The sequence below is a fragment of the Anguilla rostrata genome, unplaced genomic scaffold (genome assembly GCF_018555375.3).
Source record: "Anguilla rostrata isolate EN2019 unplaced genomic scaffold, ASM1855537v3 scaf0021, whole genome shotgun sequence".
Classification (NCBI taxonomy): domain Eukaryota; kingdom Metazoa; phylum Chordata; class Actinopteri; order Anguilliformes; family Anguillidae; genus Anguilla; species Anguilla rostrata.
In genome coordinates, this window is record NW_026985601.1 from 8,540 (window position 1) to 80,628 (window position 72,089).

General features: G+C 41.3%; 2 protein-coding genes and 1 long non-coding RNA gene across 7 annotated transcripts; 2 read left to right on the top strand and 1 right to left on the bottom strand.

The window, feature by feature from the left end:
- Positions 1 to 4,300: 4,300 nt before the first annotated feature.
- LOC135246175 (NACHT, LRR and PYD domains-containing protein 3-like) lies at positions 4,301 to 16,388 on the top strand. 3 transcript variants are annotated; one of them, XM_064319718.1, is made up of 8 exons: positions 4,301 to 4,435; positions 6,274 to 6,416; positions 6,622 to 6,732; positions 9,088 to 9,198; positions 11,518 to 11,628; positions 12,939 to 13,008; positions 13,967 to 14,306; positions 15,297 to 16,388. In XM_064319718.1, exons 2-8 carry the CDS (start codon positions 6,361 to 6,363, stop codon positions 15,743 to 15,745), a joined length of 1,248 nt encoding a protein of 415 aa, XP_064175788.1. In that variant the 5' UTR covers positions 4,301 to 4,435; positions 6,274 to 6,360; the 3' UTR covers positions 15,746 to 16,388. The 3 variants fall into 3 exon arrangements, with proteins under 3 accessions (XP_064175788.1, XP_064175787.1, XP_064175789.1); XM_064319717.1 differs by having other exon boundaries at positions 4,302 to 4,435; positions 15,285 to 16,382; XM_064319719.1 differs by lacking the exon at positions 9,088 to 9,198 and having other exon boundaries at positions 4,302 to 4,435; positions 15,285 to 16,381.
- Positions 16,389 to 16,435: 47 nt separating this feature from the next.
- LOC135246174 (NACHT, LRR and PYD domains-containing protein 12-like) lies at positions 16,436 to 42,532 on the top strand. 3 transcript variants are annotated; one of them, XM_064319713.1, is made up of 7 exons: positions 16,440 to 17,156; positions 20,430 to 20,603; positions 31,656 to 31,829; positions 39,396 to 39,569; positions 40,219 to 40,380; positions 40,749 to 40,795; positions 40,994 to 42,532. In XM_064319713.1, exons 1-7 carry the CDS (start codon positions 16,762 to 16,764, stop codon positions 41,614 to 41,616), a joined length of 1,749 nt encoding a protein of 582 aa, XP_064175783.1. In that variant the 5' UTR covers positions 16,440 to 16,761; the 3' UTR covers positions 41,617 to 42,532. The 3 variants fall into 3 exon arrangements, with proteins under 3 accessions (XP_064175785.1, XP_064175784.1, XP_064175783.1); XM_064319715.1 differs by lacking the exon at positions 20,430 to 20,603 and having other exon boundaries at positions 16,436 to 17,156; XM_064319714.1 differs by lacking the exon at positions 31,656 to 31,829 and having other exon boundaries at positions 16,439 to 17,156.
- A 2,019-nt stretch (positions 42,533 to 44,551) lies between these two features.
- Positions 44,552 to 46,643, bottom strand: LOC135246176 (uncharacterized). Its single transcript, XR_010327534.1, has 3 exons — positions 46,509 to 46,643; positions 46,159 to 46,286; positions 44,552 to 45,308 (listed from the first exon to the last, which is right to left on the bottom strand). It is a non-coding gene; the product is annotated as an uncharacterized LOC135246176 (long non-coding RNA).
- Between the last annotated feature and the right edge of the window lie 25,446 nt (positions 46,644 to 72,089).

The window sequence follows — 72,089 nt, forward strand, 5'->3', positions numbered from 1 at the left end:
ATGTCAGATAGGTCTATCAGCAAATATACGGCTTAACTATGCCCAGAAGTCCTCAATAATAATATTATTTTCCAAGAAATTACGAAAAATCGTTAACAACGTTTCGTTAGGTGCATGCGTAAGTGAGGTTAATGCAATGATAAGAAATATTTGGTTACGTTGACCTATAAAATGCTATTCCATAAGCAAAATCAGACATGTTATACATCGTTAGAAAGCTTATACTCTCACCTACTGAATAAATGAATTGTCAATCAAGCCAGACTGTACTAAAAATGGCAACAACGCCGTAAACGATACGTGTGGTATTATGCACAGCTATTTTGAATGTACCCAGGCATCAAAAATGCACGAAATATATTTCATAAACGGATTGTCCAAGACAGTATATGACCACTCAGTCTCAAAAGTGACATCTCTACGCGTAAAACCAATAGTAAGGTTATGTAGCCTATTTATTTATTATTTAGTCCCAGATATTGACTGTAGAATGACATGGTATCATTTTTTAAAATTGTCCCGTTTATTTCGTTATTAAGTGAGCAGCGTTTTCACTGCTGTATATCTTATGGCTATTGTCGGGTTTATCTTGTTGCTATGACGGAATACGATTTTTGATTGGCATTTTTATTTATATTAGCTTCTCCACTGACCTAGCTTACGGAAAAGGATGTGAAGAGACCGTATGCCCAGTCACAAAACTGACGTAACGTGAAACCAATCAGTGAATACGTCATTAAGCCTGCCCACCCGAACGGTTCTGCTGCACTGAGCATGGTTGTCTAACTGTGCCGAAAATATCGTGCTGGGCACGGTTGGTAATCGTTCCGGGCCAAACCGTTTCCAGGTGGAAACACCATTGGAACCGTTCCTCTCTGTGCTCAGAACCGTTCGGCCCTGCAGTGGAAAAGGGGCTTATCTAACGTTACAGGGGCAGAGAGAGAGAGAGCGAGAGAGGGGGGGAGGGGGTTTACGCACGGCTGCTAGCTGTATGTGGATCTCCGGCACACACACCAACAAACTTTGAGCCACTGCGCTGCAATACGTTTAATAAATAAGTTCTGTGCATCAGCTATTATGTGTCAGGTGAGGTGAGGGAGTGGACCCACACGGAGAATAAAAAAAACTCAAAACCCAAAAGGGTGAATCAAAACAGAGAACTTTACTTTAATAGAACAAAAACCATGGAGATACAAAAACAAGGCCACGCAGGGGTTTCAAGTTTCAAAAGGACAAAGCAAAGTTTGTAAAACGCAGAAACAAAGAAAATCCCGAAAAACCAAAACAATGCAAACCAGAAAACAGGCAGGGTAAGAAAACCCTGAGTCACAAGAACACAAAGGAGCAAAAACCGAAACACACTCCTAAAAGCACACACAAAAGGATCCAGCACCTGAGTCATGGAAGAAGGGAACTTAAAAAGACACGACACTGACGAGACACAGGAGGGCACAATGAACAATCAGGCCACAGAGAGAGAAGGGAAAACGAGACAACCCAAAAACAATAATAGAATAATTGAAAACAATAATACAATTAAACGGGGTAAAAGGACGGAACTAAAAACTGAAGTACCGCCATCTGGCGGCCAAAAGAGGGAAACACAGACAAACCACAGAACCATGACATTATGTTTCTTCAAATCGATTCATATCATCGTGGATGGCCACAAGATAAAAAATGCCAAATCTGTTTGCAACATAGGACTTTGCTTTCACTAACTAGTCGTTTCATTTACTACACATTATTGAAAAGTGATCGCTATATTCTGTAGTCGCCCTCACCGAGGCAGCGCACAGCAGGCAGCGGGATGAGAACTGACCATTCCCGGCTATCACTCAGGGAAACTCTCGCATCGAGGAGACGTCAGGTGCGGGAGCAAGCAAGACAAAAGCCTGGTGTGGCAGCTGGATTTCTTTCAAAACCCCGCAACCTATATATAAAAATGAAGCTCAGAACCTGTAGTTTTAGCTGTATGTGTTAATTTTCTCCATTTAAAATCTAGTCCAGATTTTCATGGTAGGCTAACAGTTGCCACCAAGGACATCTGATGGTTTGCATTCTATCCAAACTTAGTTCAGTAGGGGGAAAAAATAAAAAAATAAAACAGGCAAAGAAAGTTCATGTATTACTGTTATGTAATTACTATTGTAAAGTAGTAATTCACATTTCCCTAGCGAACTGCAATAACATTACATTACATTACATTACAAGCATTTAGCAGACGCTCTTATCCAGAGCGACTTACACAACTTTTACACAGCATTTTACATTGTATCCATTTATACAGCTGGATATATACTGAAGCAATGCAGGTTAAGTACCTTGCTCAAGGGTACAACGGCAGTGTCCTTACCCGGGATTCTAACCTGAGACCTTTCGGTTACAAACCCAGTTCCTTACCCACTGTGCTACACTCCGTCCATTAACACATCATGAAATGCGAACGCAGCATCATTGGAATTTAAGATTATTCCCTTCAACTGAAGGACATTTTCCCATATCTTTACTGTAAATAGTTTCTTTTTCCAATGCAAAACAGAATCTTTCGATTTATAAAACATTTTTTTTCAGTTTCTGATTGTTCAATGTCCCCCAGTTAAAGGGGGGTGGGGGGGTTCAGACAGTTCATAAAATTTAGTTTAGTTTAAAATAAAAATAAAAAATGAAAAAGGAGAGAGATGAAAAGTACAGCATGAGGATGTGGAAATATATGTCATAATTATTTATATGCCAATATTGAATCAATTTTATGCTTTGAAGGCACAACAACTGCATTGCCAATGAATATTAGTTTAGAAAATACAACGTTTGCCCGATTTAACGTGACTTCCTGTAAAAACCATGCCCACTTCCTGTCTTCTATCCGAATACAGATAGAGATAATTTTGTTGGTAGAAATAGGGGTGTGTAGAGACATCATTATCAGTATCTGTATCCGTATCTGTTCAAACTTTCTATTGTCTGCGTCTGTAATGGCCTTTAACATAACACAGTGCTGCAAACCACATTTCTCTACAGGGACAATAAAATCAAGTCAGGTTCAGCAGAGATGGCGTACTGTATATGAAATCCACTGTATTTGTCATGTTCAAGTCATTTTTGTCACAAAGGTCACATAAGTGTTTATGTATAGGAAAAACTAGTTTTAAGTGCAGCAAGTTAAGGCCATTTTAGAAAGTACAATGCAATTTCTGAAAACATTTAAAGAACATTATACACACTGGAAGACCCCTTCTACACGTAGAGGTATTATTATTGACTCTGTTGTGGAGTTTCATTTTCCTCCAGGATCAGTGTGGATCATTCAAGTCTGCTTGATGACTTTCTACATGTGAGAAGGAATTTGAATAAGATCATCTAGAAATCGTTGTGTATATGAAAATAAGCTCTATATTATAATTGTGAGAGTTACAATTGTCATGTGTGGTCACTCTGCACAACAGAACTGAACATGCTTTTCACATATATAGTTAAGATATTTCCGCCCATGGTATAACATACCAGAGTATTAAAATATCAATAAAATCCAGTTTAGGAAAGAGTGAATATCACCCTGCACAGCCACAGAGCTCATATTTCAGCACTGAAATGCAAATAAAATAAAATAAAATGACTTGTGGCACTTTTGGATAGCTAGGATGTGAATCGGGTAAGAGCAGGTGCCATGGTAAGTCGGCTCTTGTTTGTTTATTTGTATTTTTTTAATTAAAATAGTTCACAAACAAATTGATATGATGAGAAACATATAAATGACAACTAACATTAAAAACTAAACTAAAAAATGAGAAACAGTTGATTGGGGAAGGCATATAATAAAATGTACAGACAAAATACCAAACATTGCACGTAAACTAATAAAGAACACTTATAATATATACATATACATATATTACATACATATATTTAATCAGTGACTGTGGCAGGGAGACTGATGGAATGTGAGATGGTTTACTTCTTATTTTTTCATTTGCTGTATATCTTCATATTATGCATCTTGAAATAGGAAATATTCTTATAGTTTCACCGACATTTGTTACAATCAAAAGGCTTATTTGTGCGTTTATCCTACAGATAGCACCATTATGTTAGAGTACTTTAAGTCCCATTAATAGAATTCTGGAGTTGTTGAATATGCTTCGTATATGTATGCGTTGTTTAAAAATTGGCAAAGATCTACATGGATGAAATGGTATTGAATTTAATTACCAATTAAATACAATAACGGCTGCATGTAATAAAAAGTAATAAATAAAAGAAATAAACTCCGCCCGTTTAAAGTTCATTAAGTCAGTAAACAGGAAATGCGAAAAGCGAAACTGAAAGTTAACTCACACAGACATTTCAAAGACGCAGCAGAAAGAAGACCGTGGAAACGAAGAATTAAATTGAACAAATGAATGCAGCAAACAGGCTGTTGTGCAGGGGAATTCAGGTAAGAGAACGTAAAGGTAAAGGGTGAGGGAAGGAATGGGAATCTGCAAGTATAATCGCATTAACACCCGTAATTCAGTAAAACCAAGCACTGGCAATACAATTACGTGTTTGAGGCGTAGCCCAATAAACAAAGAGCTAATAATGAATCCAAATTTCCCATTTGGACCGAAAAGTTATTTTAAAAAATTGTAAGTATTTTTATATTTCATTACATTACATTACATATTTCATGACCACTTTTACCTCGTTACGACGTCACAGGCCCTGTTGCTTGATTAGTAGGCTGCATTTTAGCGTACCGTTAGCGACGACATTTTAAAAAAAGAGCCTAGGGCAAATCTAAGGACTTTTTGAGAGCACATTTGCAACTTTCCAACTGTTGCCAAGCGCTGGTCTTCTCATGCAATTTCGAGAGAATCCACTCAGTAGACCTACAGTAGGGGAGAGTCGGTAGAACAGTTCTTGGATTTTGCTCATTTACTCTCAAAATATTTAGCCTAGCACTATGAAGTTTTAAACAGCATTGACATGTAAGTAGTCATTACCCATTTCTGTTGCATTCATAACTTTACAGAGTTGGATAGAATTTAAACTCGGCTTGTAATCGAAAGGTCATAGGTTCGATTCCCGGGTAGGACACTGCCGTTGTACCCTTGAGCAAGGTACTTAACCTGCATTGCTTCAGTATACATCCAGCTGTATAAATGGATACAATGTAAAAAAAAAAAATGCTATGTATAAGTTGTGTAAGTCGCTCTGGATAAGAGCGTCTGCTAAATGCCTGTAATGTAATGTAATGTAATGTAAACGAAAGTACAAGTCTGAAGTTCATTCATACGACCTAGTTGGTATAATTGTATAAGAGAGGTGCAGAGTAATTGTAACAGTAAAGCCCTATAGTGCGCGTATGGAGGATTTTCCTGCATGTGTTAATGTTAATCAAGGACACACATTTTCCAATGGTAACGTCAGACCAGGCACATCCTCAGATTATGAAGCATGGGGCTTTATTTATGAAAAACAAGACTGTGTGCAAACACGGATGCACAAGCACCTTTTTGTTGTTTATCATGAAGAGAGTTGTAGTTATTTCTAAATCGATGAGAAAAGATGTTTTTGTTTGTTTCTTAACACGTAGGTAAGCTTTTTCAAAGCAAATAGCCTACTATTATAATTATAACTGCCTGTGACCAAGTTACTGTTTTTGTTCCATTGTTCTGTTAATCACTTGGAGCGTAAAGATGATGCTATGTCAATGCAGCAAGCAAACTATCTGAACACATTTAACATTAAACCCTGAACTAACTTAAAAAATCAAACACGTTGATGGCTACAATTAATTTCTTTAACAAATATTTAACACCATTTAAAATTCCTAAGGTCTCCCCAAAAGGAAATTACATGTAGATGGTTTTCAGCACCATTTAGTGTCCCTAATCTCCTAATCTGAAGCACTCACCCTGACCTCCCAGGGTACCAGCTTTATTGTTTTCTCTTTATATCTCTTTAAAAAGCATGTTGTTTGTTAAAGCAACTCAGAGGTGGCATAACTGTAGCAGCTGTTACATTTATACAGACAGGACACGTTTCTTGGTCACCTAGTAAACAATTCCCACTAAAATGCACTCAGAAACCTGTACTAACTTTTCAAGGACAGAATAATATTTTTATATTATTGTTCATTGTTATTATGGGTGTAGAACAATTTGTAGGTGATAATATAGCACATGTTTAGGGCCCAATTAAATTCAAGATTTGCTCCTGTCTACCCTGTAATATTTGGTGAATGTGTGTGTCTGTGTGTGTTCAGTGTGTTGTTCTTTTGTGTATTCACAGGTTCACATATTTGGGTCAGAACTAACTTGGAGCAGAATCTGATCGGATGAGTTCCAGTCTCTACCGATAGGGGACACTGTTTGTAAAATGAGTTTCCAAGAACCAGAGACCGGCGATGGAACCCACAGCCCTGTGAGAAAGAGGTATAAATCCATGAATCAGAGAATATGTACTGTGAGTTAGAGCTGCAGTTAGAGGATGAGTTTAACTGGAAGCTCTGTCTCCATGTGCTGTGAGTTAGAGCTGCTGTAAGAGGATGAGTTTATCTGGAAGCTCTGTTTCCATGTGCTGTGAGTTAGAGCTGCAGTTAGAGGATGAGTTTAACTGGAAGCTCTGTTTTCTTCACAGAGTCCGGGTAGAGAGGGCAGGGTCACCTCTACCCAGCTGTCTTTCTATGAAGAGTGATCAATCAAAGGAGGAGCCGTACAACTTCAGAGGAGAGATTACAGGTGATCAAAGGTAATTCATCAAGTTAATACTGACCCCTTCTGTTTAATTATACATCAGTCTCCCTGGCAACTTTCAGGTTTAGACTGGGTGTATTTTGACATATACTGGTGTAGATAAGTGTGCTATGACACATTCAGGTGTAGATTGGTTTACTGACACATTCATGTCTAGGTGTGGTTTCCTATGACACATTCAGGTGTAGGTGGGGTATACTATGACACATTCATGTGTAGGTGGAGTGTACTATGGCACATTCAGGTGTAGATGGGGTGTACTATGGCACATTCAGGTGTAGGTGGGGTGTACCTTGGCACATTCAGGTGTAGGTGGGGTGTACTATGACACATTTAGGTGAAGGTGGGGCGTACTAGTGCACATTCAGGTGTCATTGGGATTCAGGTTAAGAGGGGGTGTAGTATGAAAAATCTAGGTGGAGGAGGGTGTAGCATGACATGTTCAGGTGCAGGTGGGGTGTAGTAGGACACAGTCAGGTGTAGGTGGGGTGTAGGTGGGGTAAACTATGATGCATTCAGGTGGAGGTGGGGTTTAGGTTGGGTAAACTATGATGCATTCAGTTGTAGGTGAGGTTTCCTATGACACATTCAGGTGTAGCTGGGGTGTATTATGACACATTCAGGTGTAGGTGGGGTGTGTTATGACACATTCAGATATAGCTTGGTGTACTATGACACATTCAGGTGAAGGTGGGATGTCCTATGACACATTCAGGTGTAGGTGGGGTTTAGGTGGGGTTTCTTATGACACATTCTGGTGTAGGTGGGGTGTATTATGAGACATTCAGGTGTACGTGGGGTGTAGTATGACACATTCATGTGTAGGTGGGGTGTACTGTGACACATTCATGTGTAGCTGGGTGTACTATGACACGTTCAGGTGAAAGTAGGGTGTACTATGGCACATTCAGGTGTCATTTGGATTTAGGTTGGGTGTACTATGACACGTTCATGTGCAGGTGGAGTGTACTATGACATTCAGGTGTAGCTGGGGTTTAGGTAGGGTAAACTATGACTCATTCAGGTGTAGGTGAGGTTTCCTATGACACATTCTGGTGTAGGTGGGGTGTATTGTGACACATTCAGGTGTCGGTGGTATTTAGGGGGGGTTTCTTAGGACACATTCTGGTGTAAGTGGGGTGTATTATGACACATTCAGGTGTAGGTGGGGTGTACTATGACACATTCAGGTGTCATTGGGGTTGAAGTTGCGTGTACTATGACACATTCAGGTGTACGTTGGGTGTACTATGACACATTCAGGTGTCATTGGGGTTGAAGTTGCGTGTACTATGACACATTCAGGTGTACGTTGGGTGTACTATGACACATTCAGGTGTCTTTGGAGTGTACTATGGCACATTCAGGTGTAGGTGGGGTGTATTATGACACATTCAGGTGTAGGTGGGGTTTCCTATGACACATTCAGGTGTAGGTGGGGTTTAGGTGAGGTTTCTATGACACATTCAGGTGCAGGTGGGGTGTAGTATGACACATTCAGGTGTAGCTGGGGTTTAGGTAAGTAAACTATGACGCATTCAGGTGTAGGTGAGGTTTCCTATGACACATTCTGGTGTAGGTGGGGTGTATTATGACACATTCAGGTGTAGTTGGGGTGTAACATGTTGGCTCAGGTGTGTTTAGATGGTGTTTCTTCTTGTTGAATTTCTGCAGTTATAAGTGACTCTGGATCCATTCCCTGCAGTATCAGAGTTAAACTGCCTCTCTCTCCACCCCTCACTTTGCCCCTATATTCCAGCTGTTAACACAGCCCAAACAGGAGCGGCTTCATATTTCACAGGGGTTCATCAACCAGGAGTAAATTACAACTACATTTTCCAAATTCGTTTCTAACTCAGCTGTGTGTTCAAGAGACAATCTGTGCTGCCTTTTCAAATGAAACATTTTGAAAAACAGATTGTTCCACAGTTGAACAGAAATGACATATGTTTGTCACAGTTAGAGCAGACACCACCACCCTGAACAAAGCCAGTTTGAATCAAATCATCACAAGGCTCACAGATCTGATCCATGAGAGAAAGAAAAGATGTACCGTGAGTTAGAGCTGCAGTAAGAGAATGAGTTTAACTGGCAGATCTGTCTCCATGTGCTATGAGTTAGAGATGCAGTAAGAGGATGAGTTTAACTGGAAGCTCTGTGTCCATGAGCTGTGAGTTAGAGATGCAGTAAGAGGATGAGTTTAACTGGAAGCTCTGTGTCCATGTGCTGTGAATTAGAGTTACAGTTAGAAGTTGAGTTTAACTGGAAGCTGTCTCCATGTGCTTTGAGTTTGAGCTGCAGTAAGAGGATGAGTTTAACTGGAAGTTTTGTTTCCATGTTTTCTTCACAGAGTCCGGGTAGAGAGAGCAGGGTCACCTCTACCCAGCTGTCTGTCTATGAAGAGTGATCAATCCAAGGAGGAGCCGTACAACTTCAGAAGAGAGTTCATAAGTGATCAAAGGTAATTCATCAAGTTAATATTGACCCCTTCTCTTTAATTATACATCAGTCTCCCTGGCAACTTTCAGGTTTTGACTGTGTGTATTTTGACATACTGATGTAGATGAGTGTAGTATGACACATTCAGGTGTAGATTTGTTTACTTACACATTCAGTTGTCATCGGAGTGTAGGTGGAGTGTAGTATGGCACATTCAGGTGTAGGTGGGGTGTACTATGACACATTCAGGTGTCATTGAGGTTGAGGTTGCGTGTACTATGACACATTCAGGTGTATATTGGTTTACTGACACATTCATGTCTAGGTGTGGTTTCCTATGACACATTCAGGTGTAAGTTTGTTGCACTATGACACATTCAGGTGTCGTTGGAGTGTACTATGGCACATTCAGGTGTAGGTGGGGTGTACTATGACACATTCAGGTGAAGGTGGGGTGTGCTTTGACACATTCAGGTGAAGGTGGGGTGAACTATGGCACATTCAGGTGTCATTGGGATTCAGGTTGGGTGTCCTATGATACATTCAGGTATAGGTGGGGTGTACTATGACACATTCAGGTTAAGAGGGGGTGTAGTATGAAAAATCTAGGCGGAGGAGGGTGTAGCATGACACGTTCAGGTGCAGGTGGGGTGTAGTATGACACATTCTGGTGTAGGTGGCGTTTAGGTTGGGTAAACTATGATGCATTCAGTTGTAGGTGAGGTTTCCTATGACACATTCAGGTGTAGGTGGGGTGTATTATGACACATTCAGGTATAGCTTGGTGTTCTATGACACATTCAGGTGAAGGTGGGATGTCCTACAACACATTCAGGTGTAGGTGGGGTTTAGGTAGGGTTTCTTATGACACATTCTGGTGTAGGTGGGGTGTATTATGAGACATTTATGTATAGGTGGGGTGTAGTATGACACATTCATGTGTAGGTGGGGTGTACTGTGACACATTCATGTGTAGCTGGGTGTACTATGACACGTTCAGGTGAAGGTAGGGTGTACTGTGACATTCAGGTGTCGTTGGAGTGTACTATGGCACATTCAGGTGTAGGTGGGGTGTACTATGACACATTCAGGTGTCATTGGGGTTGAGGTTGCGTGTACTATGACACATTCAGGTGTAGATTGGTTTACTGACACATTCATGTCTAGGTGTGGTTTCCTATGACACATTCAGGTGTACGTTGGGTGTACTACGACACATTCAGGTGTAGATTGATTTACTGACACATTCATGTCTAGGTGTGGTTTCCTATGACACATTCAGGTGAAGATAGGGTGTACTGTGACATTCAGGTGAAGGTGGGGTGTACTATGGCACATTCAGGTGTCATTTGGATTTAGGTTGGGTGTACTATGACACGTTCAGGTGCAGGTGGGGTGTAGTATGGCACATTCAGGTGTAGCTGGGGTTTAGGTAGGGTAAACTATGACGCATTCAGGTGTAGGTGAGGTTTCCTATGACACATTCTGGTGTAGGTGGGGTGTATTATGACACATTCAGGTGTCGGTAGTGTTCAGGGGGCGTTTCTTAGGACACATTCAGGTGTAGGTGGGGTGTACTATGACACATTCAGGTGTAGTTGGGGTGTAACATGTCGGCTCAGAACTGTTTGGATGGTGTTTCTTCTTGTTGAATTTCTGCAGGTTTACGTGACTCTGGATCCATTCCCTGCAGTATCAGAGTTAAACTGCCTCTCTCTCCACCCCTCACTCTGCCCCTATATTCCAGCTGTTAACACAGCTCAAGCAGGAGCGGCTTCATATTTCACAGGGGTTCATCAACCAGGAGTAAATTACAACTACATTTTCCAAATTTGTTTCTAACTCAACTGTGTGTTCAAGAGACAATCTGTGCTGCCTTTTCAATTTAAACATTTTGAAAAACAGATTGTTCCACAGTTGAACAGAAATGACATATGTTTGTCACAGTTAGAGCAGACACCACCACCCTGAACAAAGCCAGTTTGAATTAAAGCATCACAAGGCTCACAGATCTGATCCATGAGAGAAAGAAAACATGTGCTGTTGAGTTAGAGCTGCAGTAAGAGAATGAGTTTAACTGGCAGATCTGTCTCCATGTGCTATGAGTTAGAGATGCAGTAAGAGGATGAGTTTAACTGGAAGCTCTGTGTCAGTGTGCTGTGAGTTAGAGCTGCAGTAAGAGGATGAGTTTAACTGGAAGCTCTGTTTCCATGTGCTGTGAGTTAGAGCTGCAGTAAGAGGATGAGTTTAACTGGAAGCTCTGTTTCCATGTGCTGTGAGTTAGAGCTGCAGTAAGAGGATGCGTTTAACTGGAAGCTCTGTCTCCATGTTTTATTCACAGGGCACGGGTAGAGAGGGCAGGGTCACCTGTACCCAGCTGTCTGTCTAGAAAAAGTGATCATTCAATGGATCGACCGGACAACTTCAGAGGACAGTTCACAGGTGATCAAAGGTAATGCAACAGGTTCATTTTGACAATAATGTTTTATTATGCTTCGATCTCCCTGGCAACTTTCAGGTATAGTGGGGTATAGTATTGTACATTCAGGTATAGGTTGGTGTATGATATCATTACAAGGTGTCATGTTTGATATGTAGAGCTGGGCTTTGTACCAGTCACAAAGAAACACAGGAGGCAAAATGTAAAAATGGCAAGGAACTTTATGAAGCACGAAGCCAAAACAATAAATGTCTTTGAAGAGTGATAGTTCAGTGGGTCCTCCAATCAAATTCAGAGGAGAGTTGACAGGAAAGCAACAGTAATGCAGGAGGTTCATATATAAACTATTGCGTAATTATAATTCTACAACCCTTGAGATAAACATGAGGAACTAATACACACAGAAGAACAGGTGAACTCAATCAGAAAATAACACCAATATATGAGAATGAACCAAAATGCTAATGCAATAATGTTCACAGATTAACTGGACAGAAACACAGGTGCAATAAAACTGAATGGGCTTGGGCCGGAACTGTGACCATTTTTTGTATATATACAACATTCAGATGTCAGTGAGTTAAGCTGATAAGAGTATTACTGGATGATTCCATGTGCTGTGAGTTAGAGCTGCAATAAGAGGATGAGTTGAACTGGAAGCTCTGTCTCCTTGTCCTGTGAGTTAGAGCTATAGTTAGAGGATGAGTTTAACTGGAAGCTCTGTCTCCTTGTGCTGTAAGTTTGAGCTATAGTTAGAGGATGAGTTTAACTGGAAGCCCTGTCTCCATATGCTGTGAGTTAGAGCTGCAGTAAGAGGATGAGTTGAACTGGAAGCTCTGTCTCCTTGTGCTGTAAGTTTGAGCTATAGTTAGAGGATGAGTTTAACTGGAAGCCCTGTCTCCATATGCTGTGAGTTAGAGCTGCAGTAAGAGGATGAGTTGAACTGGAAGCTCTGTCTCCTTGTGCTGTGAGTTAGAGCTATAGTTAGAGGATGAGTTTAACTGGAAGCTCTGTCTCCATGTGCTGTGAGTTAGAGCTGCAGTAAGAGGATGAGTTGAACTGGAAGCTCTGTCTCCATGTGCTGTAAGTTAGAGCTACAGTTAGAGGATGAGTTTAACTGGAAACCCTGTCTCCATGTGCTGTGAGTTAGAGCTGCAGTAAGAGGATGAGTTTAACTGGAAGCTCTGTCTCCATGTGCTGTGAGTTAGAGCTACAGTTAGAGGATGAGATGAACTGGAAGCTCTGTCTCCATGTGCTGTGAGTTAGAGATGCAGTAAGTGGATGAGTTGAACTGGAAGTTTTGTCTCATGATTTATTCACAGGATCCACTACTCACCAGAGTCCTTTCGTTTACAAGAGAAGTATTCCGAGATACTATCTTCCTCAAAACAGGTATGATGTATACTTCTTTATTTTCATAGTTTCTTGTGTGATTTTCTTGTGCGCTACATTTCCTTTGAATAAGATAACATAACAAAAGAAGTAGTGTTAATGTCATTTCCGCAAGGTGAGGGTTAATTGAAATATGTTTAATTTTCTGAACCCAGAAGTTTTAACCGTTAACACCCTCGTTTGACGTCCGGCACTCCGAACACAAGTGCATCAACCCTTAAAACACCTCACTCATCCAACATGTAAAATATATTTATTTGATTTAATTTGGTAATTATTATCTAAGATATGAATTATCAATCAAATCGCCATATTTTCTGATAGGCAGAGCAAACTGTTTGGATCAGCCTTTATCAAAATGTACAACTCACAACCAGATGAAAATTAAGAAAATTTATAAAATACAACAAATATTCAAGTCTAATCTAAAGACGAGGTTCAACTACCTTAAAACAATTAACAAAGGTTACAGGCATGGACAGTCACACAAGAAATGAATAAGAGAAGATACCAAACCACAGCTTTTGTCTCAAAGTAACCCAAAAGGCAAAAACCAAATGCAGCAGAATAATACAAAAGAACTAGTTTAAGAGTGAAAGCTGCACCCCAAATATGAGGCTGTGGACCTACTTCCCCTGTGAGAAAACATTTTACCTCCAGCAGGGATATGATTATTTCAATGGCTTTGGTACGGTGTTTATCTCAAACTGATACAGCACACCTCTTCATGTGTTTATTTTACGCTGATACAGCACACCTATTTATGTGTTTATTTCACAATGACGCAGCACACCTCTTTATGTGTTTATTTCACACTGTAACAGCACACCTCTTTGTGTATTTATTTCACACTAATACAGCACACCTCTTCATGTATTTATTTCACACTGGCACAGCACACCTCTTCATGTGTTTATTTCTCACTGATACAGCACACCTCTTCATGTGTTTGTTTCAGTCTCTCCTGCGTACTCTGATGAAGCTGAAGAAGACTGAAAAGTTGAAACTGTTTCAGAGCCATCTGAGTCAGGATTGCCCAGAATGCTTTAATAGTCTTGCTGAAGATCCTTCTGTATTGGATAAGTTTATGAAGATGAAGGAATTGTTCAAGAGTCATCAAAATGATGATTCCCCAGAATGCACTGAGAGAGAGCAGGAGGATCCTGAGGCCCTGTACATAGTTGAGAAGATGCTGGAGACCTGTGGCAGTGAGGGGTCTCTGAAGATCACACTCCACATCCTGAGGAACATGAAGCAGAAGGATCTCACTGACTCACTGGAGAGAGATGAGCAGCACAGTAAGAGTTTTCTCTCATTGCTATTGTGTGTCCATTAGAATGTTGAAATGAGTTCAGCAAACAAATTTAACAGTGAATAATGTTCTGATTCACACTTTCATAATAGTGTTTTACATTGACAGTCTTGCATATAGAAAACATCACACGCAACATGTATACAAAGGCATCTAAATTAAAATATAGCATCCAGCAGTGATTATGGGGGCAAATGCACAAGATTAAATGCCGCTGAAAAAGATTCAAATCAGTAGCCTTGGGATCAAAAGCCAGTAACTAAACCACTGTCCCATCAGACAGACTGCCCTGAGTTTTTATCAAAGATTAAAGAGCACTGAGCATAAAAATTATAAGATGAATAAATTTCTACATAACCCATGAAGACCATATTTACCATAAAGACACATCATATTATGTAACGAAGAAACTGAATGTCGAAATAGAAACAAATCCTTTTGTAGCATGCTACTAGAGGTGTGTAGTTAAGACCTGTGTATTTAAATTGTAACTATTCGGGTAACAAGAGGTTATTATGGAGTAACTCCAACTTAGGTACCATGAAACAGCAGTTGACAATATTCTTAATTATTCTTATAATTTTTACATGTGAATATTTTTTTAAATATTGTATTTACACTTATAGGCCATTTCTTCATGATACATAACAAATATAAACCTTGCCTGATAATTTCACAATGTGTCTTCATGATACAGAATGATTTCATATTAACAGGAGAGATGTAACAGGGCTGGTCTTGTTTCACATATAAAAACTGTTGTTCCATGTTACCTACATTGGTGTTACTCAGTAACAACCTCTGGTTACCAAATTAGGTGCAATTTCTTTACACAGGTATAGCTACAACTTAATGTGTAACACTTTCTGAGGTGTGCATAACATTGTGAAAACTTTCTGCATAAGCATTTTTGTCATCTATTTCTGTTATTTTAAACAATGTTTCTCATATTTCCTCTCCTCAGACGAATCCATAGAAAGAGCCCAGCAGGCACTGAAAACTGCTCTGAAGAAGAGGTTTGAATGCATATTTGAAGGTTTAGCAAAGCAGGGCCACCCAATCCTCTTCAATGAGATCTATACAGAGCTCTACATCACAGAGGGGGGAAGTAGGGGGATCAATAATGAACACGAGGTCAGACACATTGAAACAACATCCATGAGACAAACCACAACGGAAACTGCAATCCTCTGCAATGACATCTTTAAGCCTTTACCTGGACAAGAGAAACCTGGAACTGTGCTTACAAAGGGCATCGCTGGCATTGGGAAAACAGTCTCTGTGCAGAAGTTCATTCTGGACTGGGCAGAAGGAAAGGCCAATCAGGACATTGATTTCATCTTCACTCTTCCTTTCCGAGATCTGAATATGAAAAAGGAGAAGGAATTCAGTCTGATGCAACTTCTGCAACACTACGTACCATGACCGAAAGAGATCAAAAATGTTGAAGGTGATGAAGTCAAAGTTGTGTTCATCTTTGATGGTCTGGATGAGTGTCGACTTCCTCTAGATTTTCAAAGCAATGAGATCTGCTGTGATATAACAGAGTCATCATCAGTAGATGTGCTGCTGACCAACCTCATTAAGGGGAATCTGTTTCCTTCTGCTCTCCTCTGGATCACCTCCCGACCAGCAGCAGCCAGTCAGATTCCTCCTGTGTGTGTCCACCTGGTGACAGAGGTACGAGGGTTCAATGACCCACAGAAGGAGGAGTACTTCAGAAAGAGAATCAGAGATGAGAACCGGGCCAGCAGAATTATCTCACACATAAAGTCATCCAGGAGTCTCTACATCATGTGTCACATACCAGTCTTCTGCTGGATTTCTGCTACTGTTCTGGAGACAATGTTGGGTAAAGAGAGTGAAGATCTGCCCAAAACTCTGACTGGAATGTACACACAGTTCCTGCTCATTCAGACTAATGTAAAGAATCAGAAGTATCATGGCACCGATGAGAGAAACTCAAAGAAAGTGTCAGCATCAGATACAGAAATCATCCTGAAACTGGGGCAGCTGGCTTTTCTACAGCTGGAAAAGGACAATCTGATATTTTATGAAGAGGACCTGAGAGAGAGTGTCAGTGTCAGTGTGTCAGTGTCAGTGAAGCTTTCGTGTACTCTGGGGTGTGCACAGAGATCTTTAAAGAGGAGTGTGGGTTGTGTCAGGAGAAGGTCTACTGCTTTGTACATCTGAGTGTTCAGGAGTATCTGGCTGCCTTGTTTGTGTTCCATTCATGTGTAAATGAGAGCAGAAATGTACTCAGATCAGGAGAGTCTAAACCCCACAGTGACAGAGTGCAGCTGTCTGAGGTACATGAGATTGCAGTGGATCAGGCCTTAAAGAGTAAGAATGGACAACTGGACCTTTTCCTCCGATTCCTGCTTGGCCTCTCTCTGGACTCCATTCAGATTCACTTAGGAGGAATTCTGACACTGATAAGCATGTCATCTGTACCAGACCCACAGACACAGACAGGAAGCAGATCACCTGTACTAGACTCACAGACACAGACAGAGAGCAGGTCAGAAAGCATTGAGAAGACAGTCCAGTACATTAAGAAAATGATCAGGGAGGAATCTTCAGCAGAGAGGACCATCAATTTGTTCCACTGTCTCAATGAACTGAATGACAACTCTCTTGTGGAGGAAATCCAGAATTCCCTGAGATCAGGAAAACTTTCAGATAAACAGCTAGAACCACACCAATGCTCAGCTCTGGCCTTTGTGTTACTGATGTCAGAGGAGATCCTGGATGAGTTTGACTCAAAGACCTACAACACATCAGAGGCAGGACATCAGAGACTGGTACCAGTAGTCAGGAACTGCAGGAAGGCCACGTGAGTATTATGTAATTATTAAAGTAGATAACTGACAGCATGTTTTCATAAACACTTCATAGTCCAAGTGAAAACAGAATACAACTAGAAGAGTGCACTCAGTACAGTGCAGATCTCCGCCAGGCGTGTTAGCTTTGCTGATGCAACAATAGATCAATCAATCAATCAATCAGACTTTATTTATATAGCGCCTTTCGTGCAAAATTGCAATACAAGGTGCTTAACAACACAACAAAAATACAACAATACAAATGAAAATACAACAATACAGTGAAAATAAGAAAATGGTAGTAGATTAAAATAAAATAAAATTAAAATTGTATTTTAATCTAAAAGATTTAAAATAAAAGATTAAATCAAAATATTAAAATAAAATGAATTAAGAGAATGCTAAGCTAAAAAGGTATGTCTTAAGATTTCTTTTAAAGGTGTTTACAGATTGTGATGCCCTTAGCTTCTCAGGCAGGCTGTTCCAGAGGCGAGGACCATAGATACTAAATGCCACCTCCCTGTAGGTCTTTGTCCTCACCCGGAGAACAACTAAAAGGCCAGTGCTAGAGAACCTGAGTGATCTAGAGGGAGCATACATTGAAAGCATGTCTGACAAGTATTCAGGCACTAGTCCATTGAGTGATTTGAACACCAACAAGAGGATCTTAAAATCGATTCTAAAACTGACAGGCAACCAATGAAGGGACTTCAGGACAGGTGAGATATGTGCTCTCATTCTGGTCTTGGTCAGCACACATGCTGCTGCATTCTGAATGGTCTGTAGTTTATATATAGCTTTCTTAGGTAGACCAGAGAAGAGAGCATTGCAGTAATCAAGCCTGCTAGTGATAAAATCATGCATAAGTCTCTCAGTATCTGCCTGGGAGAGAAACATTTGCACTTTAGCAATATTTCTAAGGTGATAAAAGGCTGTTCTAGTGAGATTACTGATGTGAGATTCATAATTCAAATCAGGGTCTAGAAGCACGCCAAGATTTTTTACTAAGGGCTTGGCATTTAGTGCCAGGAATTTTAAATTAGTGCATAATATCTCTCTCTGGACCTTTGCTCCGATAATTAAAACCTCTGTCTTATCTTTGTTCAATTGCAAGAAATTATGTGACATCCACAGGTTGATATGGTCAATGCATTGAACCAGTTTATAATAGGGCTGATGTCATTGGGTGATAAAGAGATGTACAATTGTGTATCATCGACATAGCTATGAAAATGAATCCTGTGTTCTCTGATGACATTTCTCAGTGGCAGCATGTAGAGACTGAACAACACAGGTCCCAGAATGGAGCCTTGAGAAACCCCACGTTATGTTAGTGTTCGCCGAGGAGTGGTCACCAAGGGAGACAAAATAGTCTCTGCCGGACAAATATGTCCTAAACCAATCTAAAACTGAGCCAGAGAGGCCAACACACTTCTGTAGTCTTTTAGTAAGGATGTCATGATCGACTGTGTCAAAAGCGGCGCTTAAGTCTAAAAGTACTAATATTGAGAGTTTCTTGTCATCCATGTTCATTCTCAGGTCATTTACAACTTTAACTAGCACTGTCTCAGAGCTGTGGTGTGGACGAAAGCCAGATTGAAACTGCTCAAAAATACAGCTGAAATTTAGGTAATCATTTAGCTATTTAAATACTAATCTCTCAAGAATGTTACTTCAAAAAGAAAAGTTTGAGATTGGCCTAAAAATAGAGGCTACACAATCAATGCAACCAGACAAATACAACATTACAAGTTTACAAGTTTGCCATGTGCCACTGAAAAAAAAAAAAAAAACAAAAAAAAAAAACGCTGATTCAGTGAAGTAATGGTAGAGGTGGTGACATGTTAGTTAATTTAATTCATAATAGCCATGTTAGACAGAGCTAATGTTGACTTTATAGTCTGTCACTTTCGTTTCAAATCTGGACAGGAACAATCTGGACAGAAACAATTCCAAAAGACCAGCAATGTAAAATATCAATTTCAACGTGAAAATGCAAAACAAAGGAATTGCCACAGATTCAAACATTAACGTACCCCGTTAGTTGGCAGATTATTTTGTTGGCATTTTAATGTTGAAATTAACATTGTACATCGCTGGTCTTTCATTCCAAACAGAAGCGGTTGTTGATCACTTGCGTCCCCTAATAACCGGTTAGGAGGAGTGAGGAATTATCAGTCAATGTATTTCAATAGACAATAATCGGAATGAATTCAAATAAAATACTTGTCGTTGATCGATTTGCAAAAAAAAATTCCAGAATTCAGGTCCGTGGCCTGCTGTCAGCATGCACAACAAGTATTAGGCTGATCGGCCCAGTAGTATGCGAGATTAGCTGCGGACAGATACACACACACACACAGGCAACCAAACGCATAATCCCCTCCAGGCTCTCGCCTGGCGGAGATAATAAAATTTGTCAGGCAAGTGAGAATTATGATTTATGAATCAAGCTGTTTTAACAGATTGTGCCCTCATTTAGTAAATACAGAATTAGCACCAAATGCAAAAACTCACTTATCCAACATGTAAAATGTATTTTATTAGATTTAATTTACATAGTATCATTAAAGATACCTGTTTTTAAATAAATCATGAATTCCTTGATAAGCAAACCAATGTGATGGATCAATAATGGTCAAAACGTACAACTCACAGATTGAAATTAAGAGAGGATATAGTATGTTACAGTATTAAGACAAACACACAATATTCCACATTGATTTAAAAAAACATACAGACAACACTACCTTAACACAAAATTAGAAAATAAAATACATAATGAATGAATGAGAATACAGAACCACCGCTTGTCTGTCCCACAGTGACCCAGGATGGTAAAATTAGCGACTAAATAATCAAGACCAGAGATCCAAGACTGTGATTAAAAAAAGACCAAGGCACTGCTGAGAAGCACGACAAATGACACAAGATCAAAGACTCACTTTTGCTTAACAGGCCAACACTGTATGGTCTTTATTTAACTTTTGTCCTTAACTTGGACTTGGACAAGTAAACACAAATGTTACCCTTTTTCTCATCTACAGGATAAGAAAACGGACTATTAGGGTCAGGATTACATCTGTAGAGTTCAGTCCAGCAGGACATCTAATTCTCAGCTCTTAAGTGCTGCAGTTGGAGTGTGTGGCAAAGACATTTTCCTCAGAGCATCACAGACCTTAAAATCCTCAATTTCACTCTTCATCATTGCACATGATTACTGTTACATTGGCCATATAGTATGTTGCACTATTTAATCATGCAATAATGTATAATCTTTGCAGACTGAACAGCTGTGACCTCACAGAGAAGTCCTGTGAAATTGTGGCCTCAGCTCTCCAGTCATCAAACTCACCCCTGAGAGATCTGGACCTCAGCTACAATAACCTGGGAGATTCAGGAGTGAAGCTGCTCTGTGCTGGACTGATGAGTCCAAACTGTAATCTACAGAGACTGGGGTGAGTAGTGCTGTGTATTGTGTGACCTTGACTAAACAGAATGAGTGATTATGGCTGTGTAAATGTTTGAATTTTGTTGCAAGGAGGAAACAGATTTACTCACTGATTTTCAGAACTTGTCACCTAGATGTTTATGTGTGAATGTGGGTTTACATATAAGAGCACTGACTGGGGTGTGCCCATATGAAAATATGAAATGATCAGCGGCTAGACCCTGTACTCTGGAGAAAGACATATTGTCTACTGCTGCCAGGCATTCACCTAATGTTCTCTGAACATACAATCTTTTATCTAAGGAGGTGATCATATTGTTGATCTAGGAATCTTGCAATTCATACACTCAAGCCATGAAGAAGTGATTTCATCTGTAACGTCTGCAGATCGGGGTACTGAAACTAAAAGCTATCCCTGGGATCAGTTTAATTAAGGCTTACCCCAACTAAATATCTCAGGGCATTACCTCTCAATTAATTTATTAAATAACATTAGTATCCATCTGGACACTATCCCAGAGGAGCTGCACATCCGGCTAGTGAAACTGTCAGTATGCCCTCTATGTAAACTAGTAATGCTGTCACTCCAAAACCATATTCATGAGGCCAATCTGGTGATTTGTTCTCACAGAGATGCACACCCCAGTCAGCATAAGCCAGCCTCATAATTTTGGTACCCTGTAAGAGAAGGAACACTTTATCAAATGACACACTATGAGAGTCGCTAATTACCAGGAACACACAGCTTTAACAGTGTTAATGAGCAATCCTTTTATTTGTAAGATAATTGACACTATACCACAGGAAAAGAAAAAAATTACAAAAAACCTATCAAATTGTACGATGAAGAAAAGGAACACAAAATGAATTTGTAATTTTATCATTTAGCCTGAGACGACTCTGGTTCCTGGTGACTTAATTAGATTCTCCTTGAATGTATGTTTGAGTTTCCCTTAAATGCCATCCTGAGAACATCTCACTATCTTACTTTTGGCCTTATAAGGTCTGACCTGAACAGAAATGGAACTCTAGTACCCACCACCATCACCAACAGACCCCCCTGCTGCAGAAACAGGGCTGCTGCATGGTAATTATACCCCCCCTGCAAGCACAGGAGAGCTAGCAGCCAAGCTGACAGTACATAAGGCACTGATGTCATAGATTTATTGTTTAGATGTAAGTGGAGAAGGAGAACACTGTAATAAAATAACTATATTGTTCTTGCCCTTTCTGCATCGTGGTCTTGTCGTGGCGGAAGGGCTTGCATGGTTTTGTGATCCCCGGTGCTATGTCATTGGGGGTTCTATATGTTCCCCAGTAGGGTCTCCCAAGGCGAACAGGTCTGGGGTGAGGACCCAGACGAACATGATCCAATTGACCCCTACTTATGGTAAACAAATACAGAACTAAGTTTACCCTGCCCGAAATAGGGTTACTGGGATCCATCCCTGGAGCAAGGCCTGGGGGTGGTGTCCTCAGGCGAGTGCCTGGTGGCAGGGCAGCCCACATATCTCGGCTGGGCCCAGCCCGAAAAGACTACGTGGGACAACTGTGTGGGCCCACCTCCCGCAAGGTTTAGGGTAGGGGTCGGGTGCCATGCCCGTCAGACAGGGGGCAATAACAAGGTAGATCCGTGCGTCATCTTCCCAGACGACGGAAACTGATTTTTGGCACGTGGAACATTACTTCTCTGGTGGGGAAGGAGGCGAAGCTGGTGTGTGAGGCTGAGAAGTACAAACTAGAAATAGTTGGGCTCACCTCTACGCACAGGGTTGGCTCTGGAACCCCTGGATAGGGGGTGGTTTCTCTCTCTCCTACTCAGGAGTTGTTCAGAGTGAGAGGCGGGAGTGGTGCTACTCACAATTCCCCGGCTGGTGGCCGCTCAGTTGAAGTTTACTGCAGTGGACGAGAGGGTCGCCTCAATGTGACTGCGTGTGGCACAGAGGAAAACATTGACTGTTATTTGTTCTTATGCACCTAATAGCAGTTCAGAGTATTCGGCCTTCTTGGAGAAGGTGGGAGGGGTGCTGGAAAAGGCCCCACCTACTGACTCCATTGTCCTACTGGGAGAATACAATGCACACATTGGCAATGACTGGGAAACTTGGAGGGGCGTGATTGGGAGGAGCGGCCTCTCTGATTGAACCTGAGCGGTATTATGTTATTATACTTCTGTGCTAGTCATGGTTTGTCCATAACGACCACCATGTTCGAACACAAGGATGATCATAAGTGTAGATGGTACCAGAGCACCTTGGGCCAAAGGTCGACGATCGACTTACGGTCATTTGTTTTGGACAATTGGATGAAGAGAGGAGCAGAGCCGTCAACTGATCACCGTCTGGTGGTGAGTTGGATCAGATGGCGGGGGAAGCTGCCAGACAGACCGGGTTGGCCCAAACGTGTAGGGAGGGTCTGCTGGGAATGCCTAGCAGAAGAGTCCGTTTGGAATGATTTCAACTCTCACCACCGAGAGCTTTTCTTGTATCCCGGAGGAGGTTGGGGACATGGAGTCTGAATGGACCCTGTTCAAAATCTCTATTGTAGAAGTGGTTGCTAGAGGTTGTGGTCAAAAGCTGGTTAGTGCATGTCCTGGCGGCAACCCAAGGAACTGTTGGTGGACTCCAGAAGTGCGGGAGGCTGTCAAGTTGAAGAAAGAGGCATTCCGGGCTTGGTTAGCACTAGGGAACCACTGATTCAGCAGACAGGTACCAGAAGGTGAAAAAGGCCGCAGTTGTGGCAGTGTCAGAAGTAAAAGCCGGGGCATGGGAAGAGTTTGGTGAGGTCTTGGAGAAGGACTTTCGGTCGGCCCTGAAGTGGTTCTGGAAAACCATTCAGCACCTCAGGAGGGGAAAGCCGTCCAGGCTGTTCTCAGCAGCAATGGTGAAACTCTGTCCTCAACTAGGGATATTGTCGGGAGGTGGAAGGAACACTTTGAGGACCTCTTGAATTGACAGACATGCCCTTCTTTTTGGAGACTGAGCTGGGGGAGTCAATTTCTGTGGCAGAAGTCACTTGGGTGGTTGGAGAGCTCCTCAGTGGCAGAGCACCAGGGTTGGATGAGATTTGTACAGAAATGTTGATGACTCTGGATATTGGTGGGGTGTCTTGGTTGACACGAATCCACAATGTCACGTGGAAGTCAGGAACATTGCCTTTGGAGTGGCAGACCGGGGTGGTGGTCCCCATTTTTAAGAAAGGGGGCCAGAGGGTGTGTTCCTGTTGTCAAGGAATCACATTCCTCAGTCTCCCTGGGAAAGTCTATGCCAGGGTGCTAAAAAGGAGGCTTCGGCTGATAGTCGAACATCAGATTCAGGAGGAACAATGTATGTTTCGTCTAGGCCGCGGAATAGCAGACCAGCTTTTTATCTTCTCACAGATGATTGAGGGGGCATGGGAGTTTGCCTATCCAGTCTGCATGTGTTTTGTGGATTTGTAGAAGGCATATGTCCGTGTACCCACGGGTATCTTGTGGGAGGTGCTGCTTGAGTCTCTGTAAACTCTGTAAAAATCTGTGTTTGAATTCTTGGCATTAAGTCAAGCTTGTTCAAAGTGGGTGTCGGACTCTGCCAAGGGTGCACTTTGTCTCCTCTCCTTTTCTTGGTATTCATGGACAGGTTTTCAAGGCGCAGCCGAGGTATGGAGTGTGTCCAGTTTGGGTGCATAGGAGTGGCATCTCTGCTAGTTTGCAGATGACGTTGTTTTCTTAGCCTCATCATACTGTGACCTTTGATTCGCACTACAGCGGTTTGCAGTAGTGCGATGCAGTCGAAGTGAGGATCAGTACCTCCAAGTCCGTGACTATAGTTCTCTTCCGGAAAAAGATGCTTTGCCCTTTTCAAGTAAGGGAGGAGCAACTGCCCCAAGTGGCAGAGTTCAAGGATCTTGGGGTCTCATTCACAAGTGAGGGAAAAAGGGATTTGGAGATCAATGGCTGCCTAGGTGCAGCAGCTGCAGTAATGCCGGTATTGTATCATACGGTGGTGGTGAAGAAGGAACTGAGCCGAAAGGCAAAGCTCTTGGTTTACTAGTCGGTCTTTGCCCCTACTCTCACATATGGTCACGAGCTATGGGTAGTGACCAAAAGAGTGAGATTGCGAATACAAGCAGCCAAAATGAGGTTTTTCTTTAGGGTGGCAGGGCTTACTCTCCTTGATAGGGTGAGGAGCTGTATCAGAGTGTTGGCAAGAGCAAAGTGTGGAGGCTAAAAGGAACTGCCAAGGTTCCAAAGCACCCCCCCCCCCCCCATCTGTGAAACATGGTGGTGGGGGTGTTAAGGTTTGGCTGCCACAGCAGAAGAATTAATTCTGAAGTGTACAGAAGCATCTTATCTGCTCACATTTAACCAAATGCCTCCAAAATTATTGCAAGGCACTTCATCCTACAGAAAGGCACTGACCCCAAACATACCTCTACAGCATTAAAGGAGCTTTTCAAAGCCAATAACTGCCACCACTCGGTGTTCCGGGACCTCCCAGTTTATAAATTAAGCACAGGAGACAGCCCTAACACAGTCCCATCATAGATCACTAGTGCACACACACAGTAAGACTATTAGATGGTTAGCGCATTTAGGCATAGTTTCTGTCACTGTTACAGCCAAACTGTGAGCAACATTCCAGGCAACAGGAAAACCAAAGGCCAAACATAAACAATAACCCAAACAAGGCGTTTTTAGGAAAAGGGGAAATTCAAGCAGCATTTATTAAACAAACAAAGCAGTGGATTTGCCAACGGAATGTTACGTGATGAACAATAAAACAAACCCAAAATTAAAGCCATAACCCTGGCAGGGAGGTAAAGGGGTTCCACATAACTACCCACAATGTGACCCTGGGGCTGTGGACAGCAGGAGTACCCCACAGTTCCTGATGGGCAGCTGAACATTGAAAGAACCACCGGTCCCATTCCACACTGAACCAAAAAGTACCACTACAAATAATGAGCAACTGAATTAAGATACAGGAACATAAAAAAACATAACAAACATTACACAGTTGCACGGGCATGTCTGCAGGAAGAGAGAGAGGGAGAAGAACATCATCTTTTAAATTGTAAGCTCCTCCATCCACCTGTCGCATGCACACCTGCGAAAGGGATAAGGGGAAAACACGGAAGGGCAGGAGTGCGTAACAGTCACATTTAGTCACTCGTGAAGTGAGCAGCAAAATCAGAGGTATATTTCAATACAGGAATAACTAATAGCACAGTTATTGAGCAGACACAGGGGAACAGCAAAGGCAGCTCAGAAACTATCTATAGTGGTTGAAAATCTATACATGGCCTGAAAATATCCTTAGTAAACAGTCAAATCCCAAAGCATTAATCCTATAGGGCCTGACATACGACCAATGGGAACTACTCATGAAAGCACTCAACATGAACATGGGGGTCAGTGTAAGTTGTCTTACCTGAGCCCAGGTGTTTCTTCCTCACCTTCCTTTTGGCAAAATCATCCACCACGTCATTAAAATCCAAGGCTCTGACCTGGTCTGATTCAGCTGCCATCAGTGACAGGGATGTGAGGCACTTCTGACTCGTCTTCATTCTCAGTCCATTTTTTTACATCCAAAATTTGAAACAACCGTACTTCACAATTTGTAACTAATACAGTGAGAAAGATACACTTTGGGAAAAACTGACTGAAGTCCCAGGTCCAAGACTGTTCTCAGCTTCTTTGGGCATGAGGTGTCCCTGGCGAAAATAAAGGACCTTGTGAGGGGAGTGAGAATTTGTTTAAAATATCACAATTTCCAAATCCAACAGTTTTAACAGGTAACACCCTTGTTTAATGTTCGGCCCTCTGACTGCAGAACATATGTGCATCAACAGTGAAAACTCCTCACTTATCCAACATGTAAAATAGATTTATTTGATTTGATTTGTTAATTATTATCAAAGATATCAATCATCAATTAAATAGCTAAATTTGTTAATTGGCTGAGCAACCTGTTGGATTAGCCATTATAGAGGGTATGCATTGACGTCACTTTCCCACTGGAATACGCCCGCTCGGTCAGGACTGAGTGGCAAAACATGCTGCCACATGGCTGCCTTTAGTATAGGAAACTGCAAAACCGGGAGTAAAACAAACGATTATCTGCTTAAATTAAAGGCAGTTGGACTCGACAGTGATCCTTACAACTTACCAAAGAACCAGTGGTCCATGGACATTCAACAAGAAATCGGAGCTCCTATTTCTTGTTGAATCTATTTGTACAGTCAATCGCACAACAGCTCTTTTCCATTTGACATGTGTTTTTTGTGTTTGCACGCCATTCAAGCTGAACGCTAACGCTATCACTCAATAGTCTTTCTGCCACTCAGTGGGTGTAACCGCAGTGACTTCCACCTACTGTGACATCATGTGCATACCCTCTATTAAAATGGACAACTCACAACCAGATTAAAATAAAGATTTATTAAGTTACAACAATTGTACTAATATAAAGAAGATTCACCTACCTTTACAATGAATGTTACAGACATGCGAGTTACAGTCGCATAAGAAATGAATGAAAAAAGATAGCGAACCATAGCTCATCTCTCCCATGTCAATACCAAGAATCTGCCCAGACAGAAATTCAAAAACCAACAAACAGCAGAGTATTCTAAAAAGACCAGGGTGAAATGTAGAATGCCAGACCTAGTTCTCTTCTGTATATTGTTATTGGTTCAGGTCTATCTACAATACAACACATCCTTTGAGGTTATAAGGAAATTAACCCTATCCTGGTGAGCAATATGGTGATATGAAATATGATTTCGAGATCTTTTTGAGAGAGATGGCTTTGGCTATTTTTGAAATGTTTGTGAGCTACTATGTGGAATCCTAAGAGTATGAGGTATGCCAGTGTGAAGTTTCCCAGGCCTCCCCTGTTCACACCCTCACATATGCACACACACATATATACACACACACACACAGATCCACACTCACGCACAGACATACGCAGTCCCACACTCACAGACCCACACATACGCAGACTCACACTCACACTCACACACACACATTCACACCTCAAATGGCTACCCCCCTCCCCCCAGTTCCTGCTCTTATCTCCAGGCTATGCTGGCCAAGCACTTTGAAGCTTCCTATGGCTGAGAACAGCCAAATGGGGAGTTCCATGTCCGACAACATGTAATAAACGACTAGAGTTCCTGGTTTTGACATTGTTATGATAGCTCTTAGGTCTATTGTTTTTAATCACAGAAATTGTGGAGGCAGTATTAACAGAAGTAAGAACAGGACAGTCAGCGTTAACAGTCACCTGAGACAAGTGTTAGTGCAGCTGATAGTCAGATAATACTGTGATGATTGCAGTGTTGCTACTGGGTTTGGTTAACAAACTGAATGAGGCAGCCAAAGCCTTTTACCTGACATGTAATTACTAATTGTATTCAGGGGCGTGTCCACGGGTGGGGTGGGGTGGGCATTGCCCACCCAGAGATAAGCCTTGCCCACCCAGAGAAATCATCTGCCAATCCAATGGGAACTGAAAAAAATCACAGTTATAGCTATTTTTTAGCGTCCATAGTTTTCTGTAATTTTGTCATCGGTCATCAAAAAATGTACTGCTTTCCTATTAGCCATTTAGAAGGTGTGGGTGTGCTTAGTCAGTGCTTCTCCTTTACATTATTGCCAAACCACGCCACTTTTTCGCATATGCGGTACAGACATGGTTAAGTGAACTGCAAAACCTGTTTGTAGGCTAGTAGCTGCTATCAGCAATCCAATTAAAACTGTTAATACCTTTTTTCTTTCTTGTTTATTCTTTTCTCTGATTCTTATGTCATATTAGTAGTCTTGTATAGTTTCACAGCTGAGTTTGCACGCTTTGCAAGCTGCGTGTTTAATTTAAGTTACCAGCTCACTTGGTGGCAATTGGTTTAGTGATTAGCCAGCTAGCTAGCCAGCATTTTTGTATAGCCGTTTCCGTGGATAAAATCGCATTTATAATAAATGTTTTTAACAGAAAATAACTAATTCATATTCAGGGCCAACTACTCGCAAGTTAGATGATACGTCTAGCAATTTACTAACACTATTGCACCGTTTCAGGCTGGATAATAACCCATTAAACAGAGAAATTTCCGAGTTGTCTTAGAATCTTTATCGCCGCAGAATGCAGCAGGGCTGGGAGCGTCGGCATAGGAAGGACGTCGCAACGAAACAACATTTGCGTTGGCGTAGGAACCGGGTCGGATGTGTCCCCCTCAATGTTTGTAAAGAATCAAATTGTCCCCCCCAACCATAACTGATCCCTCTCCCATGTAAAGCTTTCATACAATAAAGGCTGCAACAGGAATAAAATATGACTTCAAAATTATGCGGAAAGGTCTGTAACGCCTGTAAACATAACGTGAAATATTGACTCCCCTCTTCACACAGTAGCAATGGTTTACCCCCATGGCCACGAAAAGTTTCAGCTTACGAAAGCACAAATGGGATATGCAGTCAACTAGAGGTGATTGCTCAAGCCAATCATACTATGGACATCCCTTCCCATAACCCTTATAGAAATAAAAATGGTAATAAGAAATTTTAGGATAGCGCTTCCGATTTTTCTTGTGTCGAAAGTTCTGCAACGGAAACAGCGATAGATTTACCCACTAGCATCTGTCCAAAATGTAAACAAGCCAGGCAGTTTTCAACATAGACAAATCTACATAAGCCGCGTTTCCACCGCAGGAACTTTACCCCAGAACTAGGAACCTTTTGAGGAACTCAGTGCGTTTCCACCGCAGGAACTAGGGTCTAAATTTAGTTCCGGGGGCTTTATTTTACCCCCCAAAAAGTTCCTGCTCGGGGGGTAGTACTTTCCGAAAGTACAGGAACCTTTTGGGTGGAGCTTGCAGCGCTGAACATTTCTGATTGGTGAGTACTCGCAGCATTTTTTTGTGTTTGTTTTCAGCCGCCATGTTTAAAAATATGCAGCCGCAAACCAATTTATTTTCATAATAACTTGAAATCAAACTTGTATGTTATGCGGCGCAGTAGCCTAGTTTTGGTTATAGCATGCCAACGTCTTGGAATTATAACGTGTGCTCTTCTGTTCTTTTCTTGCTTTAGTATTCGTTTTATAATTTTTTAAATAAAAAGCATTCGTGCTGGGACAGCATATTATGTACCAAAACATTCAAACGGATTAATTCGGGTGCTGAATATTTTATTCCGGATTTTCTTTGTTAGCCCGTTGTAATTGACTCAAAGCGTTTGATACAATTATGTGAGGTATGCGGTAGTTCTGCGTAATTCACATTGGTGATACAGTAAAAGCAAACTGGAAATCACCTTCCGCACTTTTTGTCCAGGTAAAATACCAGGTTAATTCTAGTAATTGTCCCTTTAGCTTTTTCAGACTGCCGTAATTTTACTCTGCCATTCTTCAATTCCACAAAAAGACCAGGAAGACTATGGACTAATTTATGGTGCATGGTTCGCATCTGGAGGGCACACTTCGCTGCTCGGCTAGCAGTAACTTTGAAGGAAAGCAAACGGTGGCTGTACCACTACTAATTTAAATTTTCACGCAAGTCCGAGTTTTCGTTCTATTCTTGTCATTTTGCGATTTGTGATATGGAATTGACGATGGGAAAGTAATCAAACAGCAAATTGTTTACAACGTGTGCATGTTTTCTGCTGTTGTTGCCAGTTATACATATAAATGTGAATGCATTCGGTCGCTTCGGATGTCAAGACATGAAAGCGAATGTTCGCATAAAAACATAATGAATGTGTTTGAGAGGATATATAAAACAGTTACAATCTGACTATTGGCCTGTTATATCCTATTTGTTGCATAACAATGGTCCAAGTTCAACTACCAACGACAGTTTTGCTTGACAACGGTAAAATAAGCCCAAACGGCTGCAGAAGAATATTTCAATTCCAGGTGATTAAATCGATTAAAAAATAAATAAATAAATACAAAAGTAACCATATATAATCATTGTTGGTAACCCGTTGTATATAAGTGGAATAAACCCCTCTGGGCTGTCCTGGTTATTAGAAAATAATGTAGGCTACTTTGGTGGTAGTATGGGGTTACAGAAGAAATCATAGGACAGATGGACCGACGACAACGTCGTTTTTTCATACGTCAGTGGGCTAATTTGCCTAATCTTCGCGGGACTTTAGACCGTGGTGGAAACGCAGACAACCATGGGCTGAAGGAACCTTTTAGTTCCTTGAAAAGTAGTTCCTGGGACTAAAAGTTCCGGATAATTTTGGTGGAAACGCGGCTATAGATGCCGCATTGACTGCATGGCCCGTTGCTGTGATACGTCGCCGCCATATTGGACCAGGCAAGACTGGCCTGAAAACAAATACAAGTAAACAGTGGAGCTGCGGTTTTTCAAAAAGCACTATAACGTTTACATTTCTCAACCGATTTCAATGAGTCGTTTTTATATTAAATGGTTTATGGTCTAGGCTACGTAGAGTAGAAAAAAAAACTTTTTTTTTTTCAAAACTTTTTTTTCTACTCCACATAGATCATCAACCCTTGTATTGTAGACGGTACAGATGTCTTGCTTCATTTAATGAATGTTCAAGTCTCTGTGATGCTCACATCTGGAGTTATCAAGCTTTAAATAGGGTACCCCTTAAATGGGCAAGGATTGGCCAGATTTGGCACTAACGAGTAATACATTCAGCCTCTAAGAGTAATACATTCAGTTTTCAGCCAGCTGTGTAGGACCAAAACCCATTAAAAACAACCATATCCTGTGGGTATGGGGTATAATGGGTATGGGTTAGACCCGCAAACGTAACAAATCCCTGCAAACGTAATAGTTATTATGTTTGCGGGAAATGACGTATTACATTTGTGGTATTCAACTGCTATTACTTTTGCGGGAAAATTATTACGTTAGTGGGATTACTACATTAAAAGCTGCAGATTTGTATTACGTTCGTGGTTTATTACGTTTGTGGGATGTTGTTACATTTGCAGGTCTAACAATGGGTTTTGTTGCAACTTATTACATTTCAAATATTACATGTGTAATTTTAGCTAATATTGTTATACAATAATATATAAACTGTTCTTTGCAGACTGAACAGCTGTGACCTCACAGAGAAGTCCTGTGAAATTGTGGCCTCAGCTCTCCAGTTATCAAACTCACCCCTGAGAGATCTGGACCTCAGATACAACAAATTGGGAGATTCAGGAGTGGAGTTTCTTTGTGCTGGACTGATGAGTCCAAACTGTAATCTACAGAGACTGGGGTGAGTACTGCTGTGTACTGTGTGACCCTGACTAAAAAGAATTAGTGATTACGGCTCTATGCAGTGAAATATTAAAAAGTGTTTTCTCTCTGTTTGCTCCTATGTCCACCAGCATTCTTTCTTTCCACATTATTCTTTCTTTCTACATTATCCCTCTCTTCTAACTGGTCTAGCACTACAAAGAAAAGCAGGATAAAACCTTATGAGTCTTAGGGTTGCCAGGTTTGTGGTTCTTGACCAGAATGTGAGGGTTCAGTGGAGTCTGTAGTATCAGGTCACAGGTGATGACTGGATGCTGAATGCATGATTGACATGGTAAAAAATTGACCACTTCAGTTCAGTAATATGTTTCAGGTCTATCATAACATAACAAAAATAACATAACATAACATGACATAACATAATGACGAGAATAGGCCATTCAACCGGACATGCTCAACATTTTCCTACCACTAGTGCTCTATTTACCTACAAACTAGATAGTATCTAGCATCGTATCAAGCCTGGTCTTGACAGCCCCCAGAGTTTCTGCCTCTACTTCATGACATGCCAAGCTGTTCTACGCAGTGACTACTCTCCGTGAGAAAAAATACTTCCTAACGTCTGTAAGGAATTTACCTTTTGCTAATTTCCATTTATGCCTCCTCATTGTACTAACAGAGCTGAACCTGAAGAATCGCTTGTAGTTCAACTTTGTTAATCCCTTTTATGAATTTAAAACCCTCAGTCAAATCACCCCGTCTCCTTTTACTAAGCTTAAGTCTTTCCTCAACTTTTATCTTTCGTACCAGGAACCAATTTCGTTTCCCTTCTTTGAACCTTTGCCAGAGCCTCTACATCTTTCTTGTAGCACGGTCCCCAGAACTGCATACTCTTCTTAATCTAACTTCTTATTCTCCCTTCACATACAATCTTGTTTGGTACAGCTTGTCTTCATTTGACATTATACGCTGTACATGCAGTTTTAAATAGAAACACACAGGCTGTTGATTAGGACATGACATTTTGCAAGCGATGGTAAATGGTAAATGGTAAATGGACTGCATTTATATAGCGCTTTTATCCAAAGCGCTTTACAATTGATGCCTCTCATTCGCCAGAGCAGTTGGGGGTTAGGGGTTAGGTGTCTTGCTCAAGGACACTTCAACATGCCCAGGGCGGGGTTTGAACCGGCAACCCTCCGACTGCCAGACAATCGGTCTTACCTCCTGAGCTATGTCGCCCCAATTTTGTCATACATAAACCACCTAATTATATGCTTATAGCAAATGTACTTGACTTAACTATGAATTTGACTCCATTTATAAAGTACATATATCCCTCAAGTCATGTTACATATTCGTGACCTTCTCCGACACATGTGGCAAGCTTTTAATCTTCCTCTTGTACCAAAAATTGTTGCTGTTAGAACTTGGTGGTACGCCCAGATCGTTATCTATCTGACTCCCTCAGCTCATCCACATGCCTTCCTCCTCAAAGTTCGTGCCTTCCCAGTACCGTTCCATTTTGCACATTTAGTTACATACATAGATTTGTTATAAACACATAAAAATACATTTCATATAGTTAAACACAATAAGCAAGCTTGTTTTCTATCACAAATGCTTTGACTAACTATTCCCCCGAAAATTGAGCACATTTAAATTTTGTTCCTCCCATAAAGTAATCATGCCTTGTGTTTTTATTTCCCACATGTAGAACATTACATTGCACTGTACTGAATTTCATTTGCCAGTTTTCCACCCACTTGAGGATTCATTTCTGTCACACAGTCTTCTTCCATCTCCATTATTCACTACCTGCAATTAACTGGTTGTGCATTTGTCCTAATATTTGGCTTAGTATGAGTTAGGTCAGAATAGTGTTCACTGTGTGAACTGAACTGTGTTCTTGGCTAGAAATAGCTGTACGAAATGAGTATTGTACCTTATTGAACCTGTGTTTTGCTTTTATCCAAAGGAACATAAAAGTGCATTTCATGGTCATGGACAACTGTCCATGACCATGAAATGCACTTTTATGTTTCTTTGGATAAAAGTGTCTGCTAAATAAATGTACTGTAATAAACTCTAATGAAATACATACTTATACCCCACTCTCTTTCTCATGCTAACCTTGTGATGCAGATGAGTTGTACTCCTTCATCATCACACACCTGCATGTGCTGCTGGGTTGCGGTGTTTCTGAAGATAGTGAGCACAAAATGAAATATTGTTCCTGTTGGTAAAGCCGGACATCAATTATTGGTTGATAGGGTTTGTGTGTACATCTTAGGCAAGAGTATCAAGCTGATCAACATGCAAGCTGCTGTTTAGATGCAATGTTACATCATTTAGTTTTGTCACTCTTCTGTGGTTCCAATCCCAAAGATGGGGTATAAGGTCATTATATAGCAGGAACACAAGGAGACTCCTCACTACTGTATAGAGCACAAGGTCATTATATAGCAGGAACACAAGGAGACTCCTCACTGCTAGGAACACAAGATGACTCCTCACTGTGCTATATAGAGCACAGGGTCATTATATAGCAGGAACACAAGATGACTCCTCACTGTGCTATATAGAGCACAGGGTCATTATATAGCAGGAACACAAGGAGACTCCTCACTGCTATATAGAGCACAGGGTCATTATATAGCAGGAACACAAGGAGACTCCTCATTGCTATATTGAGCACAGGGTCATTATATTGCAGAAACACAAGGAGACTCCTCACTGCGATATAGAGCACAGGGTCATTATATAGCAGGAACACAAGGAGACTCCTCACTGCGATATAGAGCACAAGGTAATTATATGCACCTTTAGCTGCTCCAAACATAACTGGCACCAACACACCATACTGTCCATAGCCCAGCTCCCAAACACAATCTAAAAGCACCCTCCCTTTGGCCTGGAAGCTAGGCCTCTTATAGAGCCCATAATTAGGTAATGGGCCACAGCTGATGTGATTGCAATGAACCGCAGCTGCAGCCATACCTGTCTGTAGGGCCGATGCTGCCCCCTGGTGGACAGCACCCCAACTCCCTTCCTGACATTACATGTTATACAGGCAAAAGCTTTGAGGATATTAGTGTTGTCATGATACCAAAACTTTGACTTCAATATCCATACCAGGTTTAGTATCACGATAGTCAATACTGAAATGACACTTGAAACTTAAACGATACTGATTTGATACTCGGTACCTAACGATACTGAAATTACCTTGAAGAGCATTGTGAAGGAGTGGCCCTTCACAAGCTTGTGAATAGTTTAACTGATTGTATTGTTTAATTATTTAATTGTTTAATTGATTTGATTTGTTAATTGGAGGCAATTGATGCAAGCTACAACTGATTGGCTCAGCCTATTTAAATGGCTGTCAGTAGGAACAGAGGAAGAGAAGGTGAGCCATGACTATCATTTGTACTCCTGGTGTTTTTAAAATAAATTATTCGTCTTTTTAAAGTTTTGTTTTACTCAGTTGTTTTTAAGCCTTTCTACAAGCATCTTGCAGGTTAATTTTTTTTACGAAATGTATACTTAACCTTGTCTGAAAATGACCATTTGAAAAGTTAATGCAGAATTTAATAATTTTTACAAGACATAAGGGCACAAATTCAGAGGAACTAGTGGCTGTTTGAGCAAAGCTCCTAAAAATTCCCTTTTCTCAACATCGTGTCATATTACGTAATAGAAGGGAGTGGCTCACTGGCTCTGCCTTAGCCCAATGTGTAGTAGTAGGTGGTACTAGTGAGTCTGAGCGGTCCTGATATAGTGAGTTGGTCTTTTTTCAGTAGTTTTATATTGCATTTCACCGTGTATCATCATGGTAAATTATTGTGTTTGTGTAGGTTGCACAAAGTCCAGCCTGTCAGGACATCGAGTACACAATTTTCCTAACAGGAAAAGGAACGGTGCCTGGGTGCGTTTTGTGCAGGTGAAGAGACGGGACTTCACTGCTGCATCTGTTACAAAAAAAGCGGTCGTGTGTGGCGCTCATTTTAGACCCCCACCCATGACATAAAAGACAATACTGTCTATCTGGGCATTCATAAAAAATATTCTTTCACCACTCAAAAATTGTATTCCGTCATAGCAACAAGATAAACCCGACAATAGCCCTAAGATATGCCAATACAGTGAAAACGCTGCTCACTGAATAACGAAATAAACAATTTTAAAACATTTTACAAAATTATACCATGTCATTCTACAGTCAATATCTGTGACTAAATATTGAATAAATATACAACCTTACCATTGGTTTTACGTGTAGAGATGTCGCTTTTGAGACTGAGTGGTCATATATTGTCTTGGACAGTTCAGTTTGTGAAATATACGACGCATTAGTGACGCCTGGGTACCATCCAAAATAGCTGTGCGTAATACCACACGTGTTGATTACGGCGTTGTCGCCCTTTTTAGTTCATTTATTCAGTAGGTAGTATAAGCTTTCTAACGACGTATAACATGTCTATTTTTGCTTTTGGAATAGTGTTTTATAGGTCAGCGTGACCGAAAATCTTTTCTCATCATTTCATTCACTTATACATACTCTGTAGCAGTAAAAGACGCTGCACCTAATGTAACGTTGTCAATGATTTTTCATAATTTCTTGGAAAATACTATTATTATTGAGGTCACGAAAAACTAGTAGGGTCCTAGAAATGTGGTCCTAGGATCGTGGTCCTGAAACTGCAGCCTCCTCTACTGCAGGAACATGCTACTCTCAATCAGTAATCCGGGAGACACATTTCCCTGGCATTTACATTTGACCTAAAAGTACCGAACGTCGGAAAATTCTAATACCGAACCATTAAAATTTTTTTTTTTTTTAAGTACCGAAAAAGTACCGAAGTTTCGCTATACCATGCAACACTAGAGGATATGCTGTGGGGCACTCAGAACAACGCAAATTATTGCATTATTACTTGAGATAGGAGAAATACCACTGAGGCATAGATGGATAAAACTTGCTTTGTATAATTGGATTAAGTGAAAAGGATCTAGTGTAGATCACCCTGCTAAGCATCCTATTGAGGACTCATGGGAAGTGGACATACAAGGGATTAATTGTTAATTAATTGTACTGCAACATCAAGAACAGACAAACCAACTAATAAATAACTCCAGTGCTTCCGCAGGCAGTATGTGAGAAGGGCATCCAACTGATCTGGCGTAATCTGAATTATGAAGAGCCACTTCCTCCAAATGGCTGAACACTACTGGGTCAATCTCTGTGAAGCGGCTAACAGGAACAAACTGTCAAAGCATCCACTTAAAAGAGCACATAATGAGGACTAGCATTTTCAGCTATGTCAAAGCTGTCTCAAGCCTTCAGGTATCTTTTGCCTGTGTACGAAATAACAATTTTCCTATTTGGCTTAATTCTCAAAATATTACTAGACTAGATTAATCATTTTTAACACAAATCACCTACATGCCAACTATGATTTCATACCATAATGAAATTTCTGGCACATGCCATTCAAAAACAAACATGGCGAGGGGTACACCGAACCTAAGTTTTAATACATTTAAAGGTTCACACAAAGTAAGATAATTCAATCCAGTTTGATGTTTTAGGATACAAACACTGTTTCTAATCTATCTATTGATTACATTTAAATGTTTTTTATAGCCTATTGCCAATTGGTGAAAACTTATCACCATACTGGACATTTGTAGCATAGTCAGGTTATTCACTAGGTCAGTGGTGTCAAACTCGTGCCATGGAGGGCCGTGTGTATGCAGGTTTTCATTCCAACCAATTAATGCTGCCTTAATTGAGTCCAATTACTCATTCAGCCATATGCGTTTAACTGCATTGAAGCACAGAATATAAGAAAATTTTTATTTAGACAATGCGGGTCACCATAGACGTCAGGTCACCATTGTGCACAAACCTGCATCCCTAATTCAGCAAATAATTTAACTAATTATATAATCAAGATCTGAGGCTGGAATGAAAACCTGCATATACACGGCCCTCCATGGCACGAGTTTGACACCACTGCACTAGATGAAGCCGTAGGCTTTTAGAAACAGGATATGCCAACCAACGCAAGACGTAAGTGAGGTAGCTTGTTCGGGAGATTGAATGCAGCCCTACTGTATGTATGCCACAATTCTTGTGGCATACATACTCCAAACAAAGCTCCAAAATAAAGTTTATCATAAACCCTTCTGTGGTCCCTGTGTTATTTTCCCTTCTGGAGTTATCATTATCATATAATTATTCTCCAGTTCCCGTTGAATGTCTTCCCTTTTCGATCCTGTTACGTTCCCTTGCTCAGTGAGTCGGAGTGCATGTCTTAATCCTGTAGGTGGAGCTGATTGCTCTATCAACAATATGCAATCTGTTAGTCTCGAAAAGACGGTTTATGTTTACATACATTTGGATCCTTTGATATGCACACACAATACAGCACCAAAAAAATACTTCTGGAAAAAAATTCACTTGCATATCAGCAAAACAGACTTTTATTTGGCAATATGTCCTGAAATATTTATTGAAATCTCTCACCGTTCGTTGGAGAGAAAGCAAGGGTAATTTCAAGGGTGTTTCATCTGAAATACATCACTCAAGCTGCACCACCTAACAAAAAAATCTTACTATTGCTATTAATTAGTTTTTTTCTCTTTCTTTTTTATTATTATGTATCCATAGTATTATATCCATAGTATTAGGATAAATTGTAAATCCTAGAGGGGAGGTTTTTACTATAAGCCCTTGGGGGTTTCTTACCTCTCCTGCACAAATACTTTTACTTTATCACTTACTTTGTTTGAATAAATAAATAAAAATAAATAAATAAATAAAAATCTGTGTTACGTTTTGCCCCGCTCTGCCCTACTAACCTAAACGTAGTACAAAGCAACCAGTGTTGAAGCAAGGCATGTACAGTCAATCTACACACTCTGGTATCGAGCAACCAGTGGGAATAATGTAACACTATGACATATTTTCATTGACAGCCTCCTCATTACCATATGGAAGAAGTCATACAGAAATAAATACAGAAAAATATATATACAGAAATAAATTAAGTAGATGGCACTCTAGTGTATTTCATTTGGTGCCGTAATTACATTATTAGATGAAAATTGAATGTTTTTAAAATATGAAGATGTTTGTAGACTGAAGGTGAGGTAAAGTACACCAAAGTGATCATACTAGCTCTTGTGTTTGCTAATTAAATATGTTTGCAATCATATTGTGTCCCATATGATATCATCGCAATATGGAACGGTTTTGTTAATGAAATTCTTGCAGGAGGCCCCCAACCTTGCGTTGAATTGGCTCCTTATTTTGAGTTATTTTTTGTTAATTGAACCAAGTGATAACCTTTTTTGTAGATTAGCGAGAATACTTTATGAACGTAATTAATATAATCTCTTCCTGTTTTTGTGTGTAATGTGTACATCCCAGGAATGCATATACTGTACAGATAGGAAATTCCACATGTATCTGCTGCCAAGGTGCACAGTGTCACAATCAGCAGTGAATTTCAGCAGTGAATTGTGTGTGTGTGTGTTTGTGTACGTGTGCATGTTTGTGTGTGTGGTTTCTCCACAGGTTGGGTTGGTGTAATCTCACAGGGGGCTGCTGTGATGTTCTGGCCTCAGTCCTGCGTTCTCCTCACTCAGAGATGAGAGATCTGGAGCTCAGAGACAACGAGCTGCAGGATTCAGGAGTGAGAGCACTCTCTGCTGGACTGGAGGACCCACACTGTGAACTGCAGAGACTGGGGTAAGTACAAACACAACCCCTGCAATCAAAATCATCAATGTACTAAATACATCACTGATGTTAATAATGACTAAATATAGCACTAATATTACTAATGTTTTTAATGTTAAAATAGGCAAGAGAGTTTTTTCACAGAAATAAAGCAACATTTTCCTGTTCCTGCCCTTGGTATACACACACATTTTCAATTTGCATTAGTTGGAAAAAACATCTTTTTGAGAAGTGTCAAATCGTTTCTATTCATACATTCTTCAAAATTATGAAAATAAATTGAATCTGTTCAAATTTAGTTAAACTGGTCATTTTCTTAAATAGTCATGATTAATTCCAGAGCCCTGTTATTTTATATTGAGCTGTAGAAGGTGTGTAACACACTGCTATGTGTTTGACACACATAGCCCTGTTAGTTTATATTAATGTGTGTAAGGTGTGCAACACACTATTATGTGTTTGACACACACAGCCCTGTTAGTTTATATTAATGTGTGTAAGGTGTGTAACACACTGCTGTGTGTTTGATACACACAGTCCTGTTAGTTTATATTAATGTGTGTGAGGTGTGTAACACACCGCTATGTGTTTGACACACACAGCCCTGTTAGTTTATATTAATGTGCTGTAAGGTGTGTGTGTGTCCTTCTCTCTGCAGGCTGTCAGGCTGTAGAGTCACACAGAGAGGCTGTGATTCTCTGGCTTCAGCTCTGTGTTCAAACCCCTCACACCTGAGAGAGCTGGACCTGAGATACAATCACCCAGGAGACTCAGGAGTGAGAGCGCTGTCTGCTGCTAAACTGGACACACTCACACTGCTGTAAGTACAGAGAGTTTCCACACTGTACCTCACACACACAAACACACACACACACACACACACCTGAGAGCTGGACCTGAGATACAATCACCCAGGAGACTCAGGAGCGAGAGCTCTGTCTGCTGCTAAACTGGACACACCCACACTGCTGTTAGTATTGAGAGTTTCTACACTGTACCTCACACACACACACACACACACGCACACCTGAGAGCTGGACCTGAGATACAATCACCCAGGAGACTCAGGAGTGAGAGCGCTGTCTGCTGCTAAACTGGACACAATCACACTGCTGTAAGCGCAGAGAGTTTCCACACTGCAGCTCACACACACACTCTCATTCACTCTCAGTTCTGCTGTTCTTACAGTGTGGACCATGGAGGAGAGAACAGGACCAAACCCGGACCCAGGAAATGTGAGTCTGTATCGACATAGAACACTGCTGTGTGTGTGTGTGAGACGTCACACGAAAGTCTCTTACAAACACACACAAACAGAAACACACTTGTTCTCAAACACACACATGTACTATCACAGCTCTTTCTCTCTCGCACATGTAATGAGGTGAATATTAATAATGATAATTAACCTCTGTAATGTCTCTGGTGTGCAGATGGCTGTCAGCTCACACTGGATCCAAACACAGCACACAGAGAGTTGTCTCTGTCTGAGGGGAACAGGAAGGTGACACACACACTGTGGAGAAAGGAGCCATATCCTGAACATCCAGAGAGATTTGGGTACTGGCGCCAGGTTGTGTGCAGGGAGAGTGTGTGTGAGCGCTGTTACTGGGAGGCTGAGTTCAGTGTGTCTGAGGAGGGAGTGGTTGATTTAGCAGTGACACATAAAGGAATCAGCAGGAAAAGAGAGAATTCTGACTCTAGGTTTGGATGGTATAAAAACTCCTGGAGTCTAAGGTGCAGTAAACACCGTGACTTTGATAAACTCAGTTACTCTGTCAGGCACAATAATAACCGAACAGACATACCTCCCCCCTCCCCCTACTGCAGAGCAGAAGTGTGTGGTGATGATGATGATGATGGTAGAGGAGTGTGTGTGTACAGGGTAGGAGTGTGTGTGGACCTTCCGGCCGGCACTCTGTCCATCTATAGTGTCTCTGACTCAGACACACTGACCCTCCTGCACAGATTCCACACACACTTCACTGAACACACACCCCTCTATGCTGGATTTACTGTGTTGAACTCCTCTGTGTCTCTCTGCCAACTGGAGTAGAGACACACACACACACACACACTCACACTTATGCTCTCATACACACACATATACACTCCCATATGCATCACACACGAAGACATACACACTCGCATATGCACCCACACATGCACACACACACACACACGCATATATACCCATACACATCGACATTCACACACAGGCACACACACTCACATGCATATTCAACCACACACACACACAAACTAGGCACACACATGCGCACACACATACGCACCATCAAACACACCCATATGCAACCACACACACACTCACACACACACATACTGTACTGTTCTCATACCCACCTGAACACACACACTCCTGCACTCACACACACACACTTACTCTCACACACACGCAATCATCTCACACAGACATGCACGCACACACAGTCACACCCATATGCACACACACGCGCAAACACATGTGCAACCACATGCACGCATGTGCACCCACACACAAACGATGACACACACACAGTTGTGCCCATGCACAAACAACACACACACACGGGCATGCCCATGCACTCACACACAAACTCACACGTACATACACTCTCATCCCCACCCGCACACACATACTTACGCACTCACACACATACCCACTCACACATACGCATTCACTCGCATGCACACAAACGCACACATATTTACCCTCACACATCAACATATGCATACAGGCACACACACTCAGACTCACACGCACACGCATACACTACCGGTCAAATGTCTTAGAACAACTCCATTTTTCCAGTTTTTATTGAAATTTATGCAGTTGTCTCAATGTACTCTGAAATGAAAGCATACAACAAATCAACAATTGGAGATTAAAAAAAATAAATCATGGAATCTTTCTGTTTAACACAATTTAATCTAAATTTTTGACTCAAAGTAGCCACCTTTTGCAGATATAACAGCAGAACACACCTGTGGCATTCTTTCTACAATGGAAATCAAATATTGTTCGGAAAGATCTACCCAACAATGTTGCAGAAGTTCCCACAAATGTGTTGTACTTGTAGGTTGCTTTGCTTTCACCCTTCTGTCAAGTTCATTTCAAACCAGCTCGATGGGGTTTGAGTCTGGAGACTGTGCTGGCCATTCCATGATTTGAAGCCCACCGTCTTGTTCTTTTCTTTTAAGGTAGTTCTGACGTAGCCTGTTTTTGGTCATTATCTTGCTGTAGGATGAACCCCTGACCGACTAAAGGGTAGACCAGAGGGTATTGCATGGGGCAGTGGTAGCCCTTTTGGCTCAGGGTGCCAGTCACTCTGTGCAAGTCGCCAACTCCGGATCCAGCAAAAGAGCCCCAGACCTCCTCCATGTTTGACAGTTGGTGTCACACACTGAGGAATCATCCTTTCACCTAGGCAACGGCATACAAAAACCCTGCGTGATGAACCAAAGATTTCAAATTTTAATTCATTGTTCCATAAGGCCTTCTTCCAGTCTTCAGTAGTCCACTGCCGGTGCTTCATGGCCCAGGCAAGCCTCTTTTTCTTATTTAGCCATTTTGGCAATGGCTTTTGTACTGCCACTCGACCTGTCAAACCTACAGCTCAAAGTCTTCTCTTCACAGTTAAAACTGAGACTTGCTTACTTTGACCACTGTTAAGCCGTGCTTGAAGCTATTGTCCTGTGAGTTGCCAATCACGCAAGCCATTGGCTCTCAGAAACTAGTCTTCTGATTCTGTTGTGGCTTTGGGTCTGCCGGACCTCTTCCTGTCAGATTTCCTCCAGTTTTGAAGTGCCTTTTGATGGTGTAGGAAACCGTACTCTCTTACACCTCTGCTTTCTTGGCAATTTGTCTAAAGGAAAGCCCTACACTTTTAATGGTTATAATGGTCTGTCCATCTTTGTACCATCTCAGGTCATTCCCTGGATTGAACTGCTTAAATTTCAATAAAGCTCGAAGAATGGGGGTGTTCTAAAACTTTTGACCGGTAGTGTACGCACCTACACGTGCACACATGCACAAATGCGCACCCACAAGGACACACATAGATGCACATACACACTGGTATGCACTCACACACAAGCATTCACACACACGCACACACACACACCCATACATGCCTATGCACACACCCACACACGCCTACCCATACACACCTACGCACACACACACTAACTCATGCATACGGACCCACACACACACACAATACTGGCAAAATATGCCTGGGTAAAATGCTGTTGAAGTCGTAATTCTGTCTTGTATCTGTATAAAAGAAGACAACTAGAGGAGATTGCCACTATCTGCTCATTTTATCAGTTCCAATGTGTAAAATTCTGTGGGAAAATACAGCAGATTGGGAGAATGCAGAATGATCACTGCAGTGTACTTATTTTCTTTCATTACTGTAAACAATAATGGATTCAGTTTCCTTATTTGTCGTCTCTATTTTGTTTAAACCTGTGGCTGTAATTTTCTGTATTTACAATGATCTTCAGTGATTAAACCTAAATTATAAAGATATTGATTACAGTTGTGATTTGCTGTTGTGTGATGTATTGAACTCCTGTGATATTGTAGTAGTTATTTTATATTCTTCATTAGATTACATAAGGGCTCAATATGAATAGATCAGGATGGGGCTGGAATCTACACAGCTGAGGCAAGGACCTCTCATACTAAAGGTTTTCTCTCACAAGCTTCCGGAGAGGGACCAAGGTGCAGGGAGAGACAGGAGATATATAAAAAAATTGAAAAAGACTTTACTTGAGACTTCAGGCAGAAAGGTACAAAGTATTATCCAGGATGCTACACAGGAGAAAACTAATAAACATGAGAACAGAGATAAATACTAGAGAACACACAGGAGATTAGAGAAGGGCTGGCTAAGAACTAGGAAGTTCACACAAAGACCAAGTGGAGAAATGAGGAGAACAAAGAGGTAATATTCATGTGACGTACTTGAAAACAATAACCAAAATTACATTTTTTTCAATTCAGTTTTATTTGTACATTATTTGTACAGTGTTTTTTTTTGCAGAGAACTGTCACAAAGACTGTTTACAGAGTAGCAAGGCAAGAAACAGAGCAAAAAGAGCAGACACCAAAAACTACCAAGACACATGTGGACTAAACAAGAAATACAATTGTTACGACCAGCCCCTGGCCAGTCGCAACATAAACGAGATCACACAAAATAGTTGCAATTCAAAAATATTTTTAATTAAAGAAACCTAAAAAAGAAAAGAAAATGAATGAGCAGTGTAGCCAGACTGCAGGTTGTCCTCTGAATGGAGAGAAAGAGAGAGAGCATCAGCCAGAGGGCCCCTTAAGTAGATCCCCTCCAGGTGACACCAATTTCCTATTAGGAAGACAATCAAAACCAATGTTGCAACACCACAAGCAGCCACTAGTGCACAAGGGCAGGGAGTCATAACACCCCCACCACCAAACGGTGACACCAGTCACCACCAAAACAGTCACAAATCACAGGCAAAATACATAATACACCATTACACAATAAGTAAACATATATACATATATATATATATATACAGAGACTCTAATTGTTGGTGAGGCAATTAAGTAGGGTTAATTCATATAGGTTTGGGCAGTAAACAGGATGGTGCATCAGTCAGGACACAGGAATGAAGATGAGATGATGTAATTTCTTCTCGAAGCGGTATGGTTCCAACAGTATTTATTGGCACAGTTTAACATTCAGTATTGTCATCAGTCTGGAATAACAAATAAATCACCATTAGGAATTTAATTAAATAAATTACGCATGAATAAAGAAATCTCCATATATATACACATATATACACTCACCAGCCACTTCATTAGGTACACCTGTTCAACTGCAAACTGCACCCGTTAACGCAAATATCTAATCAGCCAATCACGTGGCAGCAACTCAATGCATTTAGGCATGTATACATGGTCAAGACGATCTGCAGAAGTTCAAACCAAGCATCAGAATGGGGAAGAAAGGTAATTTTAGTGACTTTGAACGTGGAATGGTTGTTGGTGCCAGACGGGCTGGTTTGAGTATTTCAGAAACTGCTGATCTATTGGGATTTTCACACAAAACCATCTCTAGAGTTTACAGAGAATGGTCCGAAAGAGAAAATATCCAGTGAGCAGCAGTTCTCTGGGCGAAAATGCCTTGTTGATGGCAGAGGTCAGAGGAGAATGGCCAGACTGGTTCGAGCTGCTAGAAAGGCAACAGTAACTCAAATAACCACTCATTACAACCGAGGTATGCAGAAGAGTATCTCTGAATGCACACCACGTCAAACCTTGAAGCAGATGGGCTACAGCAGCAGAAGACCAGACCGGGTGCCACTTCGGTCACCTAATGAAGTGGCCGGTGAGTGTATGTATGTATGTGTATATATATATATATATATATATACACACACACACACACACACAGTACTGAATCAAACCACCAAACTCATTCAATACATCAATAAGCATGGCAATGATCATTTTTGCAGAAACAGTAACCTAGTTACATACAAATGAGAATATTACTCCTTTTAACAATGTAAAGGAGACAACTAAAAATATACAAAGACTTACATTGTTTCGGTCACATATGTATCATTGATCAGGTCACGCAAAGGACAATGGCGACACCGTTCGATTAGACGAAGGTACTAGATAATGGCGTCCACACATAACGGACATTTCCTCCCTGCATGGAGACACTATTAACATAACTTTCACAACAGCGTAGACAGGACTACTTTAACCAAAACATATTAAGGATCACAATAACTAACTTAGTACTTCCTCCAGTCAATTACAGCATGAGCAGCGAGACAATATTAGAAATACCTCTCAGCATGCTAGGCACATACAGTGCGTGTTTAAACTTACGAGATAAAACACAACATAACATCGATAACACAAGATAAACAGGCACTTACTTTCCGTCATCGACTCAATACTCGGAATGTTCAAAACTGGATCGCACGGGAAGAAATAAGGATATAAATCGTCACAGGTAAGTAATCTAAACTGTACTGTGAAGCACGCCGAATTTGACCACTCACTCTTTCCACACAATGGCAAAGAAAAAAACTAGCGAGATACATACGTCATTTCCTATACCTAGAGAACGGGATTATTAAAGTGGTAAGCACCCAGCAATGTCAGAGCCTTTTATACACTAAAGCCGGGCACCCACCGCACGCGTCGCGTATGCGTCGCGTAAACAGCAGGGCGAAGCAGCACGGCGCGACGCGTAGGGTGTCTCCACTGGTTCCGTTTGTGTCGCGCAAAGGCTTGCGTAAAAGCTATATATTCCTAGTAGCTCTCGCAGTCTGCAGTGGGCTTTTACATCGTGTATTTCATGTTTGTTCACGACTGTTGATTATGGGTTAAGTGAATACTTTGGTGAGAGACCTTTTTCAGTTTGTTAATTTGGTAATATTTCGTTAACTCGTAAATAGCCTACGTGAGAAAGTAAACGCTTTCAAGAAGTACCATAAACTTAAATCGCAACGTAGCCTGCATAACAATCAATCTCAAACTGTATTAATTTATTTGCTTGGTTAACAAGCGTGCCAATTTCATGAAGAATATGCAATGATCATAATAATAATAAATAATCCGTAATCAACCATTGGGAATTCCCGTGTTGTCTTGCCATTCACGTCAAAACATTTATAGGATCAGATTTAGTAAAATCAGCTAATCATGAAAAAGTCAGTAACAGTTTTAATCTTGAAGGGATATGAACACCACAACGCCATGAACACCGGAAGCTTTGAAGTACAAGTGCAATAAAGGCTTGCTTACAACTTCATTTATAAAATAGGTGCATTTTCATCGGCAAGACCACTAAATAATCTGATTTTTTTAAAGCTCTGTGGATTATCTGATTTTTATTAACAAGCCCTTTTTGAAAGCACGGCGAACGAAGACATCGGAGAAGTCAAATAGGCTGAGCAATGGTTGGTTAAAAACTATCTTCCAATACTCGAGCTAACAAACCGCTGCTCGGTGCATTCCCTTTTACGTCACTCAATAGCCTACGTCTTTCTGTGGTGTATTTTCAAATTTACCCCACCCCTCCGCAAATAAGACAGCGAAACTAAGTTTGCCTTTCCCCAGGTTCCAGTTATTTATTTATTTTTACAAACGAAAAGGCTTGTATTTTTTTAGCTGCTTAAAAAATATCTGGGAGGTAACTAGGGACACACCCCCAGTAATATAAGAATGAAATATAAGTCAGAGCATGTATACCTAGCATTTTAGAGCATATTTCTGTGTATAAACAGGCCAACGTGACGCGCGACAAGCCGAAAAAATAGAACAGAAGCGAAAAACTACGCTTCAGTTCGCTTGTGTCGCGCGAGCTTCGCAGCCGGTACGCGACGCGTTCGCATCTGGTGGAGACGACGTCGCCCGCTGCCGTTGTAATAACAGTACTTCAACTACGCTTCAGTTACGCGCGTAATACGCGCGTAGTGCGCTCGCGGCCGATACGCGTGCGGTGGGTGCCCGGCTTTACAACGGCAGCGGGCGAAGTCGTCTCCACCAGATGCGAACGCGTCGCGTACCGGCTGCGAAGCTCGCGCGACACAAGCGAACTGAAGCGTAGTTTTTCGCTTCAGTTCTATTTTTTCGGCTTGTCGCGCGTCACGATGGCCTGTTTATACACAGAAATATGCTCTAAAATGCTAGGTATACATGCTCTGATTTATATTTCATCCTTATATTACTGGGGGTGTGTCCCTAGTTACCTCCCAGATATTTTATAAGCACAAAAAAAAAAATACAAGCCTTTTCGTTTTGTAAAAATAAATAAATAAATAACTGGAACCTGGGGAAAAGGCAAACTTAGTTTCGCTGTCTTATTTTGCGGAGGGGGTGGGGTAAATTTGAAAATACACCACAGAAAGACGTAGCCTATCGCACTTGTACTTCAAAGCTTCCGGTGTTCATGGCGTTGTGGTGTTCATATCTCTTCAAGATTAAACTGTTACTGTCTTTTTCATGATTCGCTGATTTTACTAAATATGATCCTATAAATGTTTTGACGTGAATGACAAGACAACACGGGAATTCCCAATGGTTGATTACGGATTATTTATTATTATTATGATCATTACATATTCTTAATGAAATTGGCACGCTTGTTAACCAAGCAAATAAATTAATACAGTTTAATATCGTGCTGCTTCGCCGTGCTGCTTACGCGACGCGTGCGGTGGGTGCCCGGCGTTACGCCGGGCACCCACCGCACGCGTCGCGTAAGCGTCGCGTAAGCACGGCGAAGCAGCACTACGCGGCGCGTAGCGTGTCTCCACTGGTTCCGTTTGTGTCGCGCAAAGGCTTGCTTAAAGCTCTATATTCCTAGTAGCGCTCGCAGTCTGCAGTGGGATTACATCGTGTATTTCACGTTTGTTCACGACTGTTGATTATGGGTTAAGTGAATACTTTGGTGAGAGACCTATTTCAGTTTGTTAATTTGGTAATATTTCGTTAACTCGTAAATACGTGAGAAAGTAAAAGCTTTCAAGAATTACCATAAACTTAAATCGCAACGTAGCCTGCATAACAATCTCAAACTGTATGAATTTATTTGCTTGGTTAACAAACGTGCCAATTTCATGAAGAATATGTAATGATCATAATAATAATAAATAATCCGTAATCAACCATTGGGAATTCCCGTGTTGTCTTGTCATTCACGTCAAAACATTTATAGGATCAGATTTAGTAAAATAAGCTAATCATGAAAAAGACAGTAACAGTTTAATCTTGAAGGGATATGAACACCACAACGCCATGAACACCGGAAGCTTTGAAGTACAATAAAGGCTTGCTTACAACTTCATTTATAAAATAGTTGCATTTTCACAATGCACCTATATCGGCAAGACCACTAAATAATCTGTTTTTTTTTAAGATCTGTGGATTATCTGATTTTTATTAACAAGCCCTTTTTGAAAGCACGGCGAACAAAGACATCGGAGAAGTCAAATAGCCTGAGCAATGGTTGGTTAAAAACTACTAAGCTAACTAGCTAACAAACCGCTGCTCGGTGCATTCACTTCTACGTCATTCAATAGGCTACGTCTTTCTGTGGTGTATTTTCAAATTTACCCCACCCCCTCCGCAAAATAAGACAGCGAAACTAAGTTTGCCTTTTCCCCAGGTTCCAGTTATTTATTTATTTATTTTTACAAAACGAAAAGGCTTGTATTTTTTTAGCTGCTTATAAAATATCTGGGAGGTAACTAGGGACACACCCCCAGTAATATAAGGATGAAATATAAATCAGAGCATGTATACCTAGCATTTTAGAGCATATTTCTGTGTATAAACAGGCCATCGTGACGCGCGACAAGCCGAAAAAATAGAACAGAAGCGAAAAACTACGCTTCAGTTCGCTTGTGTCGCGCGAGCTTCGCAGCCGGTACGCGACGCGTTCGCATCTGGTGGAGACGACGTCGCCCGCTGCCGTTGTAATAACAGTACTTCAACTACGCTTCAGTTACGCGCGTAGTGCGCTCGCGGTCGATACGCGTGCGGTGGGTGCCCGGCTTTAGAGAAGTAGCAGACAGGATGTTCAACGCCATTAGAAGCAACTTGGAGAAGAACAGCACCTACCCCAAAATCACTTGCATCCACAGCAAGACGGAAAGGCTTTGAGAAGTTTGGAGCCGCTAATACTGGGGCACTAACTAGCAGGGCTTTGGCATTCTCGAACGCACGCTGGTTGGAGCCAGACCAGTGGAAATCAACCTTGGGGATAATGAGATTGGTCAAAGGGGCAATGACAGAAGATAAGTTTTTACAGAAATTCCTGTAATATCCAGCCATACCTAAGAATCGACATACCTCTCGGTGGTTGGTTGGTACAGGAAACTGGCAAATAGCCTCAACCTTTGCTCCTACGGGACGCACTTGCCCCCTTCCAATGACCTTACCCAAGTAGGTTACAGTAGCTCTACCAAACTCACACTTGGCAAGGTTAATGGTGAGGTTGGCGGCCACCACATCATCCAGATATGCCTCACAGCTGGAAATACCAGACAGAACGTAGTTAATGAGATGTTGAAAGGTTGCAGGCGCATTTCTCATGCCAAATGGCGTTACCATGTACTGGAGGAGAGAGTCTGGCGTTACAAATGCAGATGTCTCCCCAGCGCGAGCAGACAATGGAACCTGCCAGTAGCCTTTCAGAAAGTCGAATTTACTGACAAAACTGGCAGATCCCACCCTATCGACACAATCGTCCATTCGCGGTAGGGGATAACAATCAGGTGTAGTAACAGAATTAACCCTTCAATAATTGGTGCAGAAACGATATGATCCATCCGGTTTGTTGATCAACAAACATGGAGAACTCCATGGACTTAAGCAATATCGTGTGTCAACATATAATCAACCTCCTTTCGCAAGAGCTCACGCTTCAAGGGGTTGACATGATAAGCATGTTGCTTAATGGGGAGTGAAGAACCCACATTGATGTCATGCTCCATGACAGATGTACGACTGGGCACATCAGGAAAAAGAGAAGGGTAAGACTGAACTAGAGTGACAATGTCAGCCTTCTCAGCACCTGCTAGTCACTAGTTAAAACTAGCTTCTGTTTGTGTTCTGGGAGACAGCCAAGAAGGCACTTCACCAACCCTGCTAGGCAGGAGCTGCGAGTGGGACAGCTATCCGCATTAGCCCCGCTAGCTACATAGCAAGCAAGCATGTTCTTAATCACAGTGTACAAATTGGTTACAATGACGTAGCGTTATGCTTTATGAAGCTTTACCGCTGCGTATTGTGTTTTTGTGGCTTGCTTTCATAAAGAATTTGCACTCATTCAATACATTTGTGGATGCATTGTTTATTTATATGCACCCATTTTGGGAATGGATGTGCGTGAAGCAACTAGTACATCACAATAGGGCTTACTATCTATAATTTTAACACGCAGATCGATATTTGCAGTGCTGCTGCTTTTGCTTGAATGCGTGAGCGTCCTTCCCACGTTAATTGACGTCATTATTGTTGTTATGGCTCCCTGCCCTTGTGCACTGGTGGCTGCTTGTGGTGTTGCAACATTGGTTTTGATTGTCTTCCTAATACGAAATTGGTGTCACCTGGAGGGGGTATACTTAAAGGGCCCTCTGGCTGATGCTGGGGGATACGCTCCGGTTCGCTGGGGGTGACTTCAATTGGTCTTTCATTTGCGTTCACGGGTTTTGCGTTTAAAAGTCGCCTCGAGCCCGGTAAATACACTGAAGACTAGGTTAGGTTTTTAGTTAGATAGATTTCCGTTGCTACTAGGTAGTTAGGACCTGGGGGAAGCCCTGGCAGCCCACACCAGTCAAAGTAACGCCCAGTGACTTCAGTTGATGTAACTAGTGTGATTAAGTATCACTTGAGATTTTGCTCAGGCAGAGGACGCTAGGACGAGAGAGCTTGTGGTTGTGTCTGGGTGAGTGTGGAAATTTGCTACATTTCAATGTTTGCAGTATGTTTTTATTATGCAATCGGTAGCTGTGTTTTCGCACGTTCATTAGTGACATTTCCATGTTCATGGCCGTTCGTTTGTTCGTGCTTGTGATAGTAGAAAACTTAGCGTATCCACATTTCGACTTGCTTTGCGAACTGTGACGCGTGTGCTTTCAAGCCGTGGTGGCTGTAAGCTGTGTGAGAATTAGCCTACTTCAGTGTGCTTTTCCGAGGGAGCAAAAGCAGCGCTCGGTAAGTAAATCTGTAATATAATGGGCTGCTTTATAGTGGTTTTGTGCGGTTGTCCCTGCGCTTGCGTTTTGTGCTGTAGCTGTAAAGCTGTAGATGATTACTTGTTGTGATACTGTTGCTATTGTACTGTCAAACATTTTTTTGTGCTTTGGTACTTTGAATAGGTGAGCAGTACTTGTTTTGCCTTCCTATAGCCTTTCTTGTAACCTATGGTATTAGCAGCTGTTTAGTGTTGGTTGTGCTACACTGTATTAGTGCTATTGTGGTGCTGGTGCACTGTTGATCCATATCTATTTTTTGCCTCTTGATGTGTTTTCTTGGGTGAGTGGTTCTAATTGTGTTCTAGGATTCTTGACTGCATTTGTCTGGATTATATCTTAAGATGTCTACTGTTGACATTCAGATGTTTTTTTATGTTCTCTCTGAGGATCTGCTAGAGGAGTTTACCAAAGAGCAACTGTTTAAAATTGCAGAACATTACGGAATTGACTTTACTAGTAGTGATAAACGACTTCGAGCCAACGTTGTTAACACTTTGAAGGCAATTTTGACTGACATGAGGGTGCTTAGAGCTAAACAGGAGTCCCCCTTGTGACTCAGAGTCTGAGGTTACCTTGAAATTGCAGTTACTTGATCATGAATTGAAAATGAAAAGGTTGGAATTAGCAGCTAAAGAGGCAGATTTGGAGATGAAGAGGTTAGATTTTGAAGGCAAGCAGACTACCTCTCCTGCTGCGTTTGAGGTAGGTAGGCATGTTTGTATGGTCCCTCCATTTTCGGAAAAGGAAGTAGAGAAGTACTTTTCTAATTTTGAGAGAGTGGCTGCCTCTTTAAATTTGTCCAAGGACGTATGGACTTTGTTGCTGCAATGTGTCCTTACTGGTAAAGCCCAAAATGCATATTCAACGTTATCATTTGAAGACAGTGCTGATTATGATTTAGTCCGGGCTGCCATCTTGCGTACATATTAACTGGTACCTGAGGCATACCGGCAGAAGTTCCGACGCTATGCTATGTAGGATAAACACACTTATGTGGAGTTTGCAAGGGAGAAGGGGCAGTTGTTTGATAGGTGGTGTCGATCTCAGAAGGTTGAGACTAGGGAACAACTCCGTGAGATGATGGTTCTGGAAGAGTTTAAGAATGGTCTGCCTGAGGCCATTACCACTTATCTCAGTGAACAAAAAGTAACCAATGTGTCAGATGCCGCCGTCCTTGCTGATGAATTTGTGTTGACCCATAAGATTGTGTTTAGGGAAAAACATTCTAATGAGGGCCAAGACAGACATCAAGGGGATTTTCGTTCCTTAAAGCCCACTTCCACTGGCCCTGTGCCATCTGTGCTGCTGGCTGATATGTCTAGCCCTGTGGGTAAATACCTATCAATTAATCAATTTTTATTTGTATAGCGCTTTTAACAAAGGAGCTTTGTCACAAAGCAGCTTTACAGAGAACCGGCCCCCAAAGAGTAAGCCTAGGACAACAGTGGCAAGGAAAAACTCCCTGACTGATAGCAGGAAGAAACCTTGAGCAGAACCGGACTCAGAGGGGGAACCCATCTGCCGCGGGCAGTCACCGGTTTGTTATGGAAAGTCAATAGTGGAAGGAGGCGGGGGTGCCCAGCTGGTCTAGCTGGTCTCGGGCTGGAGCTCCGGGCCGGGGGGGGGGTGCTCAGCAAACTTGGGCTGCAGCTCCGGGCCAGGGGGGGGTGCTCAGCAAACTTGGGCTAGAGCAGGTGCCCAGAGCTGAGGGAAAATGAGAAATAAAAAAAAAAACATTGTTAGGGGGTTCAAAAGGTAGATTAGCAAGCAGAGCAGAAGAGCCAGAGGTGCCTGCGTGCAATAAGGAAAACCCTGGCAGAATAAGGCTATAGCAGCATAGCTAAGGTAAACCGAGGCAGGAGCCAACGCAGCCATGAGGGCAGGCTTGAGACAGTCATCACCAGACCATGACCAGTTCAGCTTAACACAGCACTACCAATGATGATCCAGTGACAGCACTAACCGCTCAGTCCACCAGAGACTCTATAGCAGGGGTGGCGAACCTGCGGCTTGTGAGCCGCATGCGGCTCTTTGCCTGCTCCTGTGCGGCTCGGGGCTGTTCTTTTTTTTTTTTTTTACATTTTAAAATATATTTCTGATAAATCAAAATGCATTTGAATATTTGACAATACTGCCAATAGATTTGCCAATATTTAAAAAATAAAAAACAACGCAGATTGTTGAACAGAGAATATCGGATATTAACAACTCAATTGAAATGCGTTTATATACGGATCTTGAGAAATGTCAGTATTTCAGCATTGCTTTGGATGCGTCTTGTGACGTTCAAGATAAGCCACAGTTGGCAATATTTGTACGGTCTGTGTCAGAAGACTGCACAATTAAGGAAGAGCTGCTTGACATTGTGCCGTTAAAAGATAGGACCCGTAGCATCGACCTGACTCATGACTCATGTTGTTGAGAAGGCAAATTTGCAATTATCAAAACTAACAGCAATAGCCACAGACGGTGCACCAGCTATGTTGGGATCTGCAAATGGCCTTGTAGGGCTGTGTAAAGCTGACGACCATTTCCCAGATTTTTGGACATTTCACTGCATTATCCATCAAGAGCACCTGGTGTCTAAAAAGCTGTACTTGGACCACGTCAGGAAACTTGTGCTTGAAATTGTGAATTTTATTCGCACGCATGCTCTCAATCACAGACAGTTCAAAAACCTCATAGCTGAACTTGATGAAGATCTTCCCAGTGATCTGCTTCTCCACTGCACTGTGAGATGGCTTTCAAGAGGTAACATGCTTTCCTGTTTTTTTTGAACTTTTGAACCAAGTGAAGCTGTTTATGGAAGAGAAACATAAGGACTATCCTGAGCTACATGACCCCCAGTGGATTTCAGATTTGGCGTTTCTGGTTGACATGCTGCATCATCTGAACAAACTGAATCTAGATCTGCAGGGGAAGTTAAAAATGCTGCCTGACCTGGTGCAAAGTGTTTTCACGTTTGTCAACAAACTCAAGCTCTTCCAGACCCATCTTCAAAAGGGAGAGCTCATGCATTTTCCTTCCTTGTTGAAGGCAAGTGGAGAAGCCGCTGAGCTCTCAAAAGGGAGCATTGCATGCTATGCAAGACTGGTTGAAAATCTGCAGCAGAGTTTTGAGGACAGATTCTGCAACCTGAAGCAAAAACGGCCACAGATCACATTCCTCATCAACCATTTCACTGCAGAATCAGATTGTTTGAAAACCCCTTTCGTGGCGGATGAAGCAGCGTCTCAGTTGGAGATGATTGAACTTTCTGAGGATGACTGACTTAAATGTGTTTTGAGAGAAGGAACCACAGAGTTTTGGAAAATTGTACCCACAGACAGATATCCCAATGTGAAACAGGCTGCACTCAAGCTAATATCAATGTTTGGATCAACTTTCATCTGTGAATCAGTTTTTTCTACACTGAAACAAGTGAAGTCAAGACATCGCTTTGTTCTTACGGACACACATGTGAAAGAGTTGCTTTGAGTGGCCACAACTGAGTACAAGCCAGAACTGAAAAGGATATTCGCAAACAAAGACTGCCAGGTGTCCCACTGAGTAAACCGAGGTAAGAAAAGACCTATGAAAACTGTTAGGCTATGTATTATGTCATTAGGCCTGTGAGTCACTGTTGCTGTTGTAGTGTGGGCATGCATGTGTTGTGCGGCTCTTTGCAGTGGTGTGGGGTTTTTTTTGGCTCTTTATGCTGGACTGGTTGGCCACCCCTGCTCTATAGCTATGCCCGCCACCCACTCCTGCCCCTCAAATATAGGAGAGACTAAAAAGATATGTTTTGAGCCTAGCTTTATATAAGGTGATAGTGTCTGCGCCCTGAACATAGGCAGGCAACTTATTCCACAGGAGGGGAGCACGATAGGAAAAGGCTCTACCACCTATGGTACTTTTAGCTATTCTAGGAATAACAACGAGGCCTGCACCCTGCGAATGGAGTGTCTATTCGGAATTTAACTGGCAACCAGTGAAGCGATGCTAACACTGGGCTGATGTGCTCGAATCTCCTTGTTCTAGTGAGAATACGAGCTGCTGCATTTTGAATTAGCTGGAGCCCTTTCAGAGAGGAATTTGCGCATCCAGACAAAGGAGCATTGCAGTAATCAAATCTTGAAGTAACAAAAGCATGAACTAGATTTTCTGCATGATGTAAGGACAGTATTTTCCAAATTTGAGATTTCTCAAGTGATAAAAAGCAACCCTAGAGATGTTTTTAATGTGTATATCAAATGAAAGCTCTGGATCAAAGGTAACACCAAGATCTTTGATTACAGCACTTGAAGTAATGGAGATTCCATCAATGTTAAGCATATAGTCAGAGTTTGCATCTCAGGGCCTTGGGCCCCACTACCATTATCTCGCTCTTATCAGAGTTTAGCAAGAGAAAGTTTTGGGTCATCCATACCTTTGTGTCTATAAGACTGGCTTTGATCTTTTACAGCTGGACAACTTCATGAGGTTTAACTGATAGATGCAACTGGGTGTCATCTGCATAGCAGTGGAAAGTAATGCCATGTTTGCAAATAACTTGTCCCAGGGGGAGCATATAAAGAGAGAAGCGCAAAGGCCCAAGCACAGATCCTTGTGGTACTCCATATCTAACCCTGGATTGATAAGAGGAATCATTATTAAAATGCACAAATTGATATCAGTCTGATAGGTATGGTCTGAACCAAGAGTGCCTGTCCACGGAGGCCTACAAGATTTTCAAGTCTATCCAGAAGGATGAGGAGATCAACGGTGTCAAATGCTGCACTTAAGTCTAAAAGTACAGAGATGTAGCCATTGTCTGAAGCAGGGAGTAGGTCATTGAGTACTTTGACCAGGGCTGTTTCAGTGCTGTGAGAGGGTCTAAAACCAGATTGAAAAACTTGCAATATATGATTGGAGTGCAAAAATGAACCAAGTTGTTTTGAAATGACCTTTTTTAGTATTTTAGAAAGGAACGGGAGGTTCAAGATAGGCCTGTAGTTAGACAGGTCATTCACATCCAAGTTTGGCTTCTTAAGAAGGGGTTTGATGACTGCAAGTTTAAGAGTCTGAGGTATGAATCCAGATGCTAAAGACGCATTGACAATATGTAACATTGGTGTTCCGATCACTGGTAGTAGCTCCTTGAAAAGCTTTGTAGGGATAGGGTCTAGAAGACAAGTAGAAGATTTTGAGGAATTAACTATGGCATTAAACTCCATGAGGTCTATTGGAGCAAAAGATAGATAGTCCGCCCGTCTTTCTGAAGATTCTTCTGAAGATTCTGCATCCATGCGTTGAGCGGATGGAAGGGCAGACCCTATATGAGGGGTGGTAGGAGAACTTTGAATCTTGTCCCTGATTTTTATAATTTTGTCATCAAAGAAATTCATAAAGTCATTGCTACTAAATGATATTGAGACACATGGATCAACTTGATTCTTGGTCAGTCTGGCAACAGTGTTAAACAGGTGCCGAGGATTGTTTCTATGTTCATCTATTAAAGTAGAGAAGTACAATTACGCATTCACTCTGTGGTAGCAGTAAAACTAAGATGCTGCTAGCGATACGTTTTCAACTATTTTTCGGAATTTCTTAGAAAATACTATTATTATTGAGGACTTCTGAGCATAGCTAAGCTATATGTTTACTGATAGATCTAGCTGACATCGTTTTCTGGAGTAAGACAGGAGCGGATAGAGACAGAGACAGGAAATCAACAATATAGTTCTATCTACTGAAAGCTGATAAGATTTCATCATTGCTATGTAAGTATTAATGCTCAAAATACTTCAGTTATTTTTGAAATTGAGTGTCTTTAAATAGGTTAGTGGTATTATAATGTGGATATTTCACATTGTAATGTAAGAGTTAGTTAGTAGTGTAATAGTTTTTGTGAAGCATGCAACAGTGATGACGTGAGAGTTGGAGCATTGTCAAAACGTGGTGGACGGTTGAGAATTGTTTTCATGTCATCCGATCCCCATACAAGAAGACATACGAGAGTACAAAGTATAGAAATACATACAAGAGTTAATTGTTACATATTTAGGTACTGTACCGCATTGTGTGACAATATTTTTGCATTATTTTTTAACCTGATAGCAATTTTCCATCTTAAACCTTCATAAGAGACTCATTTATATGCCTTATAATGGACAAAAAGAATTTTATTCATTTTTGGAGAGATTTTGGATATGTTTCTGGACCCCTAGATATTTTAGACCACTGTACCGATGGAAAGCTTGTAATTCCCACTTGAAAATGATGCAACAGTGAGTTTCTTGAGACAAAACAGTTGATTTGCAGTGAAATACGTGAATATGGGTAATACGTGATTTACAGAAATGCATAATTTAGACATTTTGAACAGATTTGGAGACGCTGGGTACACTGCTTAGTTTTTGCTTCATAAATCTATAGTAGTTCTACATATCCACCCTTAGATTTTATGATCCTGTGGTCAAGAAGTTTTTGATCCAGCACATGTATAGTGTAACCTGCTGTATATATGTAATCTCTCAGCATTTTATTGCAAACTAAAAAAGTGCAAATTAATTTTTGATTTTTTGTCTAGACTATTGCATTTGTGGCACTTTATTTCTTCCAAAATTATGAATATAGACTGATCTCCATTAGTATTGTAAATTGTACAAATGTCCTGCTTCATTTAAGCCGTTTTAAGTCTCTGTGGTGTTCACATCTGGAGTTATAAAGCTTTAAATAGGGTACCCCCTAAATGGGCAAGGATTGGCAAGATTTGGCATAATAATAAAATAATACATTTTATTTATAAAGCACTTTTCAAGCAGTATCTTAAAGTGCTGTACAGATTGTGAGGTCAATACACAACAAAACAGAGTACACTTTCTAAAAGAAAGAAAAATAAAATAAAACGACCAGTACCAGGAACACAGACAAAATAGTACAAGGTTAAAGGTTAAAACAACAAGTAAAAAAGTCAAGGAGGAAGTTATTTGAAGGCAATGCGGTACAGGTGGGTTTTGAGACCAGTTTTAAATGAGGAGAGTGTTTGAGGGAGCTGAAGGTGGTTTGGCAGTGAGTTCCAGAGGCGAGGGGCAACGGCACTGAAGGAGCGATCACTCATGGTGCGGAGTCTGGTCCTAGGAATCTGGAGTTGGTGGATGGCCTTGGACTTGAGACTGCGGGTGGAGGTTTGGGGATGTAGCAGGGCCTTCAGATAGGTGGGGGCATGTGAGTGAATGCATTTGAATGTAAGGAGGAGGACTTTGTAATGGATTATTTGGGTTATGGGGAGCCAGTGAAGAGATGCCAATATAGGGGTGATGTGTTCGTGTTTGCGAACTTGCATGATAATCCGGGCTGCACTGTTTTGAATGTATTGTAGTTTTTGAAGGCTTTTGGCTGAGATTCCTGTGTAGAGGGAGTTACAGTAGTCCAATCTGGAGGAGATAAAGGCATGGACTAGTTTCACATTGTCAGAGTGATTTAGTGAGGGGCGAAGTTTAGAAATATTTCTCAGATGGTGGAAGGAAATTTTATATATATTTTTGATGTGACTGTCGAAGGTGAGGGATGGATCAAACTTAATGCCAAGGTTGGTGACGGAGGAGGAGAGGGGAATACGCATGTGCGCTAAGGTGTTAATTAATCCAGTTTTTAGCTGAGTTTGGTCCGCCGCATTATTAGTAGAATAACAAGGTCTGATTTTTTTGCAGATTAGCCATACAAACACCCCTAATGGGCTTCTTAGCAAGGCTTAATTTTGGTCGAGGGACAGACACTATCTCGATAGCCTGTAACCTGGGCAGCAGTTTTTGGGAACAAGTAGAAATCTGTGTAAGACAGTAGGTCTGCTGCCTGGCCTTGGTTCTGGTGTGTCAGAAAATGGAATTTCTAAGACTATACGATAAATTACTAGAGATAAGAGCGGCACCCCACGAGGGGTGAATGCCATCTCTTTTCAAAAGACCAGGCCTCCCCCAGAAAGTATTCTAGTGGTCTATAAAGCAAACACCATTTGCAGGGCACCAAACATACCACCAGCGATTTAGTGATGTCGGTCTGCTGTAGATTTCATCACCACGTTGATGGAGTCTGTTTTTACTGCAAAAAGGATCTCCAAGTGCCCTATTCTTAGGAAAAAACAGCAGGGTGCTAAATCTGTCGGCCTGGTAGCTGATTTGACTTCTTGTGACGTTGCTGAACCTGAATTTCATGTCTCACCATCTAAATGCTCCAGTACTCAAATGGATTACACACCATTTCTCATGAATGGCTCTGTGTCAATTAGGGCTATCAAAAAAATATTCGAAATCCGAAAGCTATTCGAAAAACCTTTTAAGTTTGAACCTTAATTTGAGCATTCGAATATTAGTTTTGGATCCCACGTTTTGTAATTAACATGAATATACAGGCTTTAATTTCATGCGGCGAATCATGTTCATGTACGCAAAGTTCATTTCCTGTGCTAACGTCAACAAAAAAGCGTTCTGCCCTGACCCAGAGCAAGTGGATCATTTGGTTTTCCTTGCCAATAACCTCCGGTGATACTTTCAGCTCCTTGGACACCTAACGTTACTGGTCAGCTAGCCTCGCGAGCCAGTCTCTTTTTCACTTCGTTCAACAGATCTGGTCAGCTAACAATTTAGGCAGTAATGTTCCAATGGCAGGCTATGTTTCCTTTCTGTTTTGAATTTTGATAATTGGATGATGAAAGAAATTAAACAAACTAAACTGAGTAAATAATTTGTTGTTTTAGGCTACAGGTATTCGCTGTTTGAATTGTTTTTGTGTTAAGAAATAAACAGGGATTTCCTAACAATCATTTCCCTATTATTGTGATTAAATGCCGAGTTGTGGCAAATTACATCCACGAGAAAGTGCTTTATTCATTTGCGCATTAGGCTATAGAAACTGCAGGGGGCTCATTTATAAAATGAACTTGCGTGCATACGCCAGTGAAGACCTGACGTAGAGCCACAACCGTTTCCACGGTCAAATCGAGTATGTTGAAATTTTATAAATCATTACTTTGACGTGATTTTCTACGTACGCGCCACACAGTTGATCTAAAATACGTTTTATAAATGAGGCCCCAGTTGCAGTAACCTAGTATGAAAGTTCACCGATGTCCTGTATTCTACTGCCCGCTTGTGGAAAATAATGCGCAGGCCAGTTTAGAGGGAGCGTCACGTGCATATTGCGCCCGACAATAAGCAGCTTATTTTTGTGAATTATAGGCAAATGATATTTGAATATATTCAAACTCAAACTAATTACAAAAGCTAATATTCAAACTCAATTTCATGGCACTTTTGACAGCTTTAGTGTCAATACCTAGCCAGAGTGGAAATGCACTAGTCTGCATTCTCAGAAACAAAGGCACTGCTCAGTCCTTATTAGAAGGAGTTTCACCCCTGTCTGAGCAGAACTCCACTGGCACTAGCGTTTTAATCCAAGGGTTTGAGATGGGCTTTGTTGACGTGCCCTTACATCGCATTGATTTAATCTCTGACCTAGTAACTGGCAGTGTCGTAGTGGGAGTGCGACCGTCCCTCCCCGTGCCTGGTGTTACATTTATTTTAGGGAAATATCTGGCAAGTGGAAATGTTTGGAGACAGTCTGACACTCCACTTGAGGTTGTCTCTGTGCCATTGGTGTGTGAGGGGCCAGGTGAGTTGAAACTGAAATATCCCTATGTTTTATGTTTTATGTTTTCCCTACATGTGCTGTTAGTCATGCTATCGCAAAGCAACATAATGCTAGTGACTGTTTGCAGGAAGAGTGTAGAAAAGATAGTAAGAAAATGTAGCAAGATGCTTAACATCATGAGGTGTTTAGCAGGGAATGCATGGGCAGCTGGGAGGGAAACACAGATAATGACTTATCCAGCAATGGTGCGATCATCTCTGGATTATGGATGCATGGCATATGGTACAGCAGCAGAATCCACAATCAAGAGGCTTGATGTTTATGAAGCAGGGCTGGGGGTGGCCACTGATCATGTGGTGAACAGACAGGATAAAACAACCAAAAAGGGGTGGGGGGGGTGCACTCGGTTGTCGGTTGGTAGTGTAATTTAAAAAATGTTATTAAGAACGAATGGACAAACTAATTAAGCTGAAGACATGTAATTAATTGAATGCAACATTTATTAATACGCATTCATTTTATTTATTTAGTAAATCTACTAGCCAACATTTTTGTTTTTTGTTTTGTGTGTGTAGTAGAGTTCTCTATCTAGCGTTAGTGACCGGAGGATAAAGAACATATTTGTTGCTAGTTTGGTGCTTGATTTTATTTATGCAACATGTTTGCACCTGAGGCTATAAGGCCTGGCATTGAGGGCAAAATGCGAAACCCTATTTGAGTGGAGCATAGCAGCAATACACCAAAAGGTGTAGCCTGCCGGAAATGTACAAGAAGAAGAAGAAGCAGCCCATGATCCAGTCCCTTTTTTGGCTCACTTTCGGCTCTCACCCATCCCCTACCTCACCTCTCCTACCACCGTCATTTACAGCACGGCGTCACCGATGACACCCAACGTTAAAGTCAGCGGCTGCTAAAACAAACGGAGCTTGTTCCGAGTGACCAGATATCTCTTCGTTACCTCCTGTCACTGTTACCCATTCCTGGACAAAGCTCTAAGTGACTGAAGAATCATTGTGTTTATATAGCACTTTTCTGAATGCTCAGAGTGCTTTACAGTGATGAGTGGGAAGTCACCTCACCAACCACCAATGTTTAGCACCAGAACGCTCACCACACATTAGTTAAGGTGGAGAGGGAGAGAACTTTTTTTTTAAGCCAATTAAATCAGAGGATGATTAGGTAGCAAGTTGGAGAGTGTCAGATTGGGAATTTAGCCAGAACCTTGGGGAACCCCCTACTCTGCGACAAGTGTCATGGGATCTTTAATGACCACAGTGAGTCAGGACCTCGGTTTAGCGTCTCATCCGAAAGATGGCATCTCCTACGGTACAGTGTCCCCGTCACTGCACTGGGGCATTGGGGTTTGTTTGACCAGAGGGGAGAGTGCCCCCTGCTGGCCCACCAACACCACTTCCAGCAGCAACTCAGTATTCCCTTGTGGTCTCCCATCCAAGTACTAACCAAGCCCACACTTACTTGGCTTCAGCCATTCGGCAGGAGCAGGGTACATTGTGGTATGGCTGCTGGCTGAGTGTGATTGTACGCATTTCCTTTGTTAATTAGCTGAAAGCAAACTGATGCATTTACACTATCAGTATTAGCTATGAATACGAGAGGCAATTTGGCTTTGTGCTCATGAATTCCTCTTGACTGACCTCTTATCACGGGATAGATCTATGCATGTGGTGCGTCTTTAATACTAACGAATGTAAAGCCGACGCCATATCCCATTATTGACATTTGATTAATTTGCCTATGCGCGTTATTTATCGCAGTCTATGGCATACTGCGCGTGAGTGTGCTAAGGCCCTGTTCATGATTACCTCCGTTCATACACTCCTTTGTTCTTTTCTTCCCCACGTGCGCCAGTGTGTGTGTGCACATGCATACACGCACTCCCACCCTCCGACCATCTCCACTACACACATTCCTATTCCCTTCTGTATATATGGCATTATTGCTTACCTTTGCTTCCCTTGCAAATAATAAACCCCTTTTATTTACTTCTGGCTGTCTGTGTTATCACTTGAACATTGATTAAGCCATTCTTTTCAAAGAATAAAACACCTTTCACGTATCAAACACATTCCTAATACTAATTGATAATTAAAATGGTATTGTAATTCTGATTAATTTGCCATAAATATTGTAATTTTAATAATTTATTGAAATTCTGAAATTATTGCTTAAGTAATTTTATGAGACTGATTTCTACATTCTGGTGCCATGTGTGCAGATATAGATGTATATCTTCTACAATTTGGTGCTATGTATAAGAAGTAGAGGTATGTTCCCTACAATGAGGGGGGAGTGGCTTTCACATTCAGGCATAGCAATCAAGCCCAGAGGGGGAGTGTAGGAGGTCGGTGCAGGCAGGCAGGGAGAGAGAGTGTGCACTTCCTATTTATCTGATCCACCAGAAAGACGGTCTGTTTCCCAAACTTGAGCTGTGCTCCATACAACAGTAGCCTAAATCCAGTTAAGATGCACTCATACATCTAGGCAAACTTTTCTTGATAATGTTGCCCTTAAATCTGACTGAACGTACTCTGACTATCTCTTGCCAGTATAGGCATTTGTGTTGGGGAGATCGGGGAAATAACCAACAGTTTTTATATTATATTATATATGGCTCAATTCTGAAAATATTAGTGGAGCTAGATTAATCACTTTTAATACAAACCACCTACATCCCAACTATGATTTCACACCATAATGAAATTTCTGGGACATACCATTCAAAAAATAACATGACGGGGGGTACACATAACCTAAATCTTAATACCTTTAAAGGTTCACACAAAGTAAGGTAATTCAATACAATTTTATGTTTTATGATATGTACACTGTTTTTAATGTATTTAGTGATTACATTTAAATGTGCATAGCCTACCTATTTCCAGTTGGTGAAAATCATGATACTGTATATTTGTAGTATAATCAGGTTTTCCACTAGGTGGAGCCCTAAGCTTTTAGAATCTGGATATGTCCCAGAGTATGGTAATTAATGCTCTCTCTGTAGCTCTGTGTCCCAGAGTATGGTCATTAATGCTCTGTTTTATCTTTTCAAGTTTAAGACACAACACGGTGACCTCGCACCGAGTGTCTTGCTTCAGTTCAGAGTCAGAGGCAATCTGTTCCAATGCTTGTTTAATTTCAGTGTAAGGTTCACATAGACAAGACCACCTTGTGTTACACTGTGATTTCAGAGTATTAATATATAAAGTTTTTTTAGATGAGCCTGAAGCCAGTTGTATTTACCGAACATGTTGCTTTATCATAGCTTAGTCCACAGCTGTTGGCTAGATCAAACCCCAAGCCTTCTATCATATTCATAACACAGTCAGCTAGTCTGGATCCCGTATGGCTGTGAATCGGCTCTACGCCAGTAAAACCGTCCACTACTCTTCCCTCCTCACTAACAAAATGAAAAATAAAAGTCCCCTGGTCCACAGGGGATAAATCTGGTGTAGAATCGACAATTACAGAGAAGTGCTTTGCATGTTTAACCTTTGATGAGATTGTCTGCTTGGTTTTCTCTCCCATAAGAGAAGTTAATTCCTCAGTTGTTGAAGATAAGCATCAACAACCTGGCCATACATTTGCTTTTTAAGCTTTGTTGGCTATAATATGGTGTAAATGCCTTCAATTATATAAGTATGTCATGAAAACTAAAATCTTTCATGTGGTTATTTAAAATGTTTTTTTAAGTCCTTCAAATCGTAGGTCGCCATTGTTATTACCATCGCAATGCACTCTGGGTAGTGACGTCACATGGTTGCATGGGTTTCTGTCCTTTGCTCTTGTCCATTGAGCGGCATTGAAAATGTCTTCTGTTCAGCCTTCTCAATTCGAGCCAGAGCTGGACATTACTCAGGAGGAAAGCACCGAGGACAGCCCTCATCTAATAAATCAAATCGATGAAGACTGTTGCCCAGAGGAGACGAGAGTAGGGTATTGGAGATGGTGTCTGTGCAGCAAATGCTCGCCTGTGCCACCAGAGACGGAAAAGTTTTCTGTCGTAAAGAGCTCCGTTTTCTAGCAGCAGCCATTTAAAGTCACTTGACCATATGTATCAAACTATCGTTTTTGGTGAAACTGAAACATGTACATCATCTCCATTTATTTAATTGACGTAACGTTATTATTGATCCGCGTCGTATGAGCCTAAGATGGTGATAATACCTCCTTTAAATGCATAATCCCTAATGATAATACGTGCTGATACATTAAGATGTTGAATGCATTGAATGCATCCTATTCACAGATTGTTCATTGTTTCTAAGAATGTGGCCTGGCCTCCTTGTCACAAGCATCAAAGCAGATGTGATTGGAGCAATTTAAAATTCACTGATACCATAATCTAGGCAGACGATCTATGGGTCTTACCTCCTGCAGGGTTTGTCTCAGAAGACAAAAACCAGAAGACACAGGACACCATATCGGGGGTCGGAGACCCTGCATGGCCGTATGCCACAGGCTCTGTAGCCATGCCTACCCCTCCCCACACAGAAAAGAGCGCCATGCCCAGAAATGTCCCGAACACATTTTATGACAAATAACAAATTCAGGTGAAAGGTGGACAAATTTGTCTAAGTGTGTAAAGTCTGAGATTGCCAGTGCATCATAGATATGCCGTAGCATAGTTATTTTTTAATATTTTGAAATAAAAATCCTGCATAGTATGCCTTTAATATGCACAACTGCTCTCTGTTTTTATATGTACATCATAGGAATGCATATACAAATAGAGAATTCCTTATATATCAACTGCCAAGGTGCACAGTGTCACAATCACCAGTGCATTTCAGTTTTGTGTTTGTGTGCATGCACATGTGTTTGTATGTGTGTGTTGCGTTCGTGTGTGTGTGTGTGTGTGGTCTCTCCACAGGCTGGGTTGGTGTAAACTCAGAGGGCTGCTGTGATGTTCTGGCCTCAGTCCTGCGTTCTCCTCATTCAGAGCTGAGCGATCTGGAGGTCCGAGACAACGAGCTGCAGGATTCAGGAGTGAGAACGCTCTCTGCTGGACTGGAGGACTCACACTGTAAACTGCAGAGACACAAAAATGCACACACATACACACACTCTCATATCCACCTGCACACACACATACACACACTTACTCTCACACACAAACTCACACTGTTACACACACACGTATATGAAATCACACACACACTGACACACAGGTTTGCATGCATACACAACTGCACACATGCACACACACTCACACACACATGCATATTGACCCACACGCAAACACACACACAGTCCCATCCACATACTCACACACATACACTCATATGTACCCATTCACACACCCACACACTCACGTACACTTTCATACCCTCCGGCACACACAAATACTTGTGCACTCTCACACACACACACACTCTCATATGCACCCATACACACACACACATACAATCTCATACCCACACAGTCACACACACACGTATATACTCTCACACAAAAATGCACACATACACACACTCTCATACCCACCTGCGCACACACACACACACACACACACACACTTACTCTCACGCACAAACCCACACTGTTACACACACATGTATATGAAATCACACACACACAGTCACACCCACAGACTCACACACATACACTCATATGTACCCATACACACACCCACACACTCACACACACACACGTGTACACTTTCATACCCTCCTGCACACACATACTTGTGCACTGACACACAGACACACACACTCTCATATGCACCACACACACATGCACACACATACACTTTCATACCCCCCACGCGCGGACGCACATACTTACGCACACACATGCACCCACACACATATTCATCCACACACACACGTGCACACACTGTACACTGTCATATCCACCTGCGCACATAAATACCCCTGCACACACACACACGATTATGCACACAGACATACGCACCTTCAAACACACACACACACACACACATGCAACCACACACACACTCACTCACACACACATAATGTACAATCTCATACCCACCTGAATACACACATGCTCCCGCATTCACACTCTCACACACACACACACACACACACACACACACACTTACCCTCACACACATGCACTCATCTCACACAGACATGCACACACACACAATCACAAACACACATGCAACCACACACAAACAATGACACACACAGTCACTCCCATGTACTCACACACAGGCACACATACACTCTCATCCCCACCTGCACACACACATACTTACACACTCTCACACACACACACACACCCGCTCACACATACTCAGTCACGCACACATGCAAACACACACACACACATGCAACCACACACACACTCACTCACACACACATAATGTACAATCTCATACCCACCTGAATACACACATGCTCCCGCATTCACACACGCATACACACCCACACGTGCACACACACGCACACAAACACAAATACGCACCCACAAGGACACACACACGCACACACATGCACTCATTTCCACTCACACACACAAGCATTCACACACACACACACACACATGCACACACTCGCACACATGCACATACATACACACATACACACACATGCACACACACATACTGTACACTCTCATACCCACCTAAACACACACATACTCACACACTCTCTTACACATACACACACACTCGCGACTTTCCGATGCGCCCATTGCCAAATAATATAAATTGTTTTAAATGTTCCAAATTTGATTAATTAGATCATGTATGCTTCGCTAAACTTTACTCATTACTATGTGAATTTCGCTCAGCAGGAAGTCCGCCCAAATCGCATTCACATGTTAACATTATAATTACTCTCCATAGAAGGAGACTAAAGGAGGGGCGATGCGAGATCCATGTGAGAAATGCCAAGTATGCGAAAGCGGGAAAGAATGTCACAGTGTCGCCTAATTCACTTCTTTTGAGGTGAACATTTCGTTTAATTTTGGAAAATGGTCCATCCGTAAGCCGACACTGATGTGTCATTTCGAACAGTGAACTGATCCAGCTGAGGATCAACTTCATGCGTAAGTATATTTCTTATGATCATATTGGTAAATATGTGTACTGTATTGCAACGTATCTGTGTGTTTGTAGGAATATCCAGCAGTGTGCGCGTTTGTAAATTCCCACACTACGAACGATTCGAACTATTCCATCTCAAAATTATAGGCTAGGCTCTCTGCGTCTGGTTGTGCTAGAAGTATCAGGTAGACTATGTTTTTCGATCATATTCGTAATAAATAGCTCATGCCTGGCGTGTAGTGGCGTGGCTAGGATTCTAAAACTGATGTCCTTGCACAATCGATATTAGCATACTCTAAGTAAGTTCGGGAAATAGCAATAAAATAACCACTTAGCTAAACAGACCTAGCCTAGTTCAGATTGAGGCATTGTTATTGATGAGTTGCGTGTAGTTTAATTGGAATATCAGTGTTTATTTAGTTAAGCTAATGTTTTTTCGTTGATAGCTTGCATTATTTGTAAATGTGTGCTGTATTACATTCTCTGTGTGTTTGTAGGAATATTCACTAATGTGCGCGCTTGTAAATTCCCACACTACGAATGATTCTAATCATTGCTTCTCAAAATTATAGGCTACCTCTCTGCGTCTGGTTGTGTTTGTTTGGTTCTTTGTTTGTATATGTCACATTTCATAAATTGTTTTCATTAGTTAGTGGTTTGTCCCTTTTTTGTAAAGCACATTTAATTTTCACCTGTTGAGGGAATTTGCTATATAAATAAAGTTTGATTTGATTTCACATTTCCTAACAATTTTGTTTTTATTATATTTGCAGAGATGTTGATCAGGAAACACGGCCTAGTTCACCACTAGCTAAGAGGCCAGGCAGATGTTGCAAGAGTACACCAGTCTCATCTCATCTTCCATGCAGTTTACTTCAATAAATGTTCTAAAATCAAAAGTTTCCTTTGTTTCTGTCTTCTAAATGGCTCACTGAGTCTTTGTCTTAGTGGTGGGGAGGCATGCGGCCAGGTGTGAATAGCCTACTTAGCTGGCAGGTATTCCTACCCAATGCATATTCATTACAGAAAGGCCATTTGCCCTCCCATTCTCACCTGTTGTTGAAAAATAGTAGTCACAACACTAACTTTTAGCTATTTATTTTATATTTCTCATTGGATTTGCTAAAATATTTTGTCATCTTTTGATACCCAAGACCTTGAAGAACACATTTCAGTGACCAAAAGTCTTATTAACAATTGTTTAGTGTGTTTTATTACAACATTCCTGTGCATGTTCAAACTACTGTTTACAGTTTGTGTATTTTTAGAGCAGTTTACAATCCACACATTATTATGACCTACTTACTGCTGCCAGCTGAGTTTGTGCTGAAAACAAAGATATGAAACACTTTGGAATCACTGTATATAAAGTTGATGAAATTTACACAAATGTCAGAGCATCGCACAATCACCGGTGTGCCTCATTTTACCCTTAGACCCCAGAGTGTTAAACCCACTCTCTTACAGTTTATCTTGCATATGCTGTGAATTCTTCTCTCTGACATGCACACACACGTAGACACACGCACACACACACAGACACACTCACACTTGCATGTACACCCAGCCTTCTTTAACCAATACCTAACCACAACCAAAACCTGACCCAGCCTTTATACAACCGTAATTTCATATGTACCCAATATTACCCTCAGCACAGCTTAAACCCTGTCTATGAGAATATAATCTATTAGCAGGTTCTGGCTAATGACTTGCTTGACGGGTATCTGTTTTTTACGTGACTATAACATATTAAGATCATATGTGTTTAAATATGGCAGGGTAAAATGCTGTTGAAGTCTGAGTATAATTCTGTCTTTTGCATCTTTGTATAAGAGAAGCCAGTGGCAAACTCCTGAAGTTAACTTCAATTTATCAGTTCCAATGTGGAAAATTTTGTGGGAAAATGGAGCTGCTTGGGAGAATGCAGAATGATCACTGCAGTGTACTTATTTCATTTAATTACTGTAGACAATAATGAATTGCATTTCCTTTTTTGTTGTGTCATGTTTATTTCATTTGAACCTGTTGCTGTAATTTTCTGTATTTACAATGATCTTCAGTGATTAAACCTGAATTATAAAAATATTGTATTGTACTGTTGTGATTTACTGTTGTGTGATTTATTGAACTCCTGTGATATCGTAGTAGTTATTTTATATTCTTCATTAGATTACATAAGGTCTCAGTATGAATAGATTAGGGTGGGGCTGGAATATACACAGCTGAGGCAAAGACCTCTCTCAGAAAAGGTTTTCTGTCTCAAGCTTCAGGAGAGGGACCCTGGTGCAGAGAGAGACAGGAGACTTGGATGCATAAAAAAATCAAAAAGGCTTTACTTGAGACTCAGGCAAAGAGGTACAAAGTATTATCCAGGAGGCAACACAGGAGAAAAATAATAAACATGAGAAGAGAGCTAAATACTAGAGAACACACAGGAGACTAGAGACCTATAAACATGAAAGGCTGGCTTAGAACTGGCGACCAAGCGGAGACATGAGGGGAACAAAGAGCTAATATACATGAGACCCACTTGAAAACAATAACCTAAACTATACATTTTTTCAATTCAATTTCATTTGTTCAGCGCTTTTTGCAGATAACTGTCACAAAGACCCTTTACAAAGTAACAAGGCAACAGAGTAATTAGCAAACACCAAGAAAAACCATTATCTTCAGTAGAACTGTTTAGCCATGTTTCAGATAAAACAAAAGCATCAGGATTGGTATTGTAGACCCAAATGTCCACTAAATCCATTTTGGGAAGAATTTGAATATTAAGGTGTATCAGTCCAAGCCCCTTCCTTTGTTGAAGTCAAGGGTGCATTACAAGGAGGGGGGCAGGTTAACTGAACTAACTACTCCAGAATTTGGGAGTAGAATAAGTTAAATGAGATTGCTGTGTCTAACACTTCTTGATTTGTATATGCTTCTGAAGGTGTGGTGAGGCCTAGAAACAGTAGATAAAATAACCTGGGGTCTTTGGGTAAATGACTTGTCCAGGGAAGTTGTTGCGCTAGGGGTACATGCTAAGGGGAGAGAGCCCTGATGTCAATAACAGTCATAATTCAATCCTTGACTAATATTTGTGGACAGGATGCAGG

Excerpts from the sequence above, each read along its gene's own strand:
- LOC135246174 (XM_064319713.1), top strand. The coding sequence starts at position 16,762 with ATGTCATCTGTACCAGACCCACAGACACAGACAGGAAGCAGATCACCT. Across the intron at positions 17,157-20,429 it reads AGGAACTGCAGGAAGGCCAC|ACTGAACAGCTGTGACCTCA; the intron begins GTGAGTATTATG and ends TAATCTTTGCAG. Across the intron at positions 39,570-40,218 it reads TGTGAACTGCAGAGACTGGG|GCTGTCAGGCTGTAGAGTCA; the intron begins GTAAGTACAAAC and ends TTCTCTCTGCAG.
- LOC135246175 (XM_064319717.1), top strand. The coding sequence starts at position 6,361 with ATGAGTTTCCAAGAACCAGAGACCGGCGATGGAACCCACAGCCCTGTG. Across the intron at positions 13,009-13,966 it reads TACTATCTTCCTCAAAACAG|TCTCTCCTGCGTACTCTGAT; the intron begins GTATGATGTATA and ends TGTTTGTTTCAG. Across the intron at positions 14,307-15,284 it reads GGAGAGAGATGAGCAGCACA|ACGAATCCATAGAAAGAGCC; the intron begins GTAAGAGTTTTC and ends TCCTCTCCTCAG.